Below are 72,089 nucleotides of genomic sequence, written 5' to 3'. Positions count from 1 at the left end.
AATCTTCTACTTAATAGGTAGAGAATACACCCATCACTGCTACTCAGATAAAGAAGGCAACTCGCGTTGACCCAGTATTGTCCCAAGTTATGGACCTGGTGATGCATGGAAAATCTCAACAAACCTCTCCGGTCTCACTCGACCTTGTTACCTACATGTCCAGGAGGATGGAGTTATCGGTCAATCTGGTTGTTTTGTTGTGGGGAGACATGTCATTATTCCACACCACTGATCACAGATGTTAGAACAGCTATATTCGGGCGAACCCACGGTTATGGGGCAAAATAATCCCCAGGGTTTAGCTGGGAATGGAGGCAGTCTACCCTCCTTCTCTAGTCTAGTGTGTGTTTTATTTAGGGAATGTTCTTATGGGGGCGGGGGAGGAATAGGTTGTGTATTTGGTTGTCATGGTTTTTGTTCCTCTGGCAACTGAGTTAGATTATTAGGGGATAGCCCAACCAGCTTCGGCCTGTTAGGCGAGCTCTGTGTCTGTAAATAAATGGTAGTTTTGTTAGCTGTCTGCTGTTCGCTCTCAAGTGATTTCTTCCTAAACCAGCTGCCCCCAAGGGTATAACAGATTGAAGCTCTGATAAAACAGTACTAGCTATAGCTAATTCATAGGCGGATAGATTGTGCCTTTACACTCTGCCTTGAGGCAGGGATATTGAATGAGCTGCACCACACCAGGAGTAGCCTGGTGAGGCATTATTCCCTAGAGACACCTCATTGATGCACAGGTCAGTCCCTGCTTCTCCCTTGCCCTGGGGGAGGGCGTATGTGCATGGAAATGCTGGCTTATACCAGCAGCAAATTACAACCTGTTCTACTAGCTCAGCTGTCTAGCTGGTGTGGTGGGAGGTGGAAATAATGCTCCACTCTTCTGAGTAAGTGAGCATTGTGTACATAGCACCCAGTTCCACTGTGTGCCTGGACCAAAGTCTGGGTAACTGATACCCAGATGTAAGTGGGAAGGGAGGGGTTCTTCCTTCTCCCATACAGGTGTGTAGACCAAGTCAATCTAGCCTATTGTTATCTGAATAATATACTGTGAACTGAACATTAGAGAATGGTGTCATCAAAACACTGCAGCATCACCAGATTTAAAACGATAAAAGACTTGAAATATAATTGAATGTATGGAAAAAAGTGTTCTGTCAGCCTATTGTTCTGGTTTGATGTCACCCTCAATTTGACTCCTTGTTCTAAAGTTCTGGCAGTCACTCTAATCCCACTCATTCTGATTGGCAAAGTCAGTCTCTATGACTGAATTCTAGTGAATTTTATGGTCAAATTCTCGTCTTCAAAGCAGTTTCTCTGCCTCTGTCATGTCCTAGAAAAGCTGTGGAACAGAACCTGCAGTTGGACCAGAAGCTGCAGCTGGTGCTGTTCAGAAGTTTCTGCCCTGCTCTCTGTAAACGAACAGGCAGATTCTGTCACCCTCACTCACACTGAGTAGTTCTTTACTCTGTGAATAAGCCCATTGAAATCAATGGAGCTATTTTCAGTGTGAGTAACGGTAGCAGAATCTTGCCCTGAAAAACACTCACCTCTCCGACTTGTTGTAGTTCTTATGAAAAGACGCCTGATTTAAATGCCCAGGGAATGAAAGCTTGGGGGACGGATAGCTCAGTGGTTTGAGCATTGGCCTGCTAAATCCAGAGTTATGAGTTCAATCTTTGAGGGGGCCATTTAGAGATCGGGGGCAAAAAAATAATCTGTCAGGGATGGTACTTGGTCCTGCTGTGAAGGCAGGGGACTGGACTCAATGACCTTTCAAGGTCCCTTTCAGCTCTATGGGATAGGTATATGTCCATCTAATAATGAATATCATCCACAGGACAGAGAGAGCTCCCTTTCATTGTTCCACCAGTGTGTGTGTCTAATTTACACTGGAGAACCCTTCCTCCAGTGTAAACTAGAGGAGTGGGGAGGCAGCAGCTATGTCTAAACTTAAAATACTGCTGTAGAACTACAGCAACTCAAGGGGTTCTCCCAACACTGTAGTAAATCCACCTCCCCAAGAGGCAATAACAAGGCCAACAGAAGAATTCTTCTGCTGACTTACCACTGTCTTGGGGGACTTAGGTTGCCTTAACTCTGACACTCAGGGTGTGGATTTTTCACACCCCCAAGCAATAAAACTAGGCTGATCTAATTTTCTAGTGTAGACCAGCTCTGAGTCTCCACGCCCTTCACATTTTAGTGGTGAGTGCCAACAGCTGTGCTAATGAGTGCCAAATTTGGTGCAGATGCTTAAAGTCGTGGATGCCCCGCATCCATTCAATACTCATTTCTCACATAGGTCTCCAAAAAATCAAATGGCAATAATTTTCAGTCTGTATCAAGTGGGGCTGGATTCAAACTGATGACCCAGAAGTGAAATGTTCCTTGTCACATGGTCAGTCCCCTGAGCCATCCAGACCTGCAACAATTGTTTTCATTATTATTATTTATTGCTGCAGCACCAGAGCTGTGCATGACATTTAAAGACAAATATTAAAAACAGACTGCCCCTTTCATAAAGGCGTTTACAAGTTAAAGGCCAGATTGAGGCTGGTCTGTGAGTAGTCTCACATCAGGGTAATGTAATAATCTAATCAAGAACAGAATATTACACGCCTGCCTTAAAACAACAGAGAATTAAGCTAATTGAAATACTGAAAAGGTTAAACAAAGGGAAACAAATATAGTTTGAGAATGGTGGCACTTACAATGAGAGACAGCAAAGATTGGGATCATTTAATTTGGTAAGAGACTTGACTAAAATAGCCAAGATTATGAAAGATAGAGTGAAAAACAGTGTCAGGCACTTCTTTCTTAACTCCTTCCCACAGTACAAGAACAAGAGGTTCCTTCAGGAGAGTGAAAGGCAATACATTTAAAACAAACAAACCCAAACACAATACCTTATTAAATATATTGCCAGCCGCTGGAGTTATTGCCGCCAGAAGTTGAGACAAAGGACCCATTTGTCTATGTTTGGCACAGGAACAGATGGGTTGGATGATGGAAGGAAAGGTGGCTTTAAACCACATTTGAATCACCCACTTTTGGGCCCTGCTCAACCCCTGGTATAAGTCAGAGCAGCTCAAGAGCTGCTGTAGTTTACACTCAACTTCCCATGCCTCCCTATAGGCCATAGGAAATAAAAAATAGCTGGAGTGCAGGAGCATTCTAGTCACACCCCTTCCTGACATGGTCCACCGCACAAGACATGCCCCTCAACACTCTACAATAGAGCTTGGGGGAGGCACAAGCATAGCGCCATTCTTTCAGCTATATGTTGGGGGAGGGTGGGGGCATTACAATGGGTTATGCCCTGAGAGCCATTTCTTCCTCCTTTAGCCTACCAGAGTATAATATTTATAGCCATGAAAAAAGAAAGATACAAGAGAAATAATTAGGGCTGTCAAGTGATTAAAAACATTAATTGCATGATTAAAAAAATTAATCACGATTAAGCGTGCTGGTAAACAATACGAGAATCCATTTATTTAAATATTTTTGGATGTTTTCTACATTTTCAAATATTTTAATTTCAATTACAACACAAAATACAAAGTGTACTGTGCTCACTTTATATTTATTTTTTATTACAAATATTTGCACTGTAAAAAACAAAAGAAATCATATTTTCAGTTCACTTAATACAAGTACTTGAGTGCAATCTCTTTATCATGAAAGTTGAACTTACAAATATAGAATTATGTACAAAAATAATTGCATTCAAAAATAAAACAATGTAAAACTTGAGAGCCTACAAGTCCACTCAGACCTACTTCAGTCAATCGCTCAGACAAACAACTTTGGTTACAATTTTCAGGAGATAATACTGCCTGCTTCTTGTTTACAATATCACCTGTGTAACCCTTCTGCCCCTCTGAGTTGGCAGCAACAAGGGCTGGGTTCAGTATCCAGGGGTTCCATTTCAGTAACAATGCATAACTGGCTTGAGCCCCCACCCAGTGACCTGGAACACTTACATACCACACCCTCCTGGGCGCCTCTCGGAGGCAATACTTCCCCTTTCGCAAGCACAGAGTCTGTGTGTAGCAAAATCTTTTTAATAAAGGAAGAAATCGATGCGGCATCCCATTGGAGAAACACCACAAACAGAGTTATAACACAAACCATAAACAAAAACCCATCCCCAAGTACATTTGGCAATGTCCTTTTCCTTTTAGGGTCTTAAGTCCAATCACTCCAAAGTCCAACAACCCAAAAGTCTCTGGTCAGTGCCACCCCAGAATTCACGAGTCTATCTGTAGAGGTCCCCCCCTCCAGCCCGGGTTGATAATGTGTGGCTATTCTTTACTGTTTGGTTTCCTATTGTGTCTCAATCGGCTTCTCTTGCCTCTTCTTGTGTTGTGTTTGCTTTATTTCTGCCTTCTCTCTATGTATATCTGTCTTCTCTGTCTTATCCTATCGTTTTTTTCTTTCATCTATTTTCTTTTTCGGCTCTGTCTATGGTCTCTTCTGGTCTCCTTTACATATATCTGTCTTCTGTCTCTTATCAGCTGTCTTTGTCCGGTATGTCCTGGCTTCCAGGTGTCTCTTTTTGTCAAACATGGAATGTTTTTCTTCTGCGCTCTGCTTCAGTCTGTGGGCCGCTCCACCCGTACCTACAGCTACTCTGCTCCACCAGCCGCTCCGCTCCACCAGCTGTCCCGTGGTCCGCTCAGCCATCCCCACAAACTGCTCCACTCTGCCAGCTGCTCTGTTCCGTAGTATAGCTTCAGGCTCCCCACTAGTTAGCACAGCACTCAGTGCTCCCAAGCTCAGTAATTTCAGCTCTTTTGTGATTTCAATCTCTTAGTGAATACTCAGCACATAGTAGGGGAGCCAGTGCTAGTGCACCATTAACCCAAGTGAGTTCTAGGTCAGTAACCTGTATTAGATTACTTATAGGATAATAAATTAAAATCAACTCTGACAAGATCCACAGTGAGAGAGGAGAGGTGGAACGGTGCTTCTGGCTCCACAATGGCAACTGCCCCACCAGGCAAAATACCTGTACCCCACTCTCTTCATATTCACTAGGGTTTTTGAACTCATGTCCCTTGTCTAGCAAGGTGCATTTAATTTTATATTGAGAACATTTCGTTATAAGCAGTCCTCGTAGTTGTCTCATTCACCATAATCAGGTGTGCAACACTTTATTTATCTCTGCCTCTCAATATAATGAAGAAATTGGTGGATCCCAGAAATGTCAAAATAACCATCCCAGGGCTCCTTGCAGGCTCCTTGCTAGGGTGTAAGCCTATGCAAGAGTATTTGAGACTTCACAATTCCGGACATTCTTTCCACCACTTCCCATAAATCAACCACCAATTCAGGGTACAGCTCATCTGACTCTGCTTTACCATCTGAAAGGGAGAACAGGTGTTCTCATGGCACTGTTCTAAGTCAGCATTGCAAGATTATTTACATGCCAGATGTGCTAAAGATTCAGATTTTGCTTCATCTCTAAACGCACCATTCCGGAGAAGACATGTCTCCATGCACTGAGTGATAGGGTTTCTGTCCTGAATAACGATCCCAAAGCAAAGCAACTGATGCATGTTTCCATTTTCATTATACCCGATCAAGATGCCACAGCAGAAAGGCTGATTTTCCTTTTTGGTAAGTTCAGGTTCTGTAGCTTTCTGAATCTGAGCATTGCTCTTTAAGACTCCTCTGAAAGAATGCTCCCATAGCCTCGTCCTTCAGATTTTTGGATGGCTACTTCAGATCTTAAAACCTTGGGTCGAGAGCGTAGCTATTGTATGCTGTGAAAGTGTTCTTAAAACAATCGATATGATGGATCCATCATCCAAGACTGCTTAATTGTAGGCAGTGTCAAGGTTCCTCCCCCATTCCTGAGACTTTAGGGTACAGATATGGGGACCTGCATGGACACTTCTAGCTAATAGCTACTTAGATCTGGTAACATGCCACTATCCAGAAATTTCAAGTTGTATGAACACTTGCTGTCGCCCCAAAAACTTCCCTCCTGGGCAGCCTGAGACAGGCTTTTTCACCCAGTTCCTGTGAACACCGATCCATACCCCATTGATCTTAAAACAAGGAAAATGCAATTCAGGTTCTTAAAAAGAAAGCTCCTTTAATTAAAGAAAGAAAGTAAAAATCATCTCTGTAAAATCAGGAAATGGAAAATACTTTTAAGAAAGGTAATCGATTCCATGGAGAGCTAAGAGGAACCCCCTCTAGCCTTCGGTTCAAGTTACATTTCGCAAACAGAGGTAAAATTCCCTCTTGCAGAAAGGAACCCAATTTACAAGTTGAGAAACAAAATAGACTAACACGCCTATGTCCTGTGACTGTACTTACAAGTTTGAAAACATGAGAGAAAGATTTGGAGAGCCTGGATTGAGCGTCTGGTCATACTTAGTACCCAAGAAGTGAACAACCCTCAAAGAACAAAGAGCACAAACAAAAGATCTTCCACACCAAGATTTGAAAGTATCTTGTCCCCTTATTGGTCCTCTGGTCAGGTGTCAGCCAGGTTTACTGAGCTTCTTAACCCTTTACAGGTAAAAGAGACATTAACCCTTAACTATCTGTTTATGATAGGCAGAATACACGTAAAACAGAACAGTAGACATACAATTCTCCCCCAAGGAACTGAGTCACAAATTTAATTAACGCATTATTTTTTTAATGAGCATCATCAGCATGGAAGCATGTCCTCTGGAATGGCAGCCAAAGAATGAAGGGGCATACAATTGTTTAGCATATCTGGCGCCTTGCAATGCCGGCTACAAAAGTGCCATGCGAACACCTCTTCTCACTTTCAGGTGACATTGTAAATAAGAAGCAGGCAGCATTATCTCCTGTAAATCTAAACAAATTTGTTTGTCTTAGTGATTGGCTGAACAAGAAGTAGGCCTGAGTGGACTTGTTTTATATTGTTTTGTTTCTGAGTGCAGTTACATAACAAAAAAAAATCTATATTTGTAAGTTACACTTTCACGATAAAGAGATTGCATTACAGTACTTGTATGATGTGAATTGAAAAATACTATTTCTTTTATCATTTTTACAGTGCAAATTTTTGTAATAAAAAATAACAAAGTGAGCAGGGTAGAGTTTGTATGCTGTTGTAACAGAAATCAATATATTTGAAACTGTAGAAAAACATCCAAAATATTTAATAAATTTCAATTGGTATTCTATTGTTTAACCATGCGATTGATTAATAATTAATTAATTGCGTGAGTTAACTGTGATTAATTGACAGCCCTAGAAATAATACCTAATATTTCAGGCCATAAAGTGTTTAGCATGCAGGAGTTCTGCCATAGAACTCCACAATTGTATAGGTGTATTCTCTATGCTTTTGCTCTCCTCAGAGCATCTGACAGGTAATAGTTTCTTTATAGCAAATGTTGGACCTGGTGTCACAACTCCTATTTTCCTAAAATAAAGAGAGGAATATCTCCCTTCTGTAAGCTCCTTCACTGAGGATTATTATTGTTTTATTATAGCACCTTGAAGTCCCTGTTTTGAACCAGGACCCCGTCATGCTAGGTGCAGTACAAACAGAGAACAAAAAGACAGTCCCTGCCCCAGAGCTTACAAGTGAAGATCTAGAACAGGGGTAGGCAACCTATGGCGTGGATGCCGAAGGCGGCACGCAAGCTGATTTTCAGTGGCACTCACACTGCCTGGGTCCTGGCCACTGGTCCATGGGGCTCTGCATTTTATTTAATTTTAAATGAAGCTTCTTAAACATTTTAAAAACCTCATTTACTTTACCTACAACAATAGTTCAGTTATATATTATAGACTTATAGAAAGAGACCTTCTAAAAACATTAAAATGTATTACTGGCACGCAAAACCTTAAATCAGAGTGAATGAATGAAGACTCGGCACACCACTTCTGAAAGGTTGCCAATTCCTGATCTAGAAGATAAGAGATCTTATGTAGGCCATTAATCTGCCGATATGTTTATCTGACCTTTCGTAAAGGCCTGCTGTTTTGTTTTGCAATGCCAAGCTGTCTTGTCTGAGGGCATTTTTTTACTTTGAGAAAATGAATCAGGGCATTTTTATGTATTACCCCAGTAATCTAATAATTTACATATATCTGAAGAAAGGAAGTTAAAATAATGGTTCCGAAGGTGAAGGATATTGACAAACATAACAATTAGAGATAGTCAAATTATTCATTTGTAGTATTTTAGCCATGTTAGTCCCAGGATATGAGAGAATCAAGATAGATAAGGTAATGTCTATTATTGGACCCATGGGCACTGACTCCACGGGTGGCAGGTTTGTTTAATTTTTGGTAGTGCCCAGAACTGATCCAAATCTCCCGCCCCACATACACCTCATAAGCCAATATATATATATATTTAAATAATGTAAAAATGTGAGGGCTCTGGAGTGGGAGGGGGTCAGACAGAGGATTGGGGTGCAGGGGTGAGTGCTGTGGGGTGGGGCTGGCGATGAGAGGTTCAAGATGCAGGAGGGGGTTCAGGGCTGGGCTGAGAGTTAGGGTGTGGGGGGATGAGGAGTTTGGGGTATAGGCAGGTTGCCCCCGGGGCTAGGGCCAGAGGGCAGGGAGTTTGTTTATAAACAGAGTCAGGATAACAAGGCTCGTCATTAAATTAAATTAAGGATCATTAGATGATCCTGAAAGCATTGCCAGGCACTCCAGTTAAAGTTAGGAAACAAAGGGTTGGACTAAATGGTCCATTTTCAGAATGGAGAGAGATAAATAGAGGTATCCCCCAGGGGTCTGTTTTGGGACCAGTCCTATTCAACATATTCATAAATGATCTGGAAAAAAGGGGTAAACAGCGAGGTGGCAAAATTTGCAGATGATACAAAATTACTGAATCTAGTTAAGTCCAAAGCTGACTGTAAAGAGTTACAAAGGGACCTCACAAAACTGGGTGAGTTGGCAACAAAATGGCAGGTGAAATTCAATGTTAAATGTAAAGTAATGCACATGGCAAAATATAATCCCAACTATACATACAAAATGATGCGGTGTAATTTAGCTGTTACCCTTCAAGAAAGAGATCTTGGAGTTATTTGCAGTACCCTGGAAGCACTATGCTTCTAGAGTACTGCAAATTTATAAGAATCCTTCTCACTGTGCTGCATCATCCTGAACTGTGGTATACTCATTTTCCAGCTTCAGAAGACTTAAAAAAATATCTCCAGTCATTAATGGGACAGATGCAACTGAATAATGTAACTGTCCTTAATGTGCATCCAGACCATGCCAGGGAACTAGATGTAAATAAGATTGCTGACCGGTTTATCCAGAAAGCTACAGTAAGACATAATGTCTTTAAACTGGGACGTCAGTGAAGACAGCTTGTAGGTGACTATAACGATTTTAATATACTGTAATTCATGATAATATAATTGTGATGGGTTTGGTCACAGAGACCCCCTTGGGGCTGTCACCTGATGTGCTGGAATTACCTCTAAGCCCCTTTTCCCTTCCAGCTTGGGACTCCAGAACCCTGCCTTGTTGAGCAGACATGCTAGCCTGCTGCAATAGAGATCCAAATCTGTCCTGCTCCACCCCTTTTTATAGCTTTGACACAAGGCAGGAATCTTTTGTTTCTCTGGGTCCTCACCCCTCCTTATAAATAGTAAAGTACCAGATTTAGGATGGATTCCAATATCAGGTGACATGGTCACGTGTCCTGTGAGACCCCAGCCTCCATTCTTCCTGGACTGGCCCACAGGTACACAGGAAGGTTTGCAAGTAAGCAGAGCCATTTACAACCAGTTGTCCTAGTCAATTGGAGCCCTCAAGATTCTAAACCACCATTAGTGGCCCTCACTTTGCATAATTACAGTAGGACCTCAGAGTTATACTTCATATTTCTAGCTTCAGATACAAGAATGATACATTCATTCAAATAAGATGAACACACTCAGTAGATTATAAACTTATAATGATACCTTACAAGAGACCTTTTGCATAAAGCATATTCCAGTTACATCATGTTCACATTCATAAGCTTATTTTCATAAAGCATATGGAGTGCAACGTCACAGTAATTATGTAGTTCATAACAATGTAATCATTACTAAAATAGTAAAGATACCAATGATAGACACATACTCAATAACTAGAATATGAAAGTGTATAAATATGCTGAAAATAGCCTCCCCCCTCCAACACATACACTTCTTCAAAAACACCCACCTGCAAAAATGAAAGCCAGTGCCTGTGATTGGATGAACTTCTGTTGGGTGAAGGTATAATCTTTTGAGCTAAACAGAGCTCTTCTTCAGGTCTGGGGAAGGAAGCAGTGTGTCTGAGCTAAAGACAAGATGGGACAGATAGTTACCCATAAGGGGTGACACCTTGAAGGAGCTCAGTTGAAATGAAATGGGCAATAAGGGTTAGATTGTTATGCCAAAGGTTTTGAAGTGGGCTGTTAAGGGTTAGCAGGCAAGTGTGTGTTACAGATTGTTGTAACAGAAGTTGGTCCAATAAAAATTATGCATTGGCAATTTAGCCTTTCTTTTTTGTTTTTGAAGTATTCACAGACGGCAACTGGTTTCTACAAATCTATAAATTAATATTCACCGTATAGTTTGGAAGTTTCCAGCCTATGTGTACAATGTGGTCAATCTATTTGTGTTGTGTGACTGGTCACCTGGCTACATATTTGCCTCCTGGTTGGATAACTGACTTTTTATATGAAATTACAGATATCCTTGTTCAAGCATGAACATCCTTGTTTATATGCAAATATGGGTATTTGTACAGAGAACAGCTATTCCTCAAACATGCACAGGAACCAAAAGCTGTTCACCTGAATGTTTATGAACAGCAAACAATAAGGACTACATGGACATGGTAGTGATTCAGTATTCAAGCAAACATTTACAGACATTGTTTGGCTATACTTGAACTGCTTTAGTATCCGTGCTCTGTCACTGCGGTTCATTTAATGGTACAGTAACAGGGTGTACTGACCCTTGCAGGATGGTTCAGCTTTACTGAGTTCCTACTTTCAGTACAACACCAGAGAATGCTGGGAATTGTAGTCCAGGAAACTACTGGGATGTGAAGGGTACCCCTACACTGAAGGCTGGGAAAGGATATTAAAAAAACAGCTGCTATCTCTCTTAATAAGAAGAGAATAAAAAGGAGCAGGAGCTGTGATTGGTATCTCCAGTAAGGTTCATGGGAGACATCCAGATGATCGAATGAGGAAATCTGTAGTGAGAAATGTTTGGGAAACTGACACCAAGTGATTTTAGAGAACCTGTGAACCCAGAAGGAGGGTGGGGAAGTTTGCTTTGTTCTGACTTTTGTTTTGTTCACTTAGATTTTGCCACCAGACTTGAACAGAAAGAATGAGAGGCTTTGAAAGGGCCTTTAGGCTGCCTGAGCTGGTCAGACTGGGTAGTTTGGACTTTGAATGTGGTACCCTGAAGTGAAGCAGTTTAGTTTGGCTGTAGAGTCAAATACTGACCTGCCATAAAATTATACAAATGCTTCTCAATCACAAAGGAAATCCTGGGTAAGGGAAAAGAGTATCCTGAGAAATGGTCTGGGATGAGGAAGCAGAGAGGGCAGGAGGCTAGGCACCTGCTTTCATATTAGAGCTCCAGGCTAGAGTTTTCAGAAAAGGGTGGATGAGAGCTTCTCTTCCTCTTCCTTATATCAACAGGGGAGCTTGCTACACTTTCTTAATATAAATCTTGCTTTTTTCCTCCATTTACTCATTTCATGCTTATAAAGTTGTGGCCACTGAGACTTAAAATGATCTCTGCAAGACACTTTTTTTTACAGCGAAGTATTATTTGTCTTACATTATGTATCTTTGTCTACAAACGCTTTCTACAGTTTTTTGACTGGCGTAAACATCAGACTAAAAAATAATAATTGTCGAACACGGTCCAGGGATGCATAATTAGAAGTAACAGTGGGAAGCAAACATTGTGTTTGCTGAGGAACAGACTCAAAGACAGTGTCTCCCAAGAGAAATGGTAGAATCCCCATTTCTTGAATCATTTAAAACTAGTCTGAGCAAACCTCTTGAGACTAGTAACTTAGAGAACATGCCTAGATCCCATTCCAGCAAACTATCAAGCCCCATGAATGCTCACTGACTGTAATGGGAGCTGAGGTGCATAGAATGGACCCCTATTCTCTTCCATGTGTAACTTTTACGTTAAAACAATAGCAAAAATAAAAAAATAAAAAAATAAAAAATCAATTACTCACGCGTCCACCAGATGTCAGTATATTATAGGTCTACAAAGGGCACCCACTCAAACTAAATGAGATTCAATTCCTGTAAAAGAGGTACTAAGGTACCTTAAATGTTTCTCTGACCAAGTTCAGAAAATAATGGGGGTGGTGGAGGGGAAGAACATGCAGTCTAGTCTCCTTCAGACAGTGAAGGAAAGTTACTGTTTTCTGGTCTATCTGTATTGGTCTACAAGGAATTGTTAACTATTTAGACAAATGGCCAAATTTTCTGCTGGTGCAAATTACACAGTTTCATTGGCTCCAAATTACACAGTTTCATTGGCCCCACCAAATAAACATTTGATAAGAGAAATAAACTTAAGCGTGGTTGTGACACTCTATAGCTCACAGTAGCATGCTGGAACCCCAATATTCACCACTGTGATATTATTACAGCATGATATGTTTTGTACAAAATGATACCTCACAAGGCATACTTTGTAAGTTTCAATCTGTTGAACAGTAATAACCTATTGGATTGTACATATTATCATTGTATGTGAAGTTATAAAGTATTATTATATGTGTTACTGAAATATGTTGTAAGGTTGGGAACACCCACAACCGTTTACAAGAAAGAAGTAGCCATCAATAGCAAGACAGCATTAATGGCTCATCAACACACAATCCACTATCCTAGAAACTTCTTGCAGAAGGCATATATGCCATGGGGCGAACTAACTCTCCTTATAGCAAGGATCTTTCCAGTAAGTTGGAAGAAAGTATAAAATTGACATCATCACTTGGCCTCTCCCTCCTCCCCCCAGACACCTGGAAGAACATCTGGAAGACAAAGACTTTGAAGTGGGGAGGGTGGTCCCAGAATAGAAGGTAGTCCCAGCCTGTGTGTTGTGGAACAGTAACTTGCTTGTACCATTTGTCAGGGTGAGACTTGGTTTGATTCAACTCTTGTTTAGACTAAAAGTTTAGATTTAGAATGAATGCTTACTTATGATTTTATTAAGGTAACTGTCTCTAACCTTAAAATCACTTAAAACCTAGCTTTCTGTAGTTTCTGTTTTATATGTGACCTAAAACAGTCTGTTGGTTGAAGAGCTTGGGAAACCTCAGCTCAGGTTAACAAGGGCTGTTGCATGTCCATTACCCTTTTATCAGAGTGGTGAACTAGGTAATGAGCGTACACTGACCAGGCTTCTGACCAGTGCAAGATGGTACAGTTCTGGGGTGCAAGGTTGGGGAGCTGGGGAGAATTGTCTGGAGCTTCTCTACTGATGGTTCATGAGTGGCTGGGAGATCATTCATGTAACCCAGTTGGGTGTGTCCTTGCTTGTGTAAGTGCAGTGCCTATCAGAGGTTTGTTACTGGACATCAGCATCACAGTGGGAGATGTAACCCAGGTTGCTGGGTCTTGGGGGTGGAACTCAGTGGTTCCACAGTCCAGTTTGCACCCAGGGACCCCGGCACAGTGAGCAGGGTAAAATGCACAGTTTGTTGTTCTGAGTGAGATTTGCACGTCAGACACTGGTGTAGAGATTTTAAGTGAGACTTTTAGTGTGGTACCTGAGAACAGTCAAGGAGAAGGTTTCCAGTTTGTTGTTTTCTGTTTGCTTATTTCAGAAAAGGGAAGTAGGAACAAAAGGCATAAAAACGAACAAGAATGATGCAGTTGCAAGCTTGGCACTGTACAAACTGCAAGCAGCCCAAAAGGAGAAAGAACCTTAGCAAATCTTGGAGCTAAAGGAGCTGGAAGTGGAGGCTCACCTCTGAGCCTTAAAGGAGAAGGAAGCAGAGGCTGCCAGAGGTTTGTAGCTTTATATCAGCATCAGAGTGTGAGAGGCAGCCCTGGTTGGTGCATTTGGAGGGCTCAGTGGTCCCCCAGTCCAAGTTGCACTCTGGGTACCCTGTCAAAGTGGTGTCGTATGAATGCCCTAAATAGAAAGGCTTAGAAAGACAATCAGCACTACCCTGATCCTGCAACTGGATCAGTGCAGGTGGACCATTGTAATTCTGTATACCTCAATAAAGTGAAAGGGGCTCTATGTGGGTACAAAAATCCACCCATACAGATTGAATTGAGGGATGAAGGCTCACATAAGTAACAAATTTTCAATCCTTTTGCACCCCTGCCCATCTACAGCCACTTCTTCAGAATGCGATGTTCTAGTAAGTACTTTGCTGGTAATGTCACATCTTCATCTCTCTGTTGCCTTGCAAGCAAAGGGAAGCCAGCAGAGGCACAGATCTTCACTACTTGCATCTGCCTCCTTCTTACTCTGGGGACTTCCAGCTTGGAGAATTCTCCTCCTTTCAGTTGCTGGTGCTGCTCCACCCACTGGCAGGAAGACCTGAAGTCTCAAACACTCCAGCCACATTCAGCCCCTCCTGCTGGCCCCACTGCAAGTCCCGCCCCCCTTCTAATTCCTGTTTAGCTTCTGTAACTTGGTGGACTGATAAGTAACCAGTGTCTGTGATGTAACTGGCTCAGCATAAGTAGATGGCTAGTCCAATCTGAAGGGAGAGGCCTCTGTGACATTGTTGGCTCACCACATGGAGCTCAGTAAACGAATCTATTTGGAGTGTCTAATTCAGCCTCTCTACCAGTCTGAGCTGTGGTTAGAGCTTATGCTCTTCTGAGGCCTTAGACCTGCAGCTTTAGCATGCTGTGCCCAAAGCAAGACATGGGTCTTTAGTCTTGCCAATACTGAAGGCTCAAAAATCATGAGTCGGGCCCCCCAAACGAGGGTTGTTTTTTAAAAAATTATATTGTGTGTTTTTGGTCTGGCCTTTGACTTTTGAGGCTCCTCCCCATCCCCAGTGTGTCTGTGTCACAATTAGTGTAGCCCATGCTCCGAAATGTACTGGGTAAGGGGATGTTGGTCCCTGCTTCTGGAGGTTTCACCCCATATCTAAGCAACCCCTGACCAGGAATTAATTCTACCCCTAATCTCCAGATCAATCCTGAGTGAGACTCACTCATGGATACTGGAACAATTTGTATAGAGGGGGTGCTGAGAGCCATTGAACCAAACTGTAAACCCTGTATATAATGGAAACCTCTGCAAGCCAGTGGGTATAGCAGGATCCCAGCACCTATGGAGTCACTGAGGAAGAGCTTCATTCTGCCTGGCCCAATCATTTCAGATCCAGGCCTGTCAATTTGGATGAATCAAAATTTTAGGAAGAAACAAAGGTTTGGGCAGGAGGAGAATGGGACTGCAGGAGTCAGCAGAGCCAGAGTAGTGGATGCTGGATGGGATCAGTGGTGTTTGTTCATTTGTGGTGTGGGTTTTTTTCTTGACAACTGCTGTGGCCAAGACACTTAATAGGAAAGGACTGTTACAGTCTCTCCCAACCCTTCATTGGTTAGGTTTGTAATGTTATAATGCCATTTTTGGCAATCCATCTCTAATTGGATTTTTTTCCCCAAGAAATTGTCCATTTTGGAAACTTTTCATGCATCACTTTTAATTCTTTCCCCCCTTTCTGCTTGATCCAGTCATTTAAATAGGCTTATGTTGCAAAAGTAACTGGAGAAAAAACCAAAACCTGAAACCCTAGGAAAAAAAATTTGTAAAAGTTATTATGAATTTTTGGAAAAATGTAACATGGGTCAGTTTGAACCCTACAAAATGAAGACAAGCTGAATTTTTTCATGAAACCTTTCTTAATTTTTTTACTCGCTCTAGTAACGTATTGTTATGCTGGAGGGCATGTTAGCTACCTTCCATTCGGCCTAAATGAGGGAACAATTCAACGCTTCTTTGATAACAGACCCAATTGGATTGCAGTTGTTCTGTGTGGGTCAGAAGCAGAAAGCCTTGGGAGAAAGCAGACAGAAAAGCACTTTTAGTGTGGCATTAAGAGAAAGCCAAGAGAAAGCTTTTGGGCAGAGTGCTGGCTGGAAAGCAGCTTGGAACTGTGAGCAAGGAACCTGCCTGCTGTTCTCTGTTCCTGTTGTGTTGAAGGAAACAGGACTTTATTAACAAAGTTGTACACAAACAAGATAGCGTCACAGAAAAAACTGACTGTCATGAATTTCTTCTCCTAATGGAAACAATCCACAAAGCCTAAAATACTGGCTAACTGATTGGGCCAAAAGGGGTGACAGTATATTGGAAATCTGATCATTGTAGGCTCCTGGATTCTTGAGGGCAAGTCAGTGGTGGGGACTCCCTTTTCACCTGGGGAGGAGCGATTTCTAGAAATGGTAGGCCTCCTCTCTATTCTCTCTGGAAGGGAGGGGAGAAAGTCTCCTTATAGAAAGAGAGGCAAAGATTTGAAGCCCCCTAAGCTCTGCTGCCAGGGAACCAGCCCCTCTAGCTGCTCACACTGTAGTATCTTCTACCTGCTGTAGTATCTTCTAGTATTTTCTGGAACCCTAGGCATAACTAACAGTGTGGACCCAAGGCTGTGAACCAGAATAGGTCTGACTTTGGCAAAACACCAGTACCTTAGGTTTTGGCTAACACCAAGTAAGCACATTCCTGACCCGAGAGGATGGTCTAGGAACACCTAGAGTTCTCAAGCAACAGCATAAACACATTCCTAGGAGAAGGCACAGGAACACAACAACCCCGAGTAGGATAAGGATGGGATGACAGGATAATAGATAGGGATGTTTTGTTCTAACAAGCAAGTACAAGGATAAGGGTGGTAACCAACCAGCCAGGAGTGTAATATGTAAGTGGTTTGTATCAATGTATAAAAGAGGAAGTCATAGGAGGGACACTTTTGTCCACCCTAGAGCTCCAGCAAGGCCTATAGCAGCAATATCCTCATTTCACCATCTGTGAAGTAGTAAGAAGGGCAACTGCTCTGTGCGAGCTGAGATGCCTTCAAAAGGAGTGGAGGCGGAACTCTCTCTACTCTTTTCAGCAGCAGAAGAGCTGTGCTCCACACTTCTTTAATCCTACCACTGACAGTGTTTCCTTCTGAAATTCCCAACCATTAACTCCTGACTGTGCCTAGGATTGGGCTCCTTTTCCTCAGTTTGGGAGTCTCCCTATTTGTAACAATCATCTCCCTCTGCTCTCCTTTGGAAGTGGGGTAGCTCAGCACTAAAAGTTAATTAACTCTCTCCATGTCCATGCTGGATTTTTGAATTGAGAATCAGCACCTTGTCATATGGCCATGTGATAAAGCATGGGTCTGTGCCTGTAGCCAGGCTGTATAAGGAAAGAACAGCATGGCACATCCTGTATTGGGCAAACACTGAAATTCATTTTGAAAATTATCAATGAGTGTTGCATAGCAGACTGATTTTTTGTGTGTGTGTCTCATTATACTTTTTTGGCTAGTATATTACAGACTGCCATATGGCCCAATAAAAAAAAGGCTGTGTATATGCTGTCTCACATAATATATATGAAGACAAGATAATTAACACTGATTAAATCACTCTAAAAAACATATATGAAACATGGCGTTACAAATTATTTAATTGGAGTTGGCTGGCCAATTCTTTAGCTTTTGGCTGACTACTAACATGTCAAAGATGACGTTACACAGAGAGGTGGTTAACATGCTGTCACTCTGTGCACCACTTGCGCTGTAAAAACATTTCCTGAGTCTATGGATTTTCTTATTCTTTGAAGTAATCAGAGCAGGAGCCTAAATGTGGGCTCATCATTCCCAAGACAATGGGGAAAACTCGCAGAGTACCTTTTTTGCTTTCTTGCTGATGTTGTGAAGGCAAAAGAAGCTGAATGAATGATTGGATGAAATTTCTCTCAGGTGCAACTCTGACTTAACTCAGATTGAATTTGGCCTATTGTGTATCAGCATTGCATTCAGAAGCCAAGAAAGGAAGTGGGTAACAGAAGGCTGAACTCCTATGTGACATTCTCTGGAAAGCTATTGTAAAGAGTATAGCAAAAGCATAGAGTATTTCCTAGTGCTTTAGCTTACTCTCCAGGTGCCTAAAGATTAGGACACAGAAAGCTTTGCATAGCTCTCCTATCCAGAAAGAAATATTGAATATGCTGCTTTTCTATTTCTTTTTCCTTGTAGCCTAAAAGATTTCTCCAGCCAATATACTTTCTCAGTTTATTTAAAAAAACATAAGTGTTTGCTGACAGAGGCATAAGGCCTTTTATATGCTAAAATAACAGCAATCTATCTCCTGCTATAACTCTTATAGAGCTACTAAATCAATGTCAATAAAACAAGGTGTTGATTGGGACTACATAGTTAAGGAAGTTCCATTTTACAGTTAAATCAGGGATTCAGCCTCTGTGTTGTAAAATTACAGCACCTCATCCCCAAATTGACAGCCCTTACTCAGAACAAATTTTCTGAGAATTTACCAGTGAGTTTGTTAATTAGCTTGAGTTAAAATTAATTAAAACTGAGTTCTTAAAGAAATTTACCATGTTTCTTCATGCCAAATGATTACAACAATGGAACAATGCAGGCACTTCACACTTCGGTCCTGGGCTCCCGTGGAAGCTACAGAAGGCAACAATTCCCCTCTGTTTTTTGGCCATCATGAACTGAGGCTACGTCTACACTACAGGATAAATTTGAATTAGCTTAAACCGATTTTATAAAACAGATATTATAAAGTCGATTGTGCGCGTCCACACTAGGCACATTAATTCGGTGGTGTGCGTCCATGGTCCGAGGCTAGCATCGATTTCTGGAGTGGTGCACTGTGGGTAGCTATTGTAAAATAATGAGGCCAATAATGTCAATTTCAGTCCACACTAACACTATTCCGATATAGTAATATTGATTTTAGCATTACTCCTCTTGTTTTGTAGGAGTACAGAAATCGATTTAAAAAGCCCTTTAAATCGATATAAAGAGCAGTGTAGTGTGGACGGGTGCAGCGTTAAATCGATTTAACGCTGTTAAAATCGGTTTAACAGCATAGTGTAGACCAGGCCTGAGCCACACAGCTTCTGCGGCTTTTTCCATGCTGTTGGTCCTGGGCTCCTGTGGAGGCTACACAAGGCAACAATTCCCCGCCATTTTTCAGCCATCATGAACTGAGCCGCACAGCTTCCGCTGCAAACTCTGCTCTCCCGCTCTTGCATCACTAGCTAGTTTTTCCATGTTGCCATCTCTAGCCTCCATGGGAGCCCAGGACCGCCAACAATTCCCTGCCTTTTTTCGGCCATCATGAACTGAGCCACACAGCTTTCTCCGCAAACTCTGCTCTCGCTTCCACCACAAACTCTGCTCTCCTACTCTTGCAGCTCTAGCGAGCATCCCGACTCCGTGAAAGCTACAGAAGACAACCATTTACCGCCTTTTATCAGCCATCTTGAACCGAACAGCTCTCCTATGTTTCGCGCCCTTTTTCCAGGATTACTCGTGCAGGCGCCATAGCGTGGCAATCCTGGAGCCTGCTTAGAGCTCCACTGCAGTTTTGACCATTGTAAATACCTCGCACATTATCCATCAGTATGTGCAGTACCTGCAAGACCGGGCGAGGAAGCAATGACAGTGAGATTACTATACTGATGAAGACATGAACACAGACGTTCCTAGAAGCATGGCATGTGGTAATTGGGAGATCATGATGGCATTGGGCCAGGTGCATGCCATGGAATGCCGATTCTGGGCCTGAGAAACAAGCACATACTGGTGGGACCACATAGTATTGCAGGTCTGGGATGATTCCCAATGGCTGTGAAACTTTAGTATGCATAGGGTCACTTTAATGGAACTTTGTGACTTTCTGTCCCCTGCGCAAAGACACCAAAATGAGAGCAACACTCACAGTTGAAAAGAGAGTGGCCATAGCACTGTGGAAGCTTACAATGCCCGACAGCTACCAGTCAGTCGGGAATTAGTTTGGAGTGGGCAAATCTACTGTAGGGGCTGCTGTGCTGCAAGTAGCCAACGCAATCATTGACCAGCTGCTATCAAAGGTTGTGACTTTAGGAAATGTGCAGACCATTGTGGATGGCTTTAATGCACTGGGGTTCCCTAACTGCGGCAGGATGATAGACAGAATGCATATTCCTATCTTGGCCCTGGCACACCAGGGCACGCAGTATATAAACTGCAAGGGGTACTTTTCCATGGTGCTGCAAGCACTGGTGGATCACAAGGGATGTTTCACCGACATCTACGTGGGATGGCCAGGAAAGGTGCATGAAGCTCGCATCTTCAGGAACTCTGGCCTGTTTGAACAGCTGCAGAAAGAGACTTACTTCGCAGACCAGAAAATTACTGTTGGGGATGTTGAAATGCCTATAGTTATCTTCAGGGACCCAGCCTACCCTTAAGCCATACACAGGCACCCTGGACAGTAATAAGGAGCAGTTCAACTATAGACTGAGCAAATGCAGAATGGTGGTAGAATATGCTTTTGGACATTTAAAAGCACGCTGGCGCAGTTTACTGACTCAGTTAGATCTCAGCACAGCCAATATTCCAATTGTAATTGCTGCTTGTTGTGTGGTCCATAATATCTGTGAGAGTAAGGGGGAAGACGTTTACAGCAGGGTGGGAGGTTGAGGCAACTCGCCTGGCAGCCAGTTTCGCACAGCCAGACAGCAGGGTGATAAGAAGAGCACAGCAGGGTGCGCTGCACATCAGAGAAGCTTTAAAAGCCAGTTTCATGACCATAGTGCCCTGCCTTCTCTCATTGTGTGCCTCCCTCCTCTCTTTGAGTTCCTGTAATGCTTTATGGGACTCCACAATTGTTTGCTTCCACACATTTAGCTGGGCCCTATCAGTGTGGGAGGACTGCATTAGCTTGGTGAACATGTCCTCCTGAGTTCATTTTTTCTACCTTCTAATCTGGACCAGCCTCTGGGATGGAGTAGATAGGGGCTGCGTAGAAACATTTGCACCTGCAGGAGGAGAAAAAGGGAGGGTAGTATTTTAAAAGATACATTTCAGAGAACAAAGGGGACACTCCCTCTCAGTGAAACAGGCAATTCATAGTACAGAGCACATGTTCTTTCTGTACAAGTTAGCATGTTGCCTCTTATACTGAAGTGCCTGCCACTTTGGTGTGAGTAAGCCATCACACATGTTCGCGCAACAGAATTCAGCTTGCAGGCAGCCTAGGGGCACTTGGGGTTCTGCTTCTTTTACATTCATTTCAATGCCAAACTGCCGGGCCCCTTTCTCATAGCAAGCAATGCCTGGTGGATTTGCCATAAAAAAAGGAGGGCCTGTGGGCTCTCTGGGATGATCGCTTCACACAACACTCCCCCCTCCCCCTCCCCCTCCCCCGCACCCACCGCGTGGCTCTGATCAGGGATAAGCCCTCTAAACTGAATGCGAGCAGCCCAGTACAGCTGGGTTTCCCTAGGGCCGGCTTTAGGCCAATTCAACCAATTCCCCTGAATCGGGCCTCACCCCTTAAAGAGGGCCCCGCACCCACGCCCCAGTACGGCATACCAGCAAGAGCCGGTGCGCTGTACCAGGGTGGCCCAGCTTCCCCAGGGGGCAATTTAAAGGGCCTGGGGCTCCCAGCAGGGGTTGGAACCCAAGTCCCTTTAAACTGCCACCAGAGCCCCACTGCTGGAGCCCTGGGGTAGGGCTGCGGGGCTCTGGGGGCTATTTAAAAAGTCCGGGGCTCCCGTTCCTTCTACCATCCCAGCCCTTTAAATAGCCACTGGAGCCCGGCCACTTCCCCAGGGTTCCTGTGGCTATTTACAGGGCTGGGGCAGTGGAAGCAGGGGAGCCCCGAGGCCTTTAAATAGCCCCTGAGCCCTGGGCTGCTGCTGCTACCTCGGTGGGGGAGGGAGGAGGAGGATGGGGCACTCACCGTACAGGGTGGGCTGTACCCGCATCCCTGCCCGCAGCCAGCCCCACACCCCCTGCCCACACCAGTCCCTATCTCCAGCCAAACCCGCACCCCTTGCCCTGCCTGCAGCCAGACCCTACCTCCAGTCAGCCCCTGCCCTGCCTCCAGCCAGCCCCATGTCCACTGGTGCCCTGCAGTTCCCAGGGCAGTAACCTCGCACACCTGCTTCAATGAGAGGGGCAGGGAGCAGCTGGGACCCACACATGTGCACACCCTAGGATGACCAGACAGCAAGTGTGAAAAATCGGGACAGGGGGTGGGGGGTAATAGAATCCTATATAAGAAAAAGATCCAAAAATCGGGACTGTCCCTATAAAATTGGGACCTCTGGTCACCCTAGCGCACCCCCAGGGAGTGGTGGGGACCCACGCATGTGAAATGGAGCTCATTTCTAGTTCAGGCCCATCTTTTTTGAAAAAAACTTTAGGTAGGGTTAACAGACATCCATGTTTTTCCAGACATGTCAGGGTTTTTGGTTCTTAAATCGCCATCCAGAAAATACGGACTTATGGTAACCCTATTGGTACAAAAAATACACACTATGGCACATCCCTTAAATCAGAACTTTTTATAGGGAACTGGTTGCAAAGAAATGAAAGGCTTTTTTTTAAAAAACTTTTTTTTTTTTTTTAGTCATCCCTGCCGGGGTCCCGCCGAAAATGTTCACATTGGGCCCCGCACTTCCTAAAGGCGGCCCTTGGCCCCTGCCCCCCACCGTGTGGCTCCGATCAGGCTCTCACTGATCAGAAGTACCTTCTCCAGGGTCATGGTCCGGGAGCCAACCTTGGGAGTGGGGGGAGGCTATTGGCTCTGTAACGAGGCGGTGTGGCTCCCCTCCTTCCCAGGGAGGGTCGAGCCCCGTCAGACACCTAAGGGGGCGGGGCCACTGAGCAGTGAGCCCACCCCTTAGAGGGTCAGGAGGCGACCCAGAAGTATAAAAGACGGCCCTCAGCTGGAGCCCAGCTGCCATCGGGAGCAGACCTGCCAGAGGGTGCTTGTGACTGGGAAGCTGCTGAGGCCCAGGGCCGTTGCCCTGACTGGCCGGAGTTTCTCCGCACCCGCTACGACGAGGAGCTGCCGGAGCTTTCCTGCACCCACTATAATAAGGAGCTGCCGGAGCTGCCCCGTCCCTGCTACTACCCTGAGGAACCCCTGGACCAGGCCTGGCCAGACTTGCCAGAGGTACTGGCGGACCTACCGCCCAGCCCTGGCCGGGAGGAGTCCATGCTATAAGACTTCCCAGGGACTAACGCCCCAGGTCAGGTATGCCCAGAGGGGAGATTGGAAGTAGCCCGGGGGCAGCTGACTCCAGTCAGACTGCAGGTATGCCAGCACCCATGGCAGTGTGTTGCGGCCAGGAACCCCACTGACCGTCAGCGGTGATAGCTGCTACTAGGGCCCTCGGCAGGAACGCAGTGGAGTGGGTGGGCCTGTGTTCCCCCTGCCACCTGTACCCGGGTGGCAGAATCCCCCTCTTCCCGGCCTAAAGAGGCCATCAAGTCTAGTCGTGCCTGCTCAACCCTGAGCCACAAGAGTCTGAGCTATTGTAATTGTGTGTTTGGTGCACCCACAGTTAAAGGGGGCCCAAACCAAGGGCTGGGCCCTCTTGAACTGTGCTACTGCTCGGTCCTGCCCCAAATGGCCTGAGCTGCCTGAACTATTGATTGCTCAACCCTGAGCCATGAGGACCTGAGCCTTTATAATTTCGTATTCATTGCCCCGCCCTATAGTAGAAGGCCGGAGCCCAAGCGACTGTGCAGCGGTGCTCACCCTTGAAGACAGAGGCCGCTTCAGATGATGTGTGTCGAGGCCAGTGTGGCTCCCTCCTCCCAGGGAGGGTCGAGCCCCGGCCCTGCACCTTCACAGGCTCCAGCATTAAGAATAGTTCCTGGTTAGGGGGGAAAACGGATTCCCCACTTGCCACCTGTGCACTGTCCTCCTCCTCCTCTTTGTCCTCCAATGACTCTTCCTCCTTGCTCCGTGCAACTCCCCCCTTGCAGGTGTCCACGGATAATGGTGAGGTAGTGGTGGCATCAGCCCCCTATAATTGCATGCAGCTCATGGTGGAAGCAGAATGTATGGGGCTGTGATTCAGAGCGCTCATTCACCTCCCTGGCTTTTTGGTACACTTGCCTGAGCTCCTTGATTTTTGTTTGATGCTGCTCTGTCCTTGGAGTAGCCTCTTTCCATCATGGCCTTGGAGACTTTAGCGTAGGTTTTTGCATTCCTTTTTTTGAACATAGTTCTTCCATAACAGATTCGTCTCCCCAACATGCAATGAGATCCAGTACCTCCTGTTTGGACCATGCTGGAGCTTGTCTGCAAATCTGGGATGGCGTGATCTCTTGTGATGGTGGACTTTGCATGGTCACCTGTGATGGTGGACTGTGCTGATGGTCACCTGTGCTAATGGTGACCAAACAGGAAATGAAATTCAAAAGTTCCTGGGGCTTTTCCTGCCCACCTGGCTAGTGCATCAGAGTTGAGAGTGTTGTCCAGAGCAGTCACAAGGGAGTATTTTGGGATAGCTCCTGGAGGCCAATAATGTCAAATTGCATCCACAATACCTTTAACCTAGGATTGCCATCTCAATTTAAGTGCTACTCCACTTGCTGAGGTGGAGTACTGTCATAAACAGATGGTTAAGGGTTAATGTCTCTTTTACCTGTAAAGGATTAAGAAGCTCAGTGAACCTGGCTGACACCTGACCAAAGGACCAATGGGGGGACAAGATACTTTCAAATCTTGGTGGAGGGAAGTCTTTGTTTGGCTGTTTGTTTTGTTCGTTGTTAGCTCTTGGGGCTAAGAGGTACCGGACGTGCAACCAAGTCTTTCTCCAATCTTTCTGAAACAGTGTCTCATGTTCAAAATAGTCAGTACTAGCTAGAAAAGGTGGATTAGTCTTATGTTTGTTTTCTTAACTTGTGAATGTGTATTTTGCTGGAAGAATTTTTACCTCTGCTTGCTGTAACTTTGAATCTCAGGCTGGGTGTGTGGGGGGGAAGTCCCTCTAGTCTATATGCATCTGAATACCCTGTAAGACATTTTCCATCCTGATTTTACAGAGATATTTTTTATCTTTTCTTTCTTTAATTAAAAGCTTTCCTTTTTAAGAACCTGATTGATTTTTTCCCCTTGTTTAAGACTCAAGGGGATTGGGTCTAAACTCACCAGGGATTGGTGGGGGAAAGGAGGGGGAGGGAAGGTTAATTCCTCTCTGTTTTAAGATCCAAGGAGTTTGGATCCATGTAGCCTCTCCGGGTAACCCAGGGAGGGGAAAGGAGCAGGGATGGTTTATTTCTCCTGGTTTTAAGATCAAAGCGGTTTGGGTCTTGGGTTCCCCAGGGAAGGTTTTAGGGGAACAAAGTGTGCTAAACACTATATTTTGGCTGGGGCAGCGCTATCGGATCTAAGCTAGGAATTAAGCTTAGAAGGGTCCATGCAGGTCCCCACTTTTGGATGCTAAAGTTCAGACTGGGGGAAAAATACCTTGAGAAGTACAGAAATCAGATTAAAGAGCCCTTTAAATAAAAAAACTGTTTGATTGTGTGGACGGAATAATTTTTGTATTTTTTTTTTTTCAAATTAACTCTGCTAATTCCAAAATAACAGACTAGTATAGACCAGGCTTAAACGAGTGAAGGCTGCAAATTAAGGGCTAGATTCACCAGCATGCTTTGATTGCTCTCCACTGCTCTAGAGGTGCAAAGCTGTGGTAAATCCAGCTAAAGTGGCTGGTGTGCTCCAATTGCATTGGTGTACCAATGACTCTGATCTTAAAGTAAAAGAAATTATTCAAAGTCTAATTATTTGAAGCTATTTAGTATCACATGGTAGCATTCTCTTTGGGTTTCTTCAGTGTTTGTATGAATTTAAATTATTTTAAGAGTTAAAGAAATTTGAGATAAAAGAAACCCACTGTTGAGGTTGAGTTAAGGCTGAGAGTATATATCAGTAACTTGAAGGTTAAAAAAAAAATTCCAGGGAATTGAATTAAAAGTTACACTTAAAAAATCCAAACATGCTAAGGAACCAAAACAATAGCTGCCTGTCAGGAACGAGAGTCAGCAGCCAAGCCTGGCACTTACAGCTACAGTAGAACTGCCTGATTGGCTAAAGGGAAGCAGCTGCACAGGTTACTAGTTGCTCAGCACTTACACTGTCTGGTTTGTTCCCAGCCTTGCTCCAGCCCTGCTCTGGCTTCTGGTTCTGGCTCCTTCTGTGACCCTAAGCTCTCATTAATAGTGCCCAATTCTTGCTCTAACCACATCCCAGTTGCTGGCACTGCACTGTGATGCCCAGGGGCGGCTCCAGGCATCAGCACTCCAAGCACGTGCCTGGGGCGGCAAGCCGCAGGGGGCGCTCTGCAAGTCGCTGCAAGGGCAGCAGTGGCTTGCCTGCGGAGGGTCCACTGGTCCCGCAGCTTCGGCGGACCTCCCGCAGGCACGCCTGTGGGAGGTCCACCGAAACCGCGGGACCAGCGGCCCCTCCATGCTTGGGGTGGCAAAATGTCTAGAGCCACCCCTGGTGATGCCACAAAGGGGAAGGAGGTGGCATATAAGGAAAAAAAATTGAACATCTTTCAGAAAAGTCAGTTTAATCTTGATCTACAAACACTAAAATGCCATAGTCATAATTCTTTGGCTATTGCATGTCAGTTTTAAGTGACAGACAATGCTGTGGGATTAAGTCCTTTAATAGAAATGACTTTCTATAACCTTTAGCTAAATGATTCTTTATTTCTGAGGTACATAAACTTTCAATGATAAAAGGGAGGAAACACAGTTTGAGTGAAATGTGATCATTTTGGAATTGAAATGAATGATGTCTATCAAAATGAGAGTTTTCTGATAGGCAAGGCTGTACAGGTGCCTTGATTTAGGAAAGCATCTCTAAACACATGCCTTAATCACACACACTCTACAAGATATGCACCACATGCCTAAGTTAGCTATATACACATGCACTGCCTTCTTTCATTCCAAACACCCACTAGAAGTACTTTAAAAGAAACAGCAAACTTAGTAGCAGACCCTGAACTAAACCACGGGTCTTTTTGTACCAACAGCTAATGCCTAAATGTACTAGGTGAGTGGGGCTCCCACTCAAGCCACTGCACTTCTTTGTTAACACACTGGAAAAATGTGATTTAGTAAGAATGCTTTTTGCCATGTTGGTGCATCTTCTTCTACCGGTCTCAAAACATGTTATGAAGGAGGGTAAGCATTACTCCGCTCACTTTGCAATTGGTCTGAGTACTGAAAGGCCATGAAACATTTGTAGGAGAGACATTGTGGTTTAGTAGCTAAGATAAGGATTTGATGACGGGCTTTCATTTCCATCTCACTATTTATTTTCAATAATCAAATGAGCACACAAATGTAATTTTTCCTACATTCCCACAGCAAGGAGTTTTAAAGGAGCATAGATTGGGACTTTTCTGCTTAAAATTAGAAGTTCCAACTATAACCTTTCTGCCAGGTACTAACGGCAGAAACAATGCCCAGGTCCTTTTCTAAAATAAAGGCTAGAGCCCCAGCCAGAGCTCCTACTTACCAATTACTCCTACTTCTGGTTAATTAAAATAGAACCTCCCTGCTCACTTTGGCAAGTAGCCCTGTCTCACACACAAGCACTCAGAGTCCATAGGAATGTGGAACCAAAGTACCTTCCTTTTAGGGGAAAAGAGGAAAAAACTGAACAAAAGAAAACACAGTTACCATGTATATAGATTTACAGACAAGAAATTGAGCAAAACCCAGTCAGTGTGTCAGGAATATGACCAACACCATAGCCCCAAATATTAATTGTCTGGCCTATTTAAGTCCAGAATTCCTAGTCACAAAACACCCTCACCTATTTAAAACCTGCACTCACAGGTCCAAGTTGACTCACTAGTAATTAAGGATATAAGTAAGTAGGTGCTCTCCTCTGCCTGATTGCTTCTGTCCAAAGAAGTCTGCACCACCAGGACCTACTTTGATGTGCGGTTACCTGGTTCAGTTCCATGCTGTCAGCACCGCTGGTCTCATCTGTCCTCACTGCCAATTCAGCTTGGCCCAGTCACACAGAACCACTCTATGCATAGTTCAGAATACCTAGGTGGGGCACCCCAAACACACAGGGCTCTCCATGAGAGAGATGTCCTAGTCCCTAAGACAGAGCCTGCTAGCTTCTTTTGTTGAACTTGAATCTTGTTCCTAAACTATTTCACTGCCTATGAAACCAGGGTGACCCACTGAGTCCAGGATAAATCTTGCAGATGTCTGTGCTTGTTACTATAACTGTGTTATGAAAAAGCAAAACCTAGACAAATTCCAACTAAACCAACAAAACACACCATGTGGAATGGTAGGTAAACTATAGGTTAGACTTTATGTAAATGAGGCTGGCAAGTGTTGTTCCCTCCCTTCCCCGATAAGGAAAAGTAGACATGTTTCGCTGTCCCACCACTCCCTGTCTCTCATCTTATGAGCCAATAGGGTACTGAAACAGGCAGTAATCCTTCTCGATAGCAACAGTGTCATTTTAAAGTTAGAGAAAGGAACAGAGGGTCAGAAAACCTTGGTTCTATTCCTGACTCTGATTTCCTGTTTGACCTTAGGCAAGTCATTTTAACCTTTCTGGTGAAGTCATGGCCCTGCTGAAATCAATGGCAAAACTCCTATTGACTTCAAAAGGGCTAGGATTTCACTCTCCATTTTTATTTCCCCATATGTGAAATGGATATAACATACACTTCATACTTAGTGCCTTTCATCAAGGAATCCCAAAGCACTGTATAGAAGTATTAATAATATTAGGAGAACTATAAGTGCTTAAAGTAGGAGTCTTAAATTTCAATTCTCAGCCTGCTCACAGGAATGGAGCAGATAGCAGAGGGAAGGAACAGGGTGACTTATACATGATGTCAACGTAACTCATTTTTTCAGGTCAGTTGATATGTAGGTTGCCTACCTGAGAAATCTGTGGTTTGAACCAAGTGACTTGTTTCTTCCTTTTAAATATTATTTAATGAGAAAGTTTCAGATCTTTTCAGCATTCCTCAGGACAGAAACATTAATCAAATATTACTTGTGTCTGTATCGCACAACAAAAATAAAGTAGTCCTTTTGGTTTAAAGACAGAAATATGTATACATCTATTTAAACAAGATTATTTAAATACAAGCTGGATCTCTGCCAGAAATGGAAAGAGAAATGACTGGAAAAATAATTTTCAGGATCACAGCTAGCAGTATCTGCTTGCTTAGAAGAGGAAGCTGTAATAGCTACTATAACATTTGCTGCTTTAAAAATACGTATCTATTGTATGAGACAGAATGACCTACAATAGTCAACATGACAGTTCAGAAACAAGATAACCCATTAAGATTAGAATTCATTAGCTGTGATCATCTTGTTTATACTATGTAACGTGGGCTACATGACCTTCATGGATGTAGGGTAGCAAGCTGCAGGATAAACAGTCTGAACTCCTCTCTTGGGAATTTATTTTGCAAATTACTGCCACATAATCAAAATGTGGCAGTTTACTTTTATCATTCTGTGTTTAGTTTGGCTTTTATAAAACTATTTTGAGACAGATAATTCACTTGACTCAGTTGTTTCCCATTTAACTTAAAAACAATTCTTGTTTTTACAATAAACAGGAAAGTAAGACAAAGTAGTTATTTTTACTTTGCAAATACAATGTGCTGCTTTACTACCCTTGGCCCTACATAGATAAGGCCAGAAGGGACCATTGTGATCCACTAGTCTGACTTCCTTTATAGCACAGTCCATAGGATTTCCCTGAATTAATTGCTCACCATCTGACAGCCCTGCACATCATCCACATCACACTGATAGGGTAGAAATTAGAAATGGGCGTAAGCTGCATCTTCTGCGTAAGTTCCGTATCTGGGTATCGAACACACCAATGTTTTTGGGTGTTTGAAACCAGGATTTTAGTTGCACTAAACTGGATGCAACCTAGTTACAGTGCCATCCTTCCCAGCAGACACAAACTTAGGACCATTCCCTTCCTGAGCTTTAGCTGTATTTACAACCAACTCCAAGAAAACTGAATTACCCTTAACCATCACAGGCTGAAAGGCACCTTCTGTCTGCTCCACAGACACAGAAAAGCTGGAGACACATTCTCCTTCACCAGGCACAAAACTTGGGATTTCATTTCCCTTGTCCCAGCACACAGGGCTGTTCACAGACAACTGCTTGGAGACCAAGGTAGCCTCTTCCATAGGCAAGTCATACCCCACAGACACAAGGCACATTTTCCTTCACTGTTACAATTCTCCAACACAGGAAAACATGGTAAGGAGAGGACATCTAATCTTCCACTACCGTTTTCCCCAACTGGCTGACTAGACACAGCCAGTAAGCTCACCAGGCTCCCTAGGCTCCATTCAGACTTTCCCTACAGGCACATTGCCACTACCAAGCAGATAAGCTCCTGCTTTTTTTCGCTACATGAGCTCTTCAGCAAAATCACAGTTACCCATTTCTAGGTTCACCTTTACAAGCTGCACTAGTCACTAATATCATTACCCATAGCAAATTTAACCTTTCCTTTCTCAGTTAGGGCTTCCACCTGACCATTTACTTGAAATTTTCTGAGAAAACATCTCAGAATTAGTATATATTCATCGGGTCGCAATTTTTGGTTTTCTTAATTAAATTTATTTTTTTTATAATTGGCATAATAATTGCAGTGCCGATCAGCAAGGTATTACCCGAGGTGGGGGAATCAATTTGGAAACAGTACGTCTTTAGATTTTCTAACAATATGCGGCTACATTTCCCAAAGCTGAGAGGGATCCTGCAGCATCGAGGTTTCCCATAGTCTCCCGTGCACTGAGGCTGCAGGGAACAAGTCAGCTGGCTGACACCTAAAGCTCGGGTGGCCCGAAGGAGCATCCTGTATACTGCCAGGGTTAATAGTACGTATACCTTTTCAGAGTTTTTCGTCGACCAAGGGAAGACAGATCCATTCTATTTTTTGATTGTTCGGAATTTTGGGCTAGTAAAAGGTGAGACTGCAATGTTGGAACTGTTCTTTATCTGCGCGGTTTGGCAGAGTGCCCACGGGCCATGGCCCATACTGCCCCTGTGTGCCTGTTCGTGAAACGCCAGTAAATGCCATGTAATCACAGGGCGAAAGGAAATGCAGGCCTGTTATTTACCAAGGCTGCACGTGCAATAGACTGATACAGTAGGGAATGCAAGGAGAGTATGGGTATGATGCAAAACTGCAGACACACACAACTAAATTAATCATTAAAGTTTTATTGGAAGATAGTTACAAAGGGGTAAGGGACAGCGAGTATGATTAGCTAATAGAGTTAATAAAACTTAACACCTGACTGAAATATCTACTAACAATATTTATAAACAAAGATGCAGCATTTAGTAATAACCGATACTTACAAATACAAACCAACGCATAACGACCGGCAAACGTAGAAACTCTGTTTGAAACACGTGAGCTGAGAAAGAGGCTTCGAGGTGATCAGGCTCGGTTACGGGTGTACACAGGATACACAGGATTCGTTTTTCTTTCTCCTTTCCCTGCCTGCACGTGGCAGGGTGACCTAAAGTACCTTCTATGACATCACAGAAGTGTCATAAGGGGACGGGGCCCAAAACCTGTGTGTGTTTGTTTCTGATTGGCACAAGCAAAGTTTACACCAAGTAGGGGAGCAGGTGCCTTAAAGTCTGGCTTCGCTCCCAAAGGGTGAGGAGATGCATATTGTTTTAGAATGCGTTCAACACTGAATGACAAAAGAAGAGGCCAGGGCAATACCGGTATGGGCAAGTTCTACAGGATACAGACAGGAACTCATCTTAACAGCACTTATTATAAAGATAGGGCCAGGGCCATGACAGGGGTGCGTGTGTGTGTGCGTTTCAGATTCCCATCACAAAGCTTGCTGGTTTTTAGATCTAGGGCTGTGGTTTAGGATTGTCTTCAGTAGAAACTGAACAGTACTGGCATTGTATAGCCAATGAGAGGGATCAAGTAAGCTATTCCACTGTTCAAATGTTCACAGTTCAATGGCTGATTTGGGCTTAGGGTTCAGCTCTAGATTCCATTTATCCAAACCTGCAAGGTACAGAAGTTTTGGGTAAATGGTAATGGTTTGGGTCAATATGTGTAATTAGTACATATTTTAAAAAGAGGGTGACTGAAATTAGGCGCTTAAATAAGTGTTTTGATTTTCAAAGGTCTTAAGCACCCACAAATCCCACCGCAATTGATGTACTACATAGTTTTAGCATAATTCTATGTCTCTCAGTGCCATATATAATAAGAAAAACACGTCTGAACTAAACACTCTTGATAGGCTTATAACAAAGGGAACATCAGTAATGCAAAGGTGCAGTGACAGAAGTCTACTCCCTAAACACTTGTTAGTGAGAGCGAGTGCCAGAGAAATATTAATCAGCCAAATCACTGATGTTCTGTACTTGTTTGATCTTCAGAGCCTAGAAAGCTCTATGTGGGCTCTTAAGCTGACAAAGGGTTAGAAATGTAGCCCTGTCTCAGACAGTTGAGCTATTATTCCTCTAAGGAGAGAGGGGTGACCCTGCACTATGAGAGTGCTCAACCTTGCCTTTTTCATGTGGACTAAGGTTAACTCCCAGAAAGGGGAAGAATTGCCTCCCCTCATACTTGGAGGTAGAGCAATGCAACCCCATTCTAGGGTGACTATATAGCAAGTGCTGCTGTAACAGGAAACTGTTGAGGACAGAGGAAGTGCCAGTATCCATGGCAATAGGATGCTTTAAAGGTAAAGCCCGTGACAGGTTTAATAGTGACTGCAGTTGATGACTCTAGAGCAGGGGTTCTCAACCTTTTTCTTTCTGAGGCCTCCCAACATATTATTAGAAACTCCAGGGCCCAATGTGCGTGGGCCTCTGGACTTGAGCCACAAGAAGGGGGGTGCTCAGGACTTCAGCCATGAAATGTGGGGTGGGGAAGAGACTTCAGGCTTCAGCTGCTGGGACTCAGGGCTTCTGCCCTATGGGATGCCGGGGCTGAAGCCTCAGGAGCCAAGCTCCCAGCTTTAGTCCCACATGAGGGTGGACTTGTGGATTCTGCCTTGTGGGGGCACCAGGGTTTAGAGCTCTGGGCTTTCAGCCCCCTGGAGGGCATTGGGGATTGAAGCATTTAAGCCCCACAGGGGGCCCAGGGGCCCTGAAACCAGCTTGTAGACCCTGGTTGAGAATTGCTGTTCTAGAGAATGCTGAAGACACTGATGCATTGTCTGTGAAATTTTGCCTTTTTTCATCCAAATATCAGGACTGGCCCTATAAAATCCAGATATCTGGATCTGGTCACCCTAGCTGGGGAGCGCATCTCTCCCTCAGGCGGAGCTGCACAGGGCAGGATGAGCTGCTGTGGCTCCACGGGTGCCCTGTCCCTGAGATCAGATGCTGTGCTAACTTCACCATGGTCCATTGGGCTGGCGGTGGTGCCCATTGGCGTGTGATCGGACCTGAGGGTTTGCTGCTGCTGTTGCCACCTGGCCCCCAAGAGTGGATTTGTGGTCCTGCAGTTTTCCACCTATCTCCTCCTCTACTGCAGCTGTTGAACCAGCAGGCTGGGGGTGAGCAAGCATGAAAGCAGTGCTGTGTTGCCATTTAGATTGTCATTTAACAAATTTGTTTGCCAAAAATGTTTGCTAACAATCCTGAATCAATTTCAGTTTTTTTTTTAAAAAAAAAATCAATATCTTAGCCAAAAACAGAAAATTAAGTTGTTGACAGTTATTTGTGACAAGTTTGGTATTGGGGAAGGGGAGTGGGCTGGTTTCATCAAGAAACAAATGTTTGACTGACATTCCTACAGCCCTGTTACTGCTAAATAGAGCCCTCCAACAACTGAATATGCTCATCTCTTTACTAGTGTAATGAAGCAGAGGTTCCCAAACTTTAACAGCCCGCAAACCCCTTTCGCTAACATTGTGAAGTGTCATGACCCCCTCCTAAAAATGAATATTTTCAGGGATTTAAGTTTAAATTTCCTCAGTGTGATGGATGCCCCAACTGCCTGCCCCGCTCTTCCTGGGGTTCAGGCTGCTGGCTCCCCCGCTGATGGGGGTAGGGCTCAGGCTGCCAGCCTCACTTTTCCTGTTACTCAGCCTGCCAGCCCCGCACGAGCACTGGGGTTCAGGCTGCTGGCTCCCTTGCTGACTACCAGGACTTTGGCTGCCAGCCCCAACTGCCTGGCCCCACTCTCCCTGGGACTTGGGCTACCAGCCCCGTGTGGAGTGCTGGGGTTTGGGCTGTCGGCTCCCATGCTGACCGCCAGAACTCGGGCGGCCAGCCTAAACTGTCCAGCCCCGCTCTCCCTGGGGCTCGGGGTGTCTACCCTGCAACCAGGTCCCACCTGCTGTCTCCAATGGCCGCCATTAATGAAATTTTTCTTGCGAGCCCCCTGTAACGTTCTGCAAACCCCCAGAGGTTTGCAAACCTCAGTTTGGGAACCACTGGTACAGGGCAGGGGTCAGCAACCTATGGCACATGTGCCAAAGGTGGCATGCCAGCTGATTTTTGATGTTCTGGGGTTCCAGCTGCTGCCCCATTGCCAGCCAGGGTCCCAGCTGCCAGCCCCACTCAGCACCCGCTGCTGGTCTGGGGACCCCCAAGGAACCCCAGGCTGGCAGCAGTGTAAGCAGGCCATTGGCTGAGACCCCAGCTGAGCCACTCAACCCACTGTTGGCCTGGGGTTCCATTCACTCAGCTGGCAGCAGGCTGAGCGGGACTAAATTCAATGAAATAGGAAAACAAGAGCAACTAATGACAAAGTGCAAGAACCTAGAGATCGTTCTGAAGCACAGTGATAGTTCTGATTTAAATGGACTTGAACTGTACGAAGAATTGAGTACACTGTCATCAGTGTTGCCACATGCAAAATTGATGATGGACATTGTACAGTTTATTCATACCAGCAAACTTGTTTTTATTATATGTGTGTGTGTGTATATATATATATATCCTAATGTGTACATTACCACTCATATTCTACTGACAATTTCTGTAACAGTAGCATCAGGAGAACAGTGTTTCTCAAAACTAAAGCTCATTAAAAACTATCTCCGCTCTACAATGGGTCAGGAATGCTTGACTGGTCTTGCTATTCTTGCAATCAAACAAGACATCACTTTGTCTTTGTCATATGATGACATTATTACTGATTTTTGCAGCCAGAAAAGCCAGAAAGATTGCTTTTAATTAAAAACAAATCCTTATTTCAATACCTCTTCATATAAATTTCCAATAAAATGGTGACAAATTTAAAAAATTATATTATTTGCATCATTCTGTCAAATCAGAATTTTTTCTATAGTGGTACTACTTTAGTGCTAGTCCATCAGCATTACAGTGTGCTTAATTAAGTTAAACTGGTGTTAATAACATGCATGTGGAAAGTTTTCCAATACTATAAGCTTATGTTTGTGTTGCTCAGAGCAAGTCAGGCACAGGGGCACCAGTTTAATAATTCCGCCTAGGGTACCATAAATCCTAAGGGTGGCCCTGCCAGTCAGGCCCCAGGTGGCCTGTATAAAGAGGCTGTGAGCCAGGAGCTCAGAACTCTCTCTCTGCAGGGAGCTAGAGACAGAGTTACCTGAGTGGAGCAGGGCTAGGGAGCTCCAGGCTGTGGCCTAACAGAAGGCCAAGGGGTACTGGGGGTTGCAGAGGGCAGCCCAGGAGTAGGCTAAGGCAGCAGGTCCAGACCCTCCTTTCCAGTGATGAGTAGGCTGATACTTCAGTCTACTCCAGGGTGTGGGGCTAGACAGTGACCAGCAATAGCCGAGGTGGGAATAGTGGGTGGGAGTTCCCTGGGGAGGGGAGACCCAAAGACTGAGCGGTTACTGCCAGGGGGCAGCACTCCAGGTAAAAAGGGCACCGGGTCTGGGAGGGACACGGAGGCTAGAGGATAGGCATATTATCAGCCTGCAGAGAGCATGCCATACCTGGAATGAGATAATTCCCGGAAGTCACCAGCAGGCAGTGCTGCAGGGTTGAGTCCGCACCTCTACAGTCTTTGAAGAAAATATGTTTCAGAAAATGCTTTGAGACCCATATGCAGTGATATGATCAATTCCATATGCTAGAGAAAACCTTCTTTTTTGCTACTTGATGGTCAAAGTGCAACTCTGAATGTGTATTTTGCAGGAGTCTGTATTCACCACTCTAGAAAGGTAAATGGAAAGGAAATGGAGATTCAAGGCCTCATTCTTAACTCTTTTCTGATTGTCATAGTGAGTCCAGCCCACCTCCATATTTCCCTGCTGATGGGGAATGTCTGTATGGCACCAAGGATTTGACTGGGTAACTTTTATGCGCTGGCAATCCTGCCCCTTGGTACCATTGGCAGCTGGGTGTAAGTTACAGCAGCACTGAGGTGGCTTTAACTTTTGGAGGGCAGGGCTGGCCTCTGACCCTAGGATCTGGGGAATGCAAAGATTTGTCTGAGCTGCTGCTCCTAGATTAAGATGGCAAAATATATTAAGATAGTTACACTTTTTTTGGAAGAAACTTTTATAAACATAGGTAGGAAACATTTGTTACTTGAGAACTGGTTAGTGTTTGTCTTCAATTACACAGATAACACAAGACATGTTAGTATAGAAATTGTTGCTCTATTTATGTGACTCTGTACTTAGTGATAGTCATCAGCTGCTAGCAGATCTGTCATAAACAGAAAAGTTAATAGCACAGAAGTACTTTATATCTCTTTGACTGTAAAGGGTTAACAAGTTCAGTAAGCCTGGCTGTCACCTGACCAGAGGACCAATCAGGAGACAGGATACTTTCAAATCTTGAGGGAGGGAAGTTTCTGTGTGTGCTGTTAGAATTTGGTTGTTGTTCTCTCTGGGTTCTGAGAGTGACCAGACGTGCAACCAGGTTTCTCTCCAATCTCTCCGATACAGGCTCTTATAAGTTCAAAATAGTGAGTACTAGGTAGATAAGGCGAGTTAGGCTTATGTTTGTTTTCTTTATTTGCAAATGTGCATTTGGCTGGAAGGAGTTTAATTGTGCATTTGGCTGGAAGGAGTTCAAATGTGTATTTGGCTGGAAGGAGTTCAAATTTGTATTTTGCTGAAAGGATTTTAATTTGTACTTGTATACTTAGGCTGGGAGGGTATTCCCAGTGTCTATAGCTGAAAGACCCTGTACCTATTCCATTTTAAATTTACAAAGATAATTTTTACTGTTTTTCTCTCTTTAATTAAAAGCTTTTCTTGTTTAAGAACCTGATTGTTTTTTTTATTCTGGTGAGACCCCAGGGGACTGGGTCTGGATTCACCAGGGAATTGGTGGGGAGAAAGGAGGGAAGGGGGGGAGAGAGAGGCTAATTTCTCTCTGTGCTACTTTCTCTCTCAGGGAGAGTCTGGGAGGGGGAGAGAGAAGGAGGGAGGAAGGTGAATTTTCCTCTCTGTTTTGCGATTCAAGGAGTTTGAATCACAGTGATCTTCCAGGGTAACCCAGAGAGAGGAAGCCTGGGAGAGGCAACAGTTGGGGAAAGGGTTTTCTTTCCTTGTGTTGAGATCCAGAAGGTCAGGGTCTTGGGGGTCCCTGGGCAAGGTTTTGGGGGGACCAGAGTGTACCAGGCACTGGAATTCCTGGTTGGTGGCAGCGTTACAGGTCCTAAGCTGGTAATCAAGCTTAGGGGAATTCATGCTGGTACCCCATCTTTTGGACACTAAGGTTCAGAGTGGGCAATTGTACCATGACAAGATCAAAAAATCTTTTATGTTCAGTTGACTTGCAGAGTTCCTCATCATTTTGGGACCATAAACAGATGCATGAACAGCTATTGAAATAAGAACCAGGGAATACGTTCATATCACAAGTGACTAGTCAGCCAAATTTTGGAAATAGTCACTGAAAGTCATTGTGAAGGATAGGCCAAAATAAGGAAGATAAATGATAAAAAATGTAACCTCCCACATGTAGTATATAAATGAAGAGGTGTCTCATTCTTTATGGCCATGATCCAGCAAACAATTGAGCATGTGCTTAAATGTTTTGCTAAATCAGATCTAAGTAACAGTTTATAGCTCCCATAACTTCTGGTATTCCAAACCAAAGGTTTTAGAATTAAATGTACTGGAGGTATGGAAGACACTCTGCACTTGCTTGTTGTGGATTGTACTAGTATGGCAGGTGCAGACTGAACACTGCCCAGAGGGAACTCTGAGTGTGCTCTGTTTGACATTTCAAGTCTGGTCTAAACTTGAAAGTTGCGTTAGTGTAACGAATTTGGCTAGAGCTGTATTTTTTTAAACCAAATAGTTGTACTGATACAATCCCTAGTGTGGATGCAGTATGAAGGTGCTTTATAGCGGTATAGCTTATTCCCAGCTATACAGATAATTTGCCTTTATACCAATAACTGCTTCTACAGTAGGGGGTTGCACCACTTTAACTATACCAGCATAGTTAAAGTGGTGCAACCCCCTACTGTAGAAGCAGTTATTGGTATAAAGGCAAATTATCTGTATAGCTGGGAATATACTATGCTGGTATAGTTAAAGTGGTGCAACTTCTAAGAGTATACAAGGTCTAAGTTGTACGTGCTTTATCACTGATGTCAGGTGACAAGTCTGTTTCTTTGTCTGAACTTCCAAACACTTGCTCTAGAAGGGGTGGGGGGTGGATGGGGGAAGGATTTCACTTCCTAACCCAGAGGTAATGTTATAAATAGCAAGTTGTCTGCTGGCAGACTTTCAGTGACATGCTTGCACCTGATCAAATTTCTTAGTTGAAATAACAAATATCACTTAACATCTGAAGAAATTTATGCCCCAGAGGACTGTAGTGAAAGAGGGATTAACTTAGTAGTGAAAAGCCAAAGAGAAGATTAATGTATAAACACTATAGAAAAATGTTCCAAAGGCCCTTTGCAAATGGCAGGAGCCAGTGAAGACAAGCACAGGTGTTTGACTTGGTCAAATGGTCATAGCTTTGTGCTGGTGGTGGCTTTTTTTTTTTAATACCCCGAAATACAACCTGTCCTGGCAGCAGCTGGAGGGAGGAAGCAAGCTGGCTTGCTCCTTTTTGCTGCTCAAAACTGAAATAATCTGTCCAAAGCCTAAGCTGTGGGGTGGAAGAAGCCCCGAGCTCGGCCGGTTGCCCTGGCAGAAGCCAGGCTGGGCAGGTGGTGGAGGGAAGGACGGTGGTGCTGAGTGGGGGTGGGGGGTTCCTGGGGGTCAGCAGGCAGGGCAGGGGTGGTGCTATGCCCCCTTGAGACACAGGGGTCAGCAGCACCAGCTGAGGACTGCCTTCAATGAAGCCCCTGCCTTCTCCTCCCCCATCCTTCAATATCCTCCCTCAGGTAACTTGCATAGGGCCCACAAATCCTAAGGACAGCCCTAGTCTCAGTCTTTACATAGTTCCAGCCCAGGTATTGAGCTGTACCCCCTGGCTCTCCTCCCTTGAAGCAATGGTTTCAACCTCTCTGGAACTTTTTGCCCCTAGCTCTCCAGCTGGGCCACTGAACAGTTCAGTCCCCCTTCCAGTGGTGTATCACAATTCGATAATCAGGCTACCTCTCCAGTGCCTAATGAGGGGAGGACCCTGCCTCACCTGCTACTCCAGGTCCCAGCCTTGGGACCCTATGAATAACAGCTCTATGTTGCCATGTCTCTTTAGTGGAGTTTGTTGCTACAGTTCCCTAGGCCGCTTTCCCACAGCCCTAGCACCTTCACATAGGCTTCACCCTTACTGCAAGGCTGAAGTCTTGTACTCAGTCTCAGCAGCCAGCCAAGAGCTTCTTACTCCCTCAGTCCCTGCCAGCAACTGCTCTGTCCTATAGCTCCTTCACCCAGCCAGGAACATCATGCACACTTCTCTAGTGTGGAAGCTCCTTTTTTATGGCCCTCCTGGACCCTAACTGGCTGCTTCTCCCAGCCACTCTAGCTAGCCTGGAAGACTCTTCTGCTGTTCCTTGCTGGGACAGCATGTGGTAGGACCACAAACACTCCAGCAGGGGGCCTCAGGGCCTGGTACACCTGCCATAACAACCATGAGGACTAAACTTTCTTTTGTCTCTATTTAAGCTTAGATTCTGTATAATCAGAATATGCTGTGCAGGCTTCAAATGTATGCAGTGCACTAAGTGTTTGACAACTCTGATTTATTTTACATAGTCAAAACTCCAGGTGGCGTCTGAATGATAGGAAACCCAACTGAGTAGAAACCAATTAAGTGGATCAAGTGAGTCAATAAGAAAAGGAGCAGGATAGACTGCCTATGCAATAAACTCAATTTGTCTGTAGCATGGTTTTGTCCATTTTCTGCCACTGCTGCAATTTTACTGTTATGGAAAAGGCGGCATGGTTACCGAAACATGCAGATTTGCAAAGCTTTCAGTGAAAAGGTGTAACATGTTTTTTTGAACACAGACCTGTTTTAGGTATAGTGTTTTCCAAAACAGGAGGGTGTGGGTGTGTGCGTGCACGTGTTCATGTCTTGAGTTTTTTTGTATGTGTGCCAAACTTTCACACAACTTATGAATCTGCAGCTCAAATCTCTTTGGATGGAATCTCAATATATGCCATTGTGGAGTCAGCCAATACAGGAGATTTACTCCCAGACTTTGAGCCTTCATTGGTACATTGTCATGCTCCCTTCAAGTCCACAGAAAACAGAATTGCTGAAAGTATATTAAATATTTATATGAACACACACATAAAATTGGCCTGCTTTTTGAAAGAATCTCTTGAATCCTATTTAAACTAATCATTTTCCCCAGAAGCAAAGGGAATAGTTTGATTCTTCTTCCTATCCAGCTAACAACTGGGATTAAGGGAGTACATAAATGCAACTTCAGATTACTGCTGTCTTAATTCAAAATCCTCAAGCAGATATCAGACTGAGTGAGCATAGTCTGTTCTGGAGCACACAAGCAAACACCTTGTGATTTATAAATCTTTATTTTTTCCTTCACTATAAATCTGCTGAAAATCTTCCTCTGGATGTTGCCACATTTTGCCCATACCTTTTGACTGTGCTTCTGTTGAAAACCTTTGCTTGCTTCAGATTAATTTCCTATTTTTGATTACTGAAATTGCTTGTTTTACAGACTTTCTATATGCCAAAGATACTGTTGTGACATTCTCCAGGGTACAATCTGGACAGCAGTGTTCTCTCAGATCTCTAATGTGGGTGTCATTTTACACTGCTTCACTGTGAGAGCAACCACTTCTGGTCCTGCTTACACAACTGCTGGCATGCAAAGTCACTCCCAGCTGAACTGGAAGCATATTCTAGCAAACCACTCCTAAATTACATTACAGGATATAGTAGGAAGACAGCCTAAAACATAAGCCTTTGTATTAAAGGCCTGGAATAAGGCCTGAGGTCTGGGATAAAGTAGCGGTTAAAATTTTGCTAATATAAAGTAATATTAGGCTGTAAGCTAGAGGCAGGGCCTGCTTACAGAATGTGGAAAGAACAGGGTTAATATTGCAAAAAACACACTTTTTAAAAAAGTGCTAGGCACAACAGACACTCGCAAACACATTCCAAAAGGGTGGTTCCAAAACACTCCCTACCAAGAATTGGTACAAACACATTCCCCAAAGATAATAAGAGCACATTAGCCCTTCTTAAAAATGTTAGGATGACAGTGTAATAAAAAATGTCCAAGGTAATGGTTGGTAATGTCAAAGGGTGTCAACTAACTACATCAAAGGGGCAATACGTAACTTGTTTGTATCGGTGTATAAAAAAGCATTTTAAAGTCTTTTGTCCAGCCTAAAAAACCCCAAACTCCTGCTGTTCACTAAGCTGGCCCATTGTTATGGGCATTCATGTATTAGTGGTCCAGTGAAGTGCAAAATACTAGTACTGTGCTTAGTCAACAATAACCCTGCCCGGGTGCCTTTGTACCTTAACAAATCTTGTGGTCATTGGGCAGTTTGCTCAGGTCTGCAATGCCAGGTGTCTGCACGGGGCTGGGGCAGCACACAAAAAAACACAGAACAGACATGCAACCAAAAATGTAACTACACTGCTGACACTAGCAACCTTCCATTCCTAGACTTATCCCCAGAAATGTGCATCTTATACTGCCCAACTCTTTCCTTCTGTTCAGTACAAGGTCATAGAAAATGATATACATGAATCTTGTTATCCTAAATGGAGGTTTCCAAACACTTCAGTCCAAACACACTGGTTTAGATAACAATAAAACAAGCTTATTAATTAAAGAGAGGGGTTAAGTGATTACACATAATGAGGCATAGAAGTCAGATTTGGTTACAAAGAAAATAAAGATAAAATGCAAACTAATACCTCAGTTAGCAAGCTAAATGGATTCAAAATAAAGGTTTCTCACCAACTGGTTTTTGTAGTGTTTATTGGCTGACAGGCTCTAGGCCAGAACCAGTTCAGTGTTTCTTCAGGTAATGTTGCTGCCGTGAGTAGAGAGGAATTGAGGACAGAAGTAATTTGTGGTGTGTGTGCGCGCTCCATTCTCTCATCTGAGGATTATATCTGGCTGTCATCTGAACCTCAGCTGGTCTGTTTACATGAGAACTGCCAGCTGTCTTCCATTGCCAATATGTAAATTTTGCTTTTACCCTTCTTTCTGCCAAAGAATGGCAGCTTAACTGGGTGATGGTCCACTTGACTTTGTTGACTCCTGGCTGAAGAACTGGTTTGTACTAGTATTTCTAAACTTGGCCCATGTTACAGCAATGTTATACAGTAGAATCTTATAACTCTACATACAATGTTGATGCATCTATTTTACCAGGATAATAACGTTTGGCAGATTGAGTTTTCAAATGGTACCTCACAAGGCATATGTTGTTCAAAATTTATCATAGACTTGTAAAAAGGATGAATATAGAGATGCATTCTGTCACAACTGTTCCAAGAAATTTACTCCCCGCTCACAATTTTTTTTGGCAATTCCCACAAAAATCTGGCTTTTTCAGACCAGCTGTAGGGGCAGCATTGTGGTAAGCCAAGAACGTGAAAAACAGAGGAAGCAGTTAGGCGAAGGGGAGTACACAGAAGAGGATGCTGGGAAGACGGTTGGAGGCTGAGTGTAGCCAGTGGACGCTAGCAATATGAGAGTCTGTCCAGGACAAGTAAAACTCTTCAGGAAAGAAGAGAGGCAGGCTTAAGGAAATAAGAGCTGGAACACTCCTGAGAAATTCTCCAATAAGCACTGTCAACTGCAGCTCAATTACAGAGTTAAATAATATATAACAGCCCAGAGAGGAGGATTCAGAAGTATGAAGTAAGATTAGCTACTGCTCTTCATTCAAATCAGGCAGAGAGGTGCAGGAAAGCTGTTATAGGAGCTGCTGAGGAGAATTATTCTTGTGCCAAGGGTGATGGGGCTGTATGGGGAGAAAAATCCAGCGCTAGACTGGTAACGGGGAGCAAGTTCACTGAGCTTTTAAAAATAAGGAGGTGAACTCTCTCCTGCAGTCTAAATTGACTGGGGAAAGAAATGTATAATATAAATGCCATGTTATATTGAAAAAAATAAAATAAAGACCTGAAGACTGCAACAACACAATGGCCCTGAAGTATGTCGGTAATAAACTAAATGATGCGTAGTTACAAAAAGATGCAAAATGTGTAAGATCTGACAAGACAAATATCCTCAGGAACCACAAGTGTGCTCCTCAGTTTTCTAGCACAGTACATTATCACTTATTTCCTTCACAGCATGCATCAGAATTCCAGGAGCTAAGTACTGAGGACTAAATGCTGAAATAATAGATGATATCATAGACTTTAAAGTCAGAAGGGACCATTATGATCATCTAGTCTGACCTCCTGCACAATGCAGGCCACAGAATCTCACCCACCCACCCACTCCTGTATCAAACCTGTGTCTGAGCCACTGAAGTTCTCAAATCATGGTTTAAAAACTTCAAGGTGCAGAGAATCTTCCAGCAAGTGACTCATGCCCTAAGCTGCAGAGGAAGGTGAAAACCCCCCAGGGCCTTTGCCAATCTGCCCAGGAGAAAAATTCCTTCTTGATCCCAAATATGGCAATCAGCTAAACCCTGAGCATGTGGGCAAGACTAACCAGCCAGACACCCAGCAAAGAATTCTCTGTAGTAACTCAGATCCCACCCCATCTAACATCCCGTCACAAACCACTGAGCATACTTACCACTAGTAGTCAAAGACCAATTAATTGCCAACAATTAGGCTATCCTTATACCATCCCCTCCATACTTATCAAGTTAGTCTGCGCCAGTTGTCTTTTGCCGCTCTACTCCCCTTGGCAGGCTGTTCAGCTTCATCCTCTGATGTTGTTAAACTGTCTTTTTCAAGTTAATTCCTTATTACCAGTTTTATATCATCTGTTCTTGTGGTTCACATTGTACTGAGCTTAAAGACTTCCTCTCCCCTCCTGTATTTATTCTCTGATATATTATAGGAGCATCATATCTCCCCTCGCCTTCTTTTGGCTAGATAAAACAAGCCAAGCTCTTTGAGTCTCCTTTCGTAAGACAGGTTTTCCATTCCTCGGATCATCCTAGTAGCCCTTCTCTGAACCTGTTCCAGTTTGAATTCATCCTTCTTAAACATGGGAGACCAGAATTGCACACAGTATTCCAGATGAGGTCTCACCAGTGCCTTGTATAATGGTACTAACACCTCCTTATCTCTACTGGAAATACCCCGCCTGATCCATCCCAAGACTGCATTAGCTTTTTGCACAGCCATATCACATTGGCGGCTCATAGTCATCCTGTGATCAACCAATACTCCGAGGTCCTTCTCCTCCTCTGTTACTTCCAGCTGATGCCTCCTCAGCTTATAACAATAGTTCTTGTTATTAATCCCTAAATGCATGACCTTGCACTTGTAAACTGGAGTAATAGTAATAGGATGAAATTTAATAGTGACAAGATCATCCAGATCTTCCTGTATGATATCGCAGTCCTTCTCTGTATTGGCAATAAATAATACACAGAGGTGAGAAATAACAGACCTCAACCCTGTTGTCCCTCTGCAAATTTGTGTACACAGAGTCAATCCCTTAACTCTCTCTAAAAGTGCAAAGTTTCTGTCCTCAAGGGAAGGAAATACCCTTCCACGTATTTAAGCATAAGCCCCATTTTCAACCACACCTGTAACTTAAATGACAAAAAGTCCTTGACTAACATGGATACCACTCTGAAACCTGTCACCTGTAACATAGTCTTTGGAAAGGTTCTGTTCCTGAAATTGCTTTTATTCTATTTGTTATTCCAGAGTCAAGTTTCTCTGGAAAGCTTGGGAAAAATCAGAAAATGATTTTTTTTTTCTGTTTTGAAAGTGCGCGAATGTCTTAGACTTCTGACTTTTTTTGGCTCATCTCTCCAAAAAGAAAACAAATGTGCATTTGTAGTCAGTAGAGTGATTTAGTGGAGAAATTAGAGCTGAACTGAGCATACAAGCTGATTTTTATAACAGGCTGCGAACAAATGCTAACGCAGAGGGAAGGGGAGAGGAAGGAAGTCCCACTTCTCTCTTGGCATGTGTTGCATCCCACTACTACATCCTACTCTTCCTCCACCAACCCACTACTAATAGGAAGAAGCAAGCACTGAAGACAGTAACAAAAAAAAATTTTTAGACTTGGCAGGATTCTGTTTGTTGTAATTTTGATGCATAATAATGTGTCTTCAGTAATTTTTCTATCGTTTTTAGATTTGTAGTTGCAGGAAATAAGGCAGGGTTGAACAATTATTGATAGATGCAGAAACTCAAAGTTAAAGCTTTATAACCATTATAACACAGGTTGTCAATATGCAAAGTACTTATCCTTAAATCAAACTCAGTTCTCAAGCAGCGTCTTTCTTTCTTTGCTTATGTGTAAGCCTTATCACTGGACATATTTTTTTCATTGGATTTGTGGTGAAATTGACACCAATTTAAAAAATCTAATCTTTCCAAGCCTAAGTGTATCCATCATGGTCTGGCATATGGTGACTGTGGGTGGAATGCAGTCACGCACAGGGTATGCCTACACTGCAGTCAGAGGTGTGACTGCACCACATGTAGACATACTAGAAGTAGATTTGATTTAGCTTGCTTGAATAACAATAGCAGTGAAGCTGTGGCAGCATGGGCAGCAGCACAGAGTAGCTGCTTAAGTACACTGTTTTTTACCACTATTATGCAAGCTATCTAGATCAAAGCTAGCTCTGGTATGTCTACACATGCTCCTGTCACACTTCCGATTGTAGTGTAGATATATTCAGTCCTCAGAATCATGCTTATCAACACCAGTGCAGAAGTCAAGAAGCTGATCCCTCATTGACTCTGCCTATATTTCTCGCTCCGGTGGAGTACTGTATTTGACGGGAGAGCGCGTGGCGGTCGATTTATCGCTCCTTCACTAGACATGATAAATTGACCCCTGCTGGATGGATTGCTCCAGAGGTAAGTGTAGACATGCCCTCATTCACCTAAATTGTGAGTGAGACAAAAACTACATAGACATCATAGTAAACTCTGGACCAGCAAACTTCAGTGGCTCCCATACCACTTTAATTTGATGTTTGAAGTGTAAAATGTACCTTTATCCTTTCTGTGCGCATTTATTTGAGGCCTTAATAGGCTTAAGTATTTCTGGACTCGATAGTAATAAATGCCAAGGGAAGCCTAAAATATTCAATTATAACATCCTTTCTAAACATTTCAGGTCTTCAGACAGGCCATCAAAAAGAAATGCTATGAAGCTGCCATTATTATTACTTATGAATCTCATGTTACTCAAACAACAAGTAAAAATTATGTCATAGAGGAAGTCTTTATCTATCTTGGTGTGTACCACTGAACTACACTCTGTGGCTTGGCTTTTGAAATTGTCTACATTAAGTAGCAGCAGGAATTTAAAACTGATCTGGATTATGGGAGAACATGAGCCAAAGTCTTGCCTGGCAGTGAAGGCATTATATAGGTCTCAGGTAGCTTCAGTTCCAGGAGGCCTCTAGCTCCTCAGTAGCTCTGGCACCCTCCTAAGCCGGGCCCTTGGATGCCTGCAGTGCAGGGCAAATGGCACAGCATCTCCCCACTACTAAGAGGCTCAGATAGGAGCCTGCTTGGCTCCTGAAGAGCCAGGCAAGGCAATTCTACATAGTCCTGTAGCCGGGCTTGTGTCATTGAAACCAACCATTCCAGTGTTGCTAACTCTTGAGACTTGAGTGATGTGATATTTTTGGTGTTTCTTAAATCCCAGCTTCTGAAAGTGAGAGGCTCTGAGATTCTCTGCTTTCTTTAACAGGGGAGTGTGTGCATGTGGTTATTTTGTCACCATGTTTGCATAGAAAAGCTTGACTGTGAAGTAAGTTCACCCTAAAGCCTCAAACCAGAAGGCAAATTAACCCCCACCTCCAACATTTTATTAGCTTAAACAAACAACCTTCTGACTTTTTGGAGCCTGACACATGACTTATGACTGTTTGATTTCACAATAAGCACAATTTCCCTTTGAAGACAGGAGGGAATTTCCCCTGTGTCTTTTTGCATGGACCCCTTCGTAATAGTGACCATAATATAATTAAATTTAACATCCCTGTGGTGGGGAAAACACCACAGCAGCCCAACACTGTAGCATTTAATTTCAGAAAGAGGAACTACACAAAAATGAGGTTAGTTAAACAGAAATTAAAAGGTACAGCACCAAAAGTAAAATCCCTGCAAGCTGCATGGAAACTTTTTAAAGACACCATAATAGAGGCTCAACTTAAATGAATACCCCAGATTAAAAAACATAGTAAGAGAACCAAACAAGAGCCACCATGGCTAAAATATAAAGTAAAAGAAGCAGTGAGAGGCATCCTTTAAAAAGTAGAAGTTAAATCCTAATGAGGAAAACAGAAAGGAGCATAAACTTTGGCAAATGAAATGTAAAAATATAATTAGGAGGCCAAAAAAGAATTAGAAAACCAGCTAGCCAAAGACTCAAAGTAATAGCAATTTTTTTTTGAGTACATTAGAAACAACCTATGGGGCCACTGGATGACTGAGATAATAAAGGGGCACTCAAGGATGATAAGGCCATTACGGAGAAACTAAATGAATTCTTTGTATCAGTCTTCATGGTTGAGGATGTGAGGGAGATTCCCAAACCTGAGCCATTCTTTTTAGGTAACAAATCTGAGGAACTGTCCCAGATTGAGGTGTCAGTACAGAAGGTTTTGGAACAAATTGATAAACTAAACAGTAAGAAGTCATCATGACCAGATGGTATTTACCCAAAAGTTCTGAAGGAACTCAGATGTGAAAGTGCAGGACAACTAACTGTCGTCTGTAGCCTATCGTTTAAATCAGCCTCTGTACCAAATGACTGGAGGATAGCTAATGTGATGCCAATTTTTAAGAAGAGCTCCAGAGGAGACCCCAACAATTACAGGCTGGCAAGCCTGACTTTAGTACTGCGCAAGCTGGTTAAAACTATAGTCAAGGTCAAAATTGCCAGACACATAGATGAACATAATTTGTTGGGGAAGAGTCAACATGGTTTTTGTAAAGGGAAATCATGCCTCACCAACCTACTAGAATTCTTTGAGGGGGTCAACAAGCATGTGGACAAGGGGGAGCCAGTGGGTATAGTGCACTTAGATTTTCAAAAAGGCTTTGACAAGGTCTCTCACCAAAAGCTCTTAAGCAAAGTAAGCTATCATGGGATAAGAGGGAAGGTACTGTCATGAATTGGTAACTGGTTAAAAGACAGGAAACAAAGGGTAAGAATAAATGGTCAGTGAGGGTGATGCATTGCAGTGGAGAATGAATCTTGCTTGCTATTACTACTGAGGCAGAGAAATGTTAAAGTTCCCTCTACAAAGGTGGGTGTTTTCCATTTTCTCCCACTTATGTAGAAGGTGGGTTTTTTAATCTCACTATTTTTAGTCTAATTTTTTTTTCATAGACTAAAATTTGGTTGATTATAACTTTGACCACTAAATCCATGTGGAGGTGAATGATGAAGGTTTGTGTAGCAATGGGGAACAAATGTCCATTTTCAGATGTTACCGTGCATGTAGAATTTTGTTACTCAAAATAGTGTTTAACTGAGCTCAGGAAAAGACACTTTCAATTTTTATGCTTTTTTGTTGTAAGTATATCCTTTTTAGACATGTTTTAAAATGTCAAACACTACTGTTGCTCCTTTCCCTCTCAAGAAATCCTAAGTAAAAATGTATATGCTTGCTTATGAGCAGCTAAATAATTGAGACAATAAATATATTTTTTCAAACTCCAATGCATCTGTGGGGTATTAGCAGCTAATGATGACGTAACAGTGAAGACATGCGAAACTACTGATTTGGAACTGTAATGTCTAGTTAAATGCTACACTAGCTATTTAAAAAAGAAAAGCAAGACACTTGTGTATGACTCACTAATCACTGTCTGTGCTAGAGTCAAGAGTACAAATGCCTTTTGTCATGAAAATGCTTGCTTGCTTTGATCTCCACAACATTCTTTAAACAGTTCTACAGAATAAGTAAATCTTTTGGCACATTCTTTGCAAAATAATCATATCAAAATTCAGTGTGGGAGTGTTTGATCCTTAGGAGATTGGTGCTAATAAAATTTTAGTAGCAGGTGCATGCTATACATTGCTTTGCCCAAGAGGGGAGGAGAGTTTCTTGCTTTTTCTAAGCAGTTAGTTAGAAAAGTGAACTACACTGTTGTCATGTAGAATTTCTATAAAGTGGTTGCCATTCAAATGTTAACATTTACCAATAAATAACACAGATAGTGGCACTGTTTTATAAATCTGTCCTGGCATGCAATACAGGCACACCAGCATATTCCACAAAATGTTTCACAGCTTTTACTCTTAATTTTATTTTTCAGCTGAAAACTCTAGATACCTTTGTTGGAGAGCTAGTAAAATACTGGCTACTATTCCAATAATCAACACATTTCTTCAGCAGAAGATGTAAATTCAGTGCCCTCCTTCATGGCTACAGTGTGTAGAAGAATGGGGATAAGGGGAAGCCATGAGTATGTACCACTGGTTTGTATACAGCAGGGGTCGGCAACCTTTCAGAAGTCGTGTGCCGAGTATTCATTTATTCACTCTAATTTAAGGTTTTGATTGCCAGTCATACATTTTAATACTTTTAGAAGGTCTCTTTCTATAAGTCTATAATATATAACTAAACTATTGCTGTATGTAAAGTAAATAAGGTTTTAAAAATGTTTAAGAAGCTCAATTTAAAATTAAATTATAGTGAAGAGCCCTCCGGACCGGTGGCCAAGACCCGGGCAGCGTGAGTGCCACTGAAAATCAACTCACGTGCCGTCTTTGACACGCGTGCCATAGGTTGCCTACCCCTGGTATAGAGACATGCTTTGTGGAACGCCTCCTGTGGACTCCCATTCTCCACCCTGTTGAGGGTAGAGACACAAGTTCCCATAGAGAGTACCTCAGCCCTTGAGGTGCAGTGGCCACTAATCAGAGAAGCTGTGAATAGAGGTTTTCCTTTGCCTTCCACAGGTCAGGCTAGCTGGGAGTATGAGGCTCTGCAAATAGTAAAATCAGGAAAAAGTGTTCCTCCCGTCTTCCCTTTCCCCAACATTTTTTGCCAAAGGTGCTGTTGTTTCCATCTAATTTCACAAGCTTTAGCTAAAAGGGAAAGAAAATATGAGAGTAATGTAAAGTTACCCCATTCAAAGATATTCCACTGATTATAAGTATGAGACTAGCATTCTACTGCCACATAGTGATTCTTACAAAGTAAAGTTAAACCCCCCAATGTATCATCTGGTAGAAAGAAATGTTGATCTTTTTTGCATTTCAACTGTAATATTGTAATGAAAGATATGCAGCATATAACATACTTTTAAAATGATCTAACTGATGTTCTGTGGGTGGGGGGTGGAATGGAGCTGCTACTGAAAGTTTTGGCATCCAAAAAAAGCTTTGGGTAAATGACTAACCACTCTTGCTTGTGAAAGAACCAAGAATAGGGATTTCTGTCGTGCTCAAAAGCATGGCTATATAAACTACAGATGGGCCAAACCTCCAGATCCCCCGCTGTTATGAATATTCACACTTAATCTCTGTATCTCTAAAGGGAAGAATCAAATCCCAAACTTTGGATCTGAGTCTAAACTTTTTGTCTCAGGTCTATCTCTAATTTAAAACATCTCCTCCCTTAGGATTGTCTCACTGTGGGTACCTGGGATATCACAATGAAACAGTAATCATCTTACCAAACCAAGTGTTACCAAAGAGACCCTCTGTGTCCTCTGGCAAAGGGTTCAGTGTCATGTGACAGAGACTCTGATCAAGCCTGACAAACTCGCTATACCTAACACAGTGTTGTCAGTGTTTATAAAGAATGTCATGAGATAGCCAATAAAAGCCAGTAATGCATTGGTGATTGACATCCATTATGAAATCTATGTATTAATGCTACATGAGGAATTATGGATACTCTTCGATATTATGTATTAAAGTATGCAACCAAACAAAGGGAAGAGAACCCATTTTTCCCAGACAAGAGGAAGGATCATTATCTCCCTGTCTCCAGTGCTAACTGAGGATGGCAATACCAGAGACAACTGCTATTTATTTGCATCTGAGATAAACAACAATTACCAGGAGTATGAGGCAACAGCATGGCATCAGCACATTTGAGTCTGAAATATGAGGGTGGGTGGTTCATCCTGGTGGAGACAAAGACAATGAACTTTAGGGCATGTATAAGGAGAAGCAAAAGGGCATCTTGTTATCTACAGCTCAGAGGACAAAGTGCTGGTCTTTGTATCTTAGAACAGTGGGTGAGTGACACTGAAAGGTTGCTTTAGATAAGCAACTTAATAGTCAAGGATTAGGAAGCATGATTCAACTTTTCATTTGTAACCATTTTCTATTTCTATCTCTGCTTAGTATCACTGAAATCTGTTCTTCGTTAATAAACTTATTCTTGCTTTTATAATGTCATCTTTGTACTGTTCTAGTAAAGCGACGGGTGTATCTTCACTGAGCCAACAGGCTGGTATGTGTTCTGTCTCTTTGGAGACAGAGGAATTGATCATTTCTGTGAGCATCCGATGACCGGCTCGATATTGCAGCAGAACGCTCTTTCTGGGGCTTGGGAGCTAGGGGGAGCGAGTGTAACCTGCAAGACAAAGTAAGAGATCACAGAGCCTTACGGAGTTTTTGTGGCTGGCTAGCACACTGGGGTGATGGGGAGCTGTCACACGGGCTAGCACCAAGAAATCTGTGTTTTGCTACAGAAGATGGGTGACCTTTCTGGATGCCCTGGGAAAACATCTCACCAACAAATACCTTCTGTGTAGGGAGGGTCAAGGATCAGCTCTTCTAGGGTGAGATGTAAGGCAAAATATATATGCTGATATATCTCTTTATTGGATTTAAGTTGAGGAAATTAATCTGTCTATTAAATCTATAATGAAATATACAAGAAAGCCTTTATATCCAACCTATATCTTCAAGTTGTGGAACTTCAATTAGTTTATATAAAAGATGGCAAAGGAGACAGAGCTCTGAAAGGGGGATGGATTGTGATCACAAATTGAGAAATTTATTTTAATTAGTCTGTGTGTTATTTAAAGTGTATCTCTTTCCCTGGGTTCACATTTAAGTTCGTATTAATATTCTGTGGCTCATACACATCTACAAATCTTTAATTTTGTCATCCAATTTAAATAGAAACTCTGGCCTCCCAATCAGTGTTTTGAATCACTAGGATATTGACTAAGTATATAATTCTTATCTTAAACACTGAACAGCTGTTGTTATTTGTGTCAGATATGTAATTACAGCAGGGGAAGCTGGACAATCGGAGATTAACCGGATGCTGCTTAATCTTCCACCACATGGTTCCACTTTTAAAAAAAAAAGGGAAGGAAAAAAAAAGAAAAATTACACGTGAGAAATCCCATTACAACACACAGTATATCTGCCCATGCCCCTAGCCTCTGTTCAGTTGATAAGGCAGAGACAGACCTCTTTCTAAAGCTGCTGTGGGACTTATGTTTGAATCTGGGGGTCTATAGACTGTTAAGAGTGTTCTAAGCCAGGGGTGGGCAAACTTTTTGGGCCAAGGGCTACATCTGGGTGGGGAAATTGTATGCAGGGCCGGGGCAGGGTGAGGGAGTGCAAGGTGTGGGAGGGGGTGCAGTGCGCAGGAAGGGGCTTGGCAAGGAATTGGGGCAGAGGAGGGATGTGGGGTGCATGAGGGGGCTCAGGGCAGGGAGCTGGGGTACAGAAGGGGTGTGGGCAAAAGTTGGGGGGCAGGGTGCAGGAGGCGTTCGGGATCTGGGCTGGCAGTGGTGCGCAGTGGGGCCAGGGCAGGCTCCCTGCATGCCATCACTCTCCCTGTCCCTGTGCTTCTCCAGGAAGTGCTGCAGCCCCTGGGGGAGGCGGAGGGCTCCGCATGCACTGCCCTTGCCGTACCTCCATGTCCCTCCCTTGAAGCTCCCATTGGCTGCAGTTCCCCATTCCCTACCAATGGGATCTGTCAGGGGTGAGGCCTGGAGGCATGGGCAATGCCCGGAGCCCTCTGCCCCTCTGCCTGGGGCTGCAGGGAACTGGTGCTGGCTGCTTCTGCAGAGGGGCACAGGGCCCGTGACGCCATGAGGGGCAATCCCGTGGGACGGATCCAAAGCCCTGAGTGGCCGGATAAGGCCCGCAGGCCATAGTTTGCCCTCCCCTGTTCTAAGCTCCAGGTGGCTTATGGATGACTCCATTCCTGTATCTTTTGCCCCAGTTTAAAAATGTATCCTGTAGTTTCCCCTCTAACATATACATTAGTAACTTTCTAGAAGGGTAGATGATCCCTTCTGCACAAGTTGAAGGGAGCTAAATTTAAGAGAAATAGGCAGACGGTATGGCAGTGGGATCTTGTCATGCTTTCCCATGTATTCCTTAATAGGATTCCATGGTAAGGGAGGTAGCATGTTTCAAGGAAGAGTTAAAGTAGCAACCATAGTACACAGCATGTTTCCCTCACAGCAATGAATTTCTGAATCTTCTGTGGGCCTACTCACATGTATAATATTAAACATATGCATAAGGGCTTGCAGGATCAGAGCCAAAAGTGATCATTGAAAAGAACATGTAATGGAAATAAATATCTGACAACGGGGAAGGAGGAGCGCATTAGGTCTATGGAGTTGTGAAGATGGCACAGTGTGTTACTTTTGAGGTTTTATTATTTTTTAAATTATCAGATAAGTGGTTGTCTGAGAAATGGCTGGACTAGGTAAGCTTTTGACAAGAGAGAGGAAGGGGGAAAGGATGTTGTGTGTCATATAGGGCCAAAGGAAGTCATTCCACAAACAAGAAGCAGCATGGATGAAGTAACAGAGGAGCTTGTGTCAGCAGACAAATACTTGACTGAAAATACTGCCTTTCATCAAAGCGTGAAAACTCCTCTCTGGTGTAATGCTACAGACTGTCAGTTGAATTTTCCCCTCGGTGTTCTGTTACTCTCTTAGAAGATAAACTGCTGGCTCGGTGAGCAAATGTGTTGAAGGGTCTCTGAGTGAGTAGCAAGAAGATTGTTACTGTTCACAAGTAGGAAGGACTTTTCTCAGAATTACTTTCAGCCAGAAGTTAGGGGCATGTTTATGCATTCTCTAAAACAGGTAATAAATACATCAACAGTAGCAGCAGGTGTTGAGTTGCCATTGTATTTCCCTTCTAATGATTGACCTGGTTTGTCAATTTAATAAACTTTTATGCACTATGATTTTCTTGGGGAGTATGCCTATTTGTGATGACCTACCAATGAGCAGAGTCTGAGCTTTCCACAGCAATCAGCTATTATCTTCAAACATGACTATAGGTCAGTGGTCCCCAACCTTTTCATCTGGCGGGCGCCAGATGAAGGACCATGACAGCAGTGGAGCATCCGCTGAAATGCCGCCGAATTTCTGTGGCATTTCGGCAGCGACGCCTCTCGATGATGTCACTTGTCGGCAGCAAGCGGTGTCATCGAGAGGCATCCCCGCCGAAATGCTGCTGAAATTCGGCAGCATTTCGGCGAGTGCTCCACCGGGGGTCAGGACACAGGCGCATTTAGCTGCACCACGTTGGGGACCCCTGCTGTAGGTGTGGAATCTCTCTCCCAATTTCTACTTTTTGCCCCTGCTGCTTATTCATCATGAGAAGCTTTTAAAATGTTATGTATTTGTTAATATAATATTTCATCTTATGTTTGTGGGGAAAAATAGGAGTGCAAAATTATGTGAAATGGACACAATTAATTCTGAATTTTAGTAATAAAATGTTCATTAGTCTTATGCAATAAGTCTGAGATCTTCTTTTGATACCCATAACTTTAGTAATGAATAAGGGAAGATACATTGCTGTACAGTATTGTGTATAACCACCTCTGGATAGGATAGTTTTTAAACAGGTGTCATCAGCTCTTTAAATTTGTCATTTTCATATGCACTATTTCAGGCTTGATGTTGAAGTGCCTTTTGAGCATTTAATATACTTAAGTTTTCATCTGTTCTAGCTCCTTTAAAAAAAACAAACATACCTGTAGCGTGGGGAAGAGATAGCTCAATGGTTTGAGCATTGGCCTGCTAAACCCAGGATTGTGAGTTCAATCTTTGAGAGGGCCATTTGGAGAAATGAGGGTAAAAATCTGGGGACTGGTCCTGCTTTGAGCAGGGGGTTGGACTAGATGACCTCCTGAGGTCCCTTCCAACCCTGATATTCTATGAGTGTTCTATAAAGTAAACATACAAAGTAGTATGTGCTTTTTTGTGTTCCTTCCTTCTGAAGAAAATTAATTTACAACTGCATCCCACTTCAGGCAGTTTCTGATTTTCCTAAAAATAAGCTTTGGGACTTGGAAGGATTTATTGAGCGAGATTGGATTTCAAAATAGCCATGTAGTAGATTCAGTCCTCAGTTTTATAACTTCTTTTAGAACACAACTGGAAAAGTGGTGTTTAAACTTGGTGTACCTGATACATGGAGCAGCATTTGAGAAGCCTTGTAGCCTATGTAACAAGTCTACCTAGCAGCATATAAGCAGTTGTTGACGGTCAATTGCTTTGTCTAACTTGAAAACAACAATACTTCTAACTCAGGGTCTTCAATACTGCATTTGATGTAAAAATATTAGCTTTGGCATGGATGATGGAATTCAAAATGGCAGCAATTCACAGAAGGTTGCTAATATCCTCCATTTCTAAATTGTTTTCCCCTTCACACCCCCAGATTTATCTTTAATCCCTGTCAGATGCATAAAATGTGGTATTGCATCTTTGACACTGGAGAAGGGGAGTGTGAGAGGGGACTCTGATCCAAAGCCTATCAAAGTAAGACCCCCATTGGAACACTCCTTTCTAAGTATTTACATTTGTATACCCTCTACAAGGCTTACAGTTCTAAGCCATGGTGAGCACTGTTCAACACCTTCGCTTAGCAGCTATATTTTCACTTGTGTAACTGTTTACAAAACTGTAAAGGTAAATAGTAAACCAAACCAAAATATATTCTGCTTTTCCTGGAAGTAATATAGCATGTAAATTTATAGAAAAAGGGTGTGTGGCAGACGAAATCCAGGGGAGGGTATCATATCTGACTTGTGGCTGGATCCTTAATAAGAAACACTGACAATATTTATGAAAAAGTAAAAGACTTGCCATTATCAGAGTTACTAAAACTCTCACAGTCCAAGAAGAAACTGGGAGAGATTCTTCAGTAGGAAATCAATGAGGAAATGTCAAGTGGTTACCTCTCTAAATTATAAAATAACCCCTCTGCTATTCCAGTATGCCAAATCACCTTGCACAGGGGAAAAAAATCATTCCGGGTGCATGGAATATTCACTGATGCAATTTCGTTGGAAGGACAGGTCCTGCGGAGGTTAGTGTTCTGCAGAAAACAGTGGGTGAACTATGGATTCCCCAGCCAGACCTGTGGAATCAGTTCTTCTGTAATGCATCTTCCAAAAATGCACTGTCCACAGATAATTTTCTCATGTGTCTTATGTTATTGGCTGGAAAAAAAAAACACAAAACACATGTTGTGTGTGTTTATCTACTCCTGTGGATTTTTTTCTTCTTTTTGTTTCTGAGCTTTCCCTGGAATAATGGGCCATTCATCATGTGGGGGCGGGAAGGGGAAAAGATGGACAGTTCCCCTCCTCTTGCCCCTCAGTGATCACTAGAGCGAAATTTACTCCTGTGTGAGCGGACAGCACAGCCCTCTTTTGACGCTTTAAGTGGTACAGAAGTTTTGTGCTGAGCCTTTGCGCAAGAATGAATCTTACCCCACTAATGCATAACAATATTTTGGGGAGTAGGAGTAGAAAAATATGAATTGTATTTGAGTGTCCTGTGCATGTTACAGGTTTGGTGAGAGAAGAATAGTATGAACTCTGCTCCACTTTATCTAAGCTTTTTTTTTTTTTTTAAACTTTAAAGTAAATATTTGTCATACTTCCTTGTAAAATATGTGAGCTGATCACTAAAGACCCAAATCAGCCAGCCTTATCTGTGCTGAAGTTGTATCTTCTCCCTTGAAGAGCTCTATTGGAACCAATGGGCCCATGTATGGAGCAAGTTACTATTCAACACAAGTTAGATGGGTTGAATTGGGCCATGACTAGTGTAAAGATTTTATGGTGATTTTTCCTGGAAATCACAAAGTATTCAGGATAGCTTTTTCCTTATTAAAAAAAAAAAAAAAACACTCCCCAATTCCCCATGTATCTGCCAAAGGTCCTATGTCTTTCTTGCTTCTTGTAGCTGAAATCTTTACTAGTCTTTTCTCACCATCACCAACTGCAAGAGCAGGCAGGTAACTGGTAGAACATTCACTCCCTGCCTAGTTCCCCTATTGGAAGCTCATATTGAATTTGCCGTCCACAGCTAGTTCCCTTTCAGTATTTGTTTCCATGTTTTCCTTTCACTGGCTATCTGTTTGGGGGTTTATTTTTACAAAAGTACTTCACTGACTCCCTTTTCATCCAAAATTCCAGCTAAAGTCAACAGGCAGTTTTGAGTGTGTTAAGTATATCGCAAGACTTTTCTATTGGCTTAGATTTTTTCCAAGGATCCTATCTAATACACCTATTCCATTTCTACTGAGTCTGTGGAAAATGTGTCAGGAGAAACATTTAGACCATTACAATACAAAATAATTATGTAGTGTGGTGTTCATATAGTGCTTCACAGCCCATCATGGTTCCCTACCACTAGGGAAATGCAACCTACGTGGAGCTACTATATGGTGGGTGAAAAACTGAGTGGAAAACTATTTCCAGAGAGTAGTTATCAGTGGTTCATAGTCAAGCTGTAAGGGCATAATGTGTGGGGTCCTGCAGGGATTAGTTTTGGGTCTGGTTCTGTTCAATATCTTCATCGATGATTTAGATAATGGTATAGAGCAGGGGTCGGCTACCTCTGGCACACGGCTTGCCAGGGTAAGCACCCTGGTGGGTCGGGCCAGTTAGTTTACCTGCTGCGTCGGCAGGTTCGGCTGACCGTGGCTCCTACTGGCCGTGGTTCTCTGTCCCAGGCTAATGGCAGTGTTGGCAAGTGGTGCGAGTGAGGGATGTGCTGGCCACGGCTTCCTGTCACCCCCATTAGCCTGGGACAGAGAACTGCTCCAACTGAGATTGGAACCATATTATCCTTGGTGCTGTACAAACACCTAGTAAAAGTCAGTCCTTGCTCTGGAGAGTTTACAATCTAAATAGACAATGCAATGATTATTATCCTCGTTTTACAGATGAGGGAACTAATATACAGAGAACCTTAAGTGACGGGCTAGCCCAAGCTCACGAAGAAAGCGTGTGGAGAGACTGGGAACTGAACCTAGAACCCCTGTATTCTAATCCAGTGCTTTAACCACAAGAACAGATTTCCTTTCTTTTTATGTCTGTCATATGGTACAAAGTTAGGGTTATATAAGTGTGTAATCACAAGTGGTACATGCCATTTCAAGAGGAAATAAAGTTTTTGCATATAAAGATGAGTATGTTTTCTTAAGTGCAGAATGTACTGTATGCATTTCTTTCTTCTAAAATCTTTGCAATTGTTTGATACTTCTTGCAGAATCACTACAGTGACAACTCATGACAAGCCAACATCTTGGCAAGAAAATGTCTGAAGTTCAGTGGTAAACAGTGGCTTATTATGCCAGATACAATCTACATCATACAAATTCGGGTACGCTGCTCAAGTCAAACTGAAGTGGATCTGTGGGAAGTAGTTACGGCACACTGCATTGCTAACTAGTGATGGCTGAAACTCAAGACTTGGCAGCTTGGTTCAGATGAGAGATGCTTCCAAAAGCTTGGATATTGAACCATACCTTACCCAAGCTTTTTCTGCTCTCCCTCACCAGTTCAGTAATAAGCTTGATAGACTCCTCAGCGCAGTCATCTATAAGTAGATATTTCATAAGGATGACATTGGCTCTAACATTTGGTAGGTTCCACTTTCTATTTCTTCTACATTCCCTGACAATATCTTTTTTTCACTCTGCATAAAAGGAAGCTAGAATATGGGGCGTGGACACAGTGCAGTATGAAATATATGTGATAAATATTGTGCGCCTAATTCTCCTCTCACTTATACCAGTGTAACTGCATTGGACTTATTGTCCACTTTGTCACATTCCTGTAAAATGGAAGCAGTTCAGGCAGGCACCTTTTGAGGTTACCAAGAAGTTCCTGAAGGTGATCTGTAGCTGGCATGAGAGACATACAGATACAGATATGTAACAGGAAACCTCCTACTAAAGTTAAATACTACAAATTCATTGTCTGAGGCAGCCTACACCAAATTAGAAGTCAGTACAGCTTGTGGGAGAAACTTCAGCAGAACTGTATTCACACAAAATCCAAATGCTTAGATTTGATTTTCCAATTTCATTGAAATCTTGTTTCAGAAGGAAACTGGGGGGGGAGGAATTGATTACCAAAACAAGACATTTTGACATTTCTGGAATAAAACATTTTTCATTTTTTCATTTTGAAATGGCTTTTCACACTTTTTTAAAATTTGGTATTACAGAAAATAAAGAAAAGTCACAATCAGAGTTATTTCACACAAAAAATCAAAACTATTTGTTTGGATTGTCCTATAAATCTCAATCTCTCTCTTCCCCCCCACCCACCTCACCCTACCCCAGCATTTTCTTTGAGAACTTCAAAAGATTAGGACTTTTTCCCTCTGATTCGGAACAAAACCAGATTTTGAAATTCTTTGTGAAATAGAACTTAGCTCCTCCGCACAACTGTAGCAGTCAGTGAAATATCACGTCTGTGTGTGTACAAAGAGATACTTGCTTAGCCAGGCACTGACATGCTAAGTGAGCTATAATTTTGATCTAATGAGTATCAATTACCCAACGTGTAATGAAGGGCAATGCATTATGAATTCACTAGATATTTAAAAAAAATTCCTGTTTTGATTGGTTTGCCCTCCAAAATATGCATCTCTTATCTTCACATTTTTTTCTATAGCTGAAATAAAACCTGTTTTGTTTTATGCTTATCATACTAAACAAATCAGTTTAAAGGAGGGTGACAACCTATTTACCCATCGGCTAATTAGGTGCATGTTGTGTAATATTACCTAGAAGTCTCTGGGAAAAGACAAAATGAAACATTGTTGCAATTAATGTTCTGTCTTACACCTTGGTTTGAATTTCTGCATATCAGTTGGAAGCTAAGAGAAGAAGAGTTCTGGATGATGAGTAGGCAAGGTGGCTGCTAGTGCATAAAATAAATGGAGGAGCTGCCGGTAACAAGGCCCTCCTTATTGGCCCTTCCATTTTTCTGCACAATTGCTGATTGTCTGTCGTGTCCTAAAATAACTAATTGATATATGTTCTCATAGCTACATACATATTGAGAATTTTTTATGGGGAGGTGGCATTTGTATAGAAAACTATTGTAGTCCACGTTTGTTTCTTATCTAAGCGAGGGATGCTGATCGATGTGCATACTGATCTACATAAGATTAAGTGAGATTCCAATCAGGCTCCCTTTAAGAAATGAATTAACAAGGCAAAGACAGAGAAGGGACTAGAATTTAGTCTCTGAAAGCTTCATAGGTGAGTGCTCTTCCAGCTGAGTTACAAGATGCAAATCCCCTTAAAATGTGTGAGCATTTTATGTGTAGCTGCCTTCAAGCATCCAGGAAATCTTTTATGATAAGCGCAGTAAGGAAAATTTGCAGTATATTTCTCTGTTGAAAATGGAAAGCATTTTAGGAAATGCAGCCTCTGCTGAAGCTGAACATTACAGGATGAAATTTACTCCTGGGTAGAAGGCCAGCATCATGCCTGTGTACCACTGAACTCCCACTTAAACCTTATTTCAGAGTTTGTCAGCCTTCACTGGTGCACCAGCCTTGGCATCGCCCTCTACACAACTGTGACTATCACCCTTTAAGTAGTCTGTGCACTGACTGTCAAAAGAAAACCCTGGAAATAGGCAAGGGATGGAAATATTTTTAAATTGAAAGCCAAAGCATGCCACAAAAATGAAAAGTAAACTGTTCTGACAAATGAAATAGGATTTACTGTCTCCAAACTTGCATTTTACTTTTCTTTTTCGATTGGGGCAGTGGCTGGTCAATTTTTTTTTTCCATTCTGGTGCATAATGTACTGTTACTTCCAAATCATTGGAATTTATTTTCAAGTTTGACTTAAAACATTAGCAGATATATCCAAAACCTTTCTTCACAAGCATCGCTTTCCACCACTCCTTTTGGTATTTCACTGTGACATGGATTCTGTGCTGGACCTCTCTGAAGAGAAATGAATTTCGCACTCTGCTTTATTAGTTCACTCCAAGCATCATGCCATCCCCTTGCCTGGAACAGTTTTGCAATCACCACTTGCAAAGCTTTTTCTGGCACACACTCATTAAACCTTATGCTCCATGATGCTTTACCATTTTGGGGAGTCTTTCCATTGACTTCCAAGGGTTCTTGGCAGGTCCATAATGGCCACTTGCCACCACAACTGTGAATTGCATCGACTGTGTCATTCTTTGTGCTAGCCTACTTGCAGATCATAAAAGCTTGGATGCAGGAAGCATGCTATGTATTTGGCACAACTCTCAAACTGTACAGCACCGTGGAACTATACAAATATCACTATTTTTCTACCTACTAATGGAAGAAATGAGATTCTCTTTAGCTGATCTATGTTCCTGTTCCAATGGGGTATTTTTTTCCCCCTATAAAATGGATCTTCTGACATTTCTGTGACCTCTTAGAAGAAGAATTAGATGCACCAGTTACCAAGCAACAGAGAGTCAGGCAACATGCTTTCAAAGAGCTCTAATTGCACATAATGGCAAGAACTGCATCCACATTCACAAAAGCTTCATGTACTAGAGACTTATTCAGTTGTGAGAATTCATTTACCTGTTTATTATCAATGTAGTATTAAGGTATAATTACTACATGGAGGAGGTGAAAAACTTAAAGGTACATGGGCTCTGGATCTGCTTTGTGTACAGTGAACCATAAAGAACTATTGTCACTCCTTAGAATTCACACATCACATTTTTGTTTGTCTAGACTATTTTTTAAGTGTTCAGCTCCCAAGAAGATCCATTCATCTCTACAATATTAAAACCAAAGGGAATGCAAAAACGACTGACTTAAATCTTTGAAATATTTTGTAAGAGACCAAACAGAGGCTTTAAAGCACCATATATTCTGACAACTTGTCATTTTAAAACCTTAGAGGATATGTTTTATGATTCACACAATGAAATCCCTGTGGGAGAAAAATGCACATGCCCGTGTTGGAAGGTTTTCTTTTTACCCCAACTTGTATCTCACCGCACGAGAGAATTCAAACTCTTAACTCCTTGCATGGTGCATCTAGGACAGTCAGGCATCCCTTCCCAAGGCATTCCCATGTCATCAAAGGACCATAATAGTATGCATCCAGTGTAACAACCCTCTTTCCTTACAGGAGTCTGTAAAAGTTCAGCTTGAGCTACAGACTCCACGGAGAGTCAGAACTTGTGAATGGACACCCAACTTCTTTATTACACCTTTATTAGTCATTGCCCCTTAGTTTCCTGCAGGGAGGTGGTGTTGTCTAGTGGTTGGAGCAAAGGAGTGGAATTTGGGACTATTTTCCACTCTGGCATTGGTTTGCTGTGTAGCCTTGGGCAAGTCATTTCATTTCAGAATGAAGGTGATTATATGCCCTTCAGAGATAGATAAATATGTGCCTGCCTGTCACAGGTGGTGTGAGGCTGGCTTAATGCTTGAAAAGTGCTGTTATTATTTTATTAGTCCATTTATTTTTAAAGCACCCAGGTATTTGCAAGGTGCCTCACAGAAACAGGTAAAGATGTAGGGCTTTGCTGAACTACACTGACATTAATGAAAGTTATGTTTGTGTAAAACTGTATAAGTGAGTGCAGGAAAAATCATGCTCATGGTCTGAATCTGAACATGATCTGGTCTAGCTCAATCTAAATTCAGCATGATGCATCAAGTGGAAAAGTATTCCAACCTTACATGATACCAGGACCATTTTCTAGACCTTCTTCCTTGAGCCATCCATACCATATCTTTGCCTGTCTTGCTATCAGACATGAGCTGGTGCAATGCTTTGTAGGAGAGGTGAGCTGTCCAAGGGCTCAGTCCTGGAACCTGATGAGTGTACTGGCCCCTTCCAACAAAGTATTTAAGCATATGAGCAGTCCCATTAACTTCACTGAGACTACTCACATGCTTAATGTTAAGCCCTTAATTGTAGAGATACCTGTATACCAAGTAGGTGGATATTCACTAGATGAATCATCAGGAGATAAATGAAGTGTTGGTTAAATTGCCCACATTTATATGGATTTTTGGAGCTCTCTTTTTCTATTTAGGGACCTTTCAGTTCAGTAACTGTGTAATTACCATGGTTTCCAATAGAGTTACTGTGATATTACCATGTAGTTTATTGCAGAGTATCTATGTAATTAACTTGTCTAACCACTATAAGTGGAACGATCATGATTTTCCAATCCAAAAATCACTTTTTATAACCATATTCTGACAAATTCAACAATGTTCCTGCTATATTTGTAGTCCAAGTGGTTATTGCTTTTCAGAGACCCAGTCAGGGGGAGAGAATTACTATGTTGGCCAAGTATATAACAAAGACACAAATTACCTGCCACTGTTAATGGCACAAAGTTCCTCTGCAATTCTTTCCAGCTCATGAAGCTGTGGTTAACTTCTTTAAGTAGGAATTGTTCAACTCCTATTGAATTCAATCAGATTTGCATGGACGTAGCACATTTTAGATAATCAGTTGCTTTTTAAATGGAAATTTAAGTTGGAGCCTCTTCCAATTACACTTACCCTCCAAAATCCTGCTCTCCTTAATAGTACTAGATATTTACATGCTAACAGTGTGCTCAGCATTGCTTAATACATAAAAATCAAGATAATCTCTGCTCAGGAGAGGAGTACAATCTAGGATACAGAAGAGCAAGGTGTGACAAGACACAGGAAGGAGTTGCTGCAGATAAGCTCCTTTCCCCCCTGAATCTATTGACTTTTTTTTGTATTTGTGGGCATCAGGGAGAAATAGGTTGTTGGGAGGGATTTAATAAGGAGGGGGAGTTGGAAAACTGGATGTGAGGGGCATCATTCTGTCCATACAGGCAGCAAGGAACAAAGCACGAGGGCAGCAAAAGGATTAGAAGCACTTCTTTAAATTCATGCATGTATCCTACTGAAGTTAGTTCATGCCCATTCCTGCAGGACTTACACATGTGCGTTACTCACTGGAGTCAATGAGAGGTTTAAATGTGGGAGGCAGTCAGGATCAGGCCTAGTGGGTCTAAAAGCTATTGCTATGAGTGATTTTCGGCCCTGATATACCCCCATATAGTCAACATTCTGATTTGAGAGAGAAATAATAATTATCTTACAACTACAAGGCACTTCCTTCTTGGTATATCATTATAATTAACATATAAGCAAACAGCACTTAGCACATCAATAATATACAGTATCACCAATACTAGTATTAGCCTTGTGAAAGAATATATATAAACACCGTAATCAGGGAAGGAGAGAGTCACTTGGGGACCCAGACCCCGGACTCCAGAGTTAGGCTGAACATCTACACCAAAATTTTACAGGCCGAGTCCCGTGAGCCTGAGTCAGCTGACACAGGCCAACATGGGTGTTTAATAGCAGTGGAGACATACCCAATGGGGCCAGGATTTCACCCAGAAAGGGGAAAACCCATGGTAAAGTATCCATGGGATCTGTAAGCTTGTGAAGCAATGGTTTCACCAGCTCTAAAAATATTTTCCAGATATTTGACTCACCCGGAGAAGAACTCAATCAACATAATATGCCAATATTTTTATGGCTGACCTGGAACAATGCTTCCTCAGCTCTCGTCCACTCATGCCCCTTCTCTACCTACGCTACATTGATGATATCTTCATCATCTGGACTCATGGGAAGGAGCTCTGGAAAATCCAGCACGTTTCAACAGCTTCACCACCATCACCAGCCCGATGGACCATCTACATGGGAGGTCACTTCTAGAAGCACCACGGTCAAATAATAAGGTACATTAACACCACCTATAAACCAAAATACCGAACGTATCGCTACCTTCATGCTCAGTGTCCACTCCGGGCAAAACACAATCATTTCTACAGCCAGCACGAGGTACAACGCATCCCGACATCTACTCAGACGGAAATACTACAAAATCGCCACAGCATCAAACTACAGTAGCACCCACGAGAATTAGGACAGATCACAGGACAGATGTGACCAGCTACCTATTGCAAGAAACCAGAAAGAAACAACAGGTCACTTGGCTCAACCCACCGCTAAACCCTCCAACAGATCAGGGATTACACCCACTCTAGGACAATGATCCACATTTTCGGGTTGGTGGAGGCAATCCTTGACACACGCACCTTGCACCTGAAACGTATTTCACAGCAACTTGCACACACGATAGTACTCTAGCTTACCGAGACCAATCATGAACAAACCCCGATGCAACTCTCCAATATATTATAACCAGCGCAGATCACAGACTAACCAGATCAGCCACAACCATCAACTGGTTCATTACCTGCACGTCACAATGTAAATTAATTTGCAGCATGCCCTCTGCTATGTAATCGCCAAACTGGAAGTCGCTTACGGAAGGATAAATGGACAAAATCGATATTAGGAATGAATTATACAAACTGTAGAGAGAGCATACCTCCTGGCGACGATAGCAATCTAAGGTGGCATCCTGCAGCGAAAAAACTTCAGGACAGACTTTAAGAGAAACTATCTGATTCAATTCATCGAAAATTTGAGCACCATCCTCAGGTGACAAGACTGTGGAAATGTTGCCAACTGCCAGAACCAGTTCTCCTCCCATTGGTTTCACACTTCAACTGCTAGAAGGGCCTCAATCCTCCCTGATGGAACTAACCTCGTTAATCTAGCTTGCTTGCTAGCATGATATATACCTGCCCTGGAAATTTTCCGCTACCTGCGTCTGACGAAGTGGGTATTCACCCACGAAAGCTCACGCTCCAAAATGTCTGTTAGTCTATAAGGTGCCACAGGATTCTCTGCTGCTCAATCAACATGCATATTTGCAAATTACATTTTCTGATGAATTGGTCAGAATGGTGATTCCTGTTCTCTTCCCCCCTCCCCCCCCTTCTTAAAATGGTAACCCCTGAAAAGGGTTTTAAAATCTACAAAATGAAACCTTTGCTTTCTGTTGGAAAGCTGTGCGGAATGGATTTCATTATATGATTAGCTCTGATTTATTTTTTCTCTGTTAACATTCTGTTGCACACAACAATGCTAACTACAATCTGCCATGAATTTTCTGTAATGATATTCCAGCTTTCTACAGTCAGTAAATTTTCTGAAAATGTTTCATTTTAAATGGGATTCCCCTCACCCCACCCAATACAGCCATCACTATCATGAAAATAGTCAAGTTACACATTATGCTGCCTGATGAATAGGGTTACTGCAAAGCTTTCAGTGGACGACTGTTTTGCAGCATTTGTACACACCAGCCTACTTTGGCCCTATCAGGGAACCAGCTCAGGAACCACAAAAGAAAGACTTGATCTCTGGTAAGAACAACTTTCTCCTATGTGCTTGGGGGAAGAGAAAGTACACCAGAGTGCAAGCTGCGCAGTCAGGGCCAGTGCAAGCTGTGCAGTATTAAGGAAGTCTTGCAGACCAGATGAATGGCCTCCCAAGAGTTTATGTAGTCCCAGACATAGGGAACTCTAGTTTGTATGCAGCTAACTCAGTCTGGATGCAAAACAGTTTAGGAGATGGGCAAGCTGGTTCAGAAAAATTTAAAATCCTGTTGAACCTTAATTAATCCCTTATGCAAGACCACAAATTCCACTTCTGAAGGTTAAGAAATGTTTGCTTAAGTAGAGAGCGAGAGAAGAGTGCCGACATTATAGCACAACTCCGTCTTCTCTCTCACCACTTTCCAGATCCATGACTTCTTACCTGCAGAGGCCTCCTTGGAGGGGGTGGCATGGGAGTTTGGAACATCCCAATGTTGCTTTCAGAAAGCAGTCCTCTGGTCTCACTGGTCCTTTTGAGGAGGCTTTCTAGCAAACCTTGTTCCCCTGCCTCATGCCCCCAGCATCTTCAGGTATTGCCATGACTGAAGAACACATCTTCCACTCCCTCTTCAGGAGAATAGACTGAATTGGCCTACTGGTCTCCAAATTTATTTTCCTGGCCCCTTCTGGAGACAACCCTTCCCCCCTGTTCTGGAGTAGCCAGCCCAATTATCCCCTCCTCTGGATCCCACTGTTCTAGCTCTTTAAAATTTAAAATCACGTTGGAGTTTAATTCCCAGAATGCATTATGGGACTGCAACAACTCAGTTTTGCGTGTTCCCTCCTTTCCATTTTTGCACATGATCTGAATTCTCTAAAGTGATGTGGTAACCACAAAGGTTATTCTTTGTGTGTGTGTGCTAGTGCTTAGGAAGAATAACTTGGAAATTAGCATTTTACAATCCCATAAAGTTTAGTAATTCTTTTATTTTACAAATGCAGTACAATATTTTATAAGTACAGCTGTCAGCAAAATGGAGCCTTGATTCTGATTGTAGCTTCTAGGCACTACCATAATACAAATGAGAAATAATTAATAACATACTAACTGAACTAAAACCACATATCTGCTTTACAGCTTTGTGACACCAGCCTCCTCTTTTGAGAAAAGGATGACTTTTATTATGGTCCTGCCAGCTACTTAAGTGATCACTCAGGTGTGAATGTGTCACTATAAATAGTAATTCCTGCCTTGGGTGGCAAGTTTGTAGAAATTTTGGTGGTGCCCAGAACTCACCCCCCAACTCCGCCCCCACTTGCCTAAGGCTCTGGGCGGGGTTTCGGGGGGGAAGTCTGGGATGCAGGCTTTGGGATGGAGTTTGGGTGCAGGCTCCAGGCTGGGGCAGGGGTGGGTGTGCAGGAGGGGGTGAGGGGTGCAGGCTTTGGGACGGAGTTTGGGTGCAGGCTCTGGGCTGGGAGTGGGAGTGTAGGAAGGAGGAGATGGTGCGTGCTCTAGGAGGGAGTTTGGGGATAGGAGGGAGTGCAGGGGTGAAGGTTGTGGAGCTGAGGATGAGGGTTTCATGATGTGGGGTGGCTCAGAGCTAAGGAAGAGGTTTGGGTTGTGGGGTGAGGGCTGAGGATGAGAGGTTCATGCTGTGGAGGGAGGCTCAGAGCTGGGGCAGAGGATCAGGGGGCAGAGGAATGAGGGTTGGGGCTGAGGATGAGGGGTTCATGATGTGGGGAGGCTCAGGGCTGGGGCAGAGGATTAGGGTGTGAAGGGATGAGGGTTGCGGCTGAGGATGAGGGGTTCATGCTGCGGAGGGGGGCTCAGAGCTGGGGCAGAGGATCAGGGGGCAGGGGAATGAGGGCTGGGGCTGAGGATAAGGGGTTCATGTTGCAGGGGGACTCAGGGCTGGGGCAGAGGATTAGGGTGTGAAGGGATGAGGGTTGCGGCTGAGGATGAGCAGTTCATGCTGTCGGGGGGGGCTCAGGGCTGGGGCAGAGGATTAGGGTGCAGGGGGATGAGGGCTGTGGCTGGGGATGAGGGGTTTGGAGCGTTGGAAGGGCTCTCAGGGCTAGGGCAGAAGGGCAGGGTAAGGGCAGCCTGCCCTGCCATTAGGAGATGGCAGGCACTAGGACCCAGGGGCAGCAGACAGCAGTTCTGCCGAGAGCCAAGTTCCACTCCGGCAGCAGGAGCAGGAGCAGGCAGAGACCTGGAGGGGGGGGGGAACACGCAGGGGGCAGGGTGGCAGGTGGGGACGCTCCAGGCAGGGACGTGGTGGGGGTGGAAGACCCGCGGGGGCCGGGGCCCGATCCAGGCAGGGCTGGGGGAGAGACCCAGCTCCAAATGTTGCTGGAGCAGGGTCCCCGGCCCTGAATATTCCTGAAGCCCGAGCACCGCAAATGTATATAACCCGCCGCCTATGATTCCTGCATCCTTATAGGACAAAGATGGCTGTTGAGTCTATGTAGATGTGATGTATACTACAGAATTGTACTAGTCTCTAGAAGGCTTTACGGCAGTGGGCCCCAAACTACTGAGGATCGTGCCCCATCTTACCCCTGTCCACCCTCTGCCCCTGGAGCTGGGGCCAGGAGCGGGGAGATGTGGATAAGTGTAAGGGGGCAGAGGTTGGGGCCACAGCTGGGGATGGGTTTGGGGCCAGGGACAGATTCACCCTCCCCGAGGGGCCAAGTCTGGCGCTGGGAGTGGGCTGCAGCAAGGCTGCAGTGGGGACCAGCAGCCAGACCCTCGGCTGGGTGCAGTTCCACTCCTGGCCCTGCCCCCTCTCAGCCTTGGCCCTGGGCTGGGAATGGAGCCGAGGCTGGGGATGGGAATGGAGCTGCCATGGGGGCTGGCAGCCAAGATCCTGGCTGGGTGCAGATCTGTGCTGAGGCTGGGGCCAGGGCCAGGTGCAGAACTGGGGCTGCAGCTGAGGGCAGGGCCAGAGCAGAGTTGGGGTGGGGCTGGATTGCGCTCATTCCCTACTCCCTGTAGGGGCTAGCCTAGTCCGTTACCCCCCCCCAAATGTTCCTCTATGCTGCCATAGGGGGTGCACCCCATTGCTTTATGTCATTATGTAATCAGTTCTTTGGCATTGGGAGATTTAATGTGCCCTGCTCCTGTTATGTTTAGTTTTTAATCACTGCAAATGTCTCCAAGTGCTACTGGCATTGTAGATACTTTTGGCGTTGAAGAACTGATGACTGCATTTTAGAGCTGGTTGGAAAATTTCCCCCCCACCCCCCAGACAAAAATGGTTTTTCAACCAAAACAAACATTCATGGAAGATTTTTATTTTGGTCTATGAAAACTATAATCTTAGAATGTGTTCAGTTTTTGACAACCAAACCATTTTGGCGGTTGGGATTTTTTTTTGGTGAGTTGTGGGGAGGAAGGAGAGAAAGGTGGAAGAATATGGGAGGGGAAATCCCAACATTTTCTTTCTTTCTTTCTCTGTAAAAGAGCAAAAAAATTTTCGTTTTGTTTCCTTAGACTGAAAAAGTCCAAACAAAAGGAAAATTTTCAGAGAAAAGATTTTCTATTTTTCAATCAGCTTTACTAGCTTTGTCCTTGGCTATCATTACTGTCACAGTGACTTCTTCAGATTCTTTCCTGGAACCACCAAATGCTATTGCTGTAACTATGTCTGTCTTATTTGAATGGGACCTGGTACTTATTTGTTCACTTCAGGCCCAACATCAAGTTTTAACTTTATAGGTATATTGCTTTCAAACACTGTGGAATCCAAGCTTCTCCTGGGTTAGCTGTGACTTTTGTGACCTGCTCCACTGTTCCTACAAACAGGATAGATTAGCACTCCTGTTTCAGTCTGTTTTTATCTCTTAGGTGGATTTGTTACTTTGCACGTTTGGGAAATGATTTGCTTTTCCACATAAATTCTCAGTGATGTTTGTTTCCTCTTTCTCATAAGGGGGTGCAGAGGTGACTGTTGCTTTGAGCCAGCTCTCATAGCTGTTGGATTCTGAACATGTGATGTTAAAATTGTGTTTAACAGCCCATACAAGCTCATCCGTAATTTGCTCAGCCTCTATCTTTATTTGCGATTTTTGTAGCTTTTGAGGCCCTGCAGATGTCTCTAACTCTTGGCAAACACAGAGCAAGTTCTTTAAATAGGCTTTCTTCCGATCTTCTGCCAGTCACACTAAACACAGTCTTCTCTATAAGTAGATCACTTTCAGTGTTCACAGGCTCAGTTTTGTGGCTCCAGTCTCAGATCTGTTACATAATCTTTTCTCTCTCATTTGCTCACAAATTAGGATGAGACCAAAACTGTTTCTGTTCCAAAACAATGTTCTCTATAGGATTGCAATTGCTTCTAAACATTAAGAATTTGTGTGGGATGAGTGTCTCATTTCCTTTCTCTGCTAATGTGGTGGTATACACTTGAAGAACATGATATTGTTTTCATATCTTTGCTACCTGTCTCTAAACCTTTGTAACAGTTTTAAAACATGCTCCCATCTCTTCCAATTCTCTGTTACGTTGCATCTAGGAACAATGGTGGCGATGGACTCCTGCTGTTCTCTATGGCTCTCTCTTAATTATGACATTAATTTGCCTTTTTTGTCCTACTTTCTTTCAAATCTGCAGATTCGCTTTTCTTTCCTGGTTGTGCTCATTGTTAACCAGGATCTTGGCACCAACTGTTCTGTTGCTCACTTGCTTCTGCTCCCCACTTTGCTTTCTTTGTCTCTTTTCTTCCCTTCCCTATTACTCATCTTGGAAAAACTTGTGTCTCAGTGCCTCTGTAGCAGGGTGGTTACTCTACTCCTGCTTTGAAGGGCTTAAAATAGCCCTGAGAGAGGCTGTGGCTGGGAGAAAACATCTACCAGGCTGATTGGGGAAGTAGCCACAGCTGGGCCACACCCCAGTCAGGGCACAGCTGGCCCTATAAAACGCCACTGAACCAGGAGCTGGCAGTCTTGCTCTAGTGGTAGAGGGAGATGGACCTGGCTGCAGGTACCTTAGTGGACCAGGGCTGGGGAAAGGCAGAGCAGCTGAGAAGGCTCTAGCCGGGAAAGCCCCAGGCTAT

Source organism: Chelonoidis abingdonii, chromosome 1 (genome assembly GCF_003597395.2).
Source record: "Chelonoidis abingdonii isolate Lonesome George chromosome 1, CheloAbing_2.0, whole genome shotgun sequence".
NCBI lineage: Eukaryota > Metazoa > Chordata > Testudines > Testudinidae > Chelonoidis > Chelonoidis abingdonii.
This window is presented reverse-complemented; position numbering follows the sequence as displayed.